Below are 72,089 nucleotides of genomic sequence, written 5' to 3' on the forward strand. Positions count from 1 at the left end.
CAGAAAAAAAAACAAACTACCTGTCACGGTTAACCTCAGCCAGCAGCTTAGTGCTACACAGCTGCTCACTCAGTGTCCCCAGTGGGATGGAGGAGAGATCAGAAGAGTAAAAGTGAGAAAACTCAGCAGTTTAATAGGTAAAGCAAAAGCCATGCACAAAAGCAAAGTAAACCAAGGAATTAATTCATCACTTCCCATCAGCAGGCAGGTGTTCAGCTATCTCCAGGAAAGCCGGGCTCCATCACACATAGTGGTTACCTGAGAGGACAAACACCATCACTCTGAATGTCCACCTTTCCTTCTTCCTCTTCCAGCTTTATATATACTGAGCACAACACCATATGGGATGGAATACCCTTGGGCCAGTTGAGTTCAGTTGTCCTGACTGTGTCCCCTCCTCACTTCTTCTGCTCCCCCACCCCACTCTCTGGTGGGGAGGTGTGAGGACCAGAAAAGGCCTTGACTCTGTGTGAGCGCTGCTCAACGATAATGAAAACATCCCTGTGTCATCAACACTGTTTTCAGCACAAATCCAAAACATAGCCCCGTACCAATTACTGTGAAGAAAATTAAACTACCCCAGCTGAAACCAGTACACTCTCCACCCTTTATTCCAGAACATTTATGTCATGCTTAGGTCCCACTCTATCCAATACAACCTCATTACCCACCAAGAGAAACAAATTTATGACTGTGATGCAACTTTATGAACAGAAGTAACATCTTCTTTAACCCAAGAGGTTTAAGCCAGGTTTATAATTAGGGTAATTTATTCTGGTTGTCAGCTGTAGCTTGTACAGGTAGTACGAGGCAGCTGCCTTCAGAAATTTGCTTCATCTCCTCTGGTCTAAGTTAATTCCTCATTAATCCTAGCCTTTTCCCATTCATGACCTCAGGGACCATACAACTTGGACGTGACTATGTATTTTAAACTTTACATTTCCAGATTAAATTGTACAGGTTAAAGGATACTATGCACACATCTTTGCAAAAAACAATCAAATCCACTTTAACTATGGGCTGTCCTGGTACGGGCTTGTAAGAATCATGAAGTGCATGAAGTGTATACTCAGTGAGCATGGTCTTTTGCACAGCTTCCTTTAGATGCAAAGGATGACATTCACTGACCCTTAGAATCACAGAATGATAGAATAGTTAGGTTTGGAAAGGACCTCAAGATCATCTAGTTCTAACCCCCCTGCCACGGGCAGGAACACCTCACACTAAACCATGCCACACAAGGCTCTGTCCAACCTGGCCTTGAACACTGCCAGGGATGGAGCATTCGCAACTTCCTTGGACAGCCCATTTCATGGCCTCACCACCCTCACAGTAAAGAACTTCTTCCTTATATCCAATCCAAACTTCCCCTGTTTAAGTTTGAACCCATTACCCCTTGTCCTGTCACTACAGTCCCTAATGAAGAGTCCCTCCCCAACATCCTTATGGGCTCCCTTCAGATATTGGAAGGCTGCTATGAGGTCTCCATGCAGCATTCTCTTCTCCAGGCTGAACAGCCCCAACTTTCTCAGCCTGTCTTCATATGGGAGGTGCTCCAGCCCCCTGATCATCCTCATGGCCCTCCTCTGGACTTGTTCCAACAGTTCCATGCCCTTTTTATGTTCAGGACACCAGAACTGTTTACAATACTCCGAGTGAGGTCTTATGAGAGCAGAGTCGAGGGGGAGGATCACCTCCTTCGACCTGTTGGTCACGCTCCTTTTGATGCAGCCCAGGATACAATTGACTTTGAGGGCTGCGAACACACACTGAAGCTGTCTCATGTTCATTTTCTCATCGATCAGCACCCCCAAGTCCTTCTCTGCAGGGCTGCTCTGAATCTCTTCTCTGCCCAACTTGTGGCTGTTCCTGGGATTGCTCTGACCCAGGTGTAGGGCCTTGCACTTGTCATGGTTAAACTTCATAAGGCTGGCATCAGACCACCTCACAAGCATGTCAGGGTCCCTCAGGGTGGCATTCCTTCTCTCCAGCATATCAACCAAACCACACAGCTTGGTGTCATTGGCAAACTTGCTGAGGGCACACTCAGCATTCCACTGTCCATGTCACTGAAAAAGATGTTGAACAACCCTTAGGTACTAGGAAAACAGTATATACAAATAACCCTTTATACCCTTTGGAGTATATAAATTATTTAATCAGAACATCTTTCAGTAATAAATACATGCTACCTGTATGAATAACACCTCTTTGATTCTGTCATGTTATTTAAATTATATATATGTACAAAATGCCAGTTTACTGGAGTGGGAGAGGCTAGAACGAAAGAGGGAGAGGTCTCTGCCATAAGGATTTGGCACTGTTGAGAAATACAAATATTTGAAGATGGTAAGTGTCACTTGGTAATTCCCTCTGAGAGTCTGAGACTAAAGGACAAAATAACTGAAATTCTCTGTGCTGCCCACACACTGGACAGCACATTCAAAATGTTGTTCAGGTCAAAGAAGGGGGTTTGGCAGGTGTTACCCCTGCAGTAAAGACATCTGATATTTTCTTCACATTTTCATATGTGAGTCCTTAATAATTCACCATCACCTAACTTTTTGGTGTGACATAGGACTGAGACCTTGAATAAGGCCTTTCAGAAACAGAAAATGTGGTTTCTACCTACACAACTTCATTCATCCCAGGATTACGTTAGTAAAACTATGAAATCCTAACAGTGAACAAACCGTATCAGTAGTTATATCTACTCTATGTAATACATAACTCCTGGCCCTTATGGTTTCAACATCTTTTATCCACTTTTCTCAGAAATAGCCCCTTTGGAGTGGAGATGCCACATTTTATGGCCTACCACTTAATCTGAGTTTCACTTGTATCTCATATGGTAAAAAAGGGAAAGAAAAGGAAAGAAAAGAAAAGGAAGGGAAAATATCAACAATCGAGACACCAACAGCTCCATTAGTAACCTCGCCCAGTGCTTTACTATACATAGAGTTAATGCCATTTTCCTAGTACCTGTTGTCTTCCTTACTGTAATTCAGTGTCACAGTAGATATGGACTGGATTACATAGGCTTTGCAATAATCTCTCATAGTTTTGTAAAATGAATTGCATGTTTTCCACTGCAACAAACCCAGTTCCATCTGTCTTTCCTCAGAGGTCATGTCTTTTATACCTCTTCAATTTTGCTTTCTTCTGTAATTCCTATCACCCACATCTTTCTTCAAATATAGCCAAAACTGGACACAGCACTCCAGGTGAGAACTTAACAGTGCTACACAGAGAAAACATTACTCCATGTGTTTTGCATATGACTTTTCTGTGCTTTTTTGAATTATGCTTTTTTCATAGAAGTTTGACATTGATGGCTTCTGCTCAGTTTTTCCATCCAGTATATCTGCTAGATGCTATTCTGCAAAAAAGCTGCCTACAAAAGTCATTCCCAACCTCTGCTTATTGATAAATTATTCTTACACAAGAATCTTGTACTTCTGCATGAAAGGGTGACCACTTATTTTTTGTTTTAAGGCCATAACAAGTTTGTAGTAGTTCAAACTCTTTTTATCCCCTTTTCCCTTAAACTGCCCTTCCATGAATAACAACAATCCTATATTCAAATTTATTTTCCTTATTCTGTTGTCATTCCTCTCTTTTTTCTAAAGAATCATTAATTTCATCATTTCATCATCACTTTCATGCAAATTTTCTTCCTTGATCACATTCTACTCCTCAGGATAAAATGTAGAAAAGCCCATCTTCAGTTACTTCTCTCACCTCTTGAAAGAAAATATTATAACAATAAATAAGAACTTCAGAGGCATTTTTTTTCCTCTTGTTTGTGTTGGCCAACAGATGTCCAGGCACGTAATGGTGTCTTTAGGCTTTTTCTTTAGTTAGACTAACGAAACATCATCTTTCTAATACTTCTAGTCTGATGGACCAAAACCCTTTGGTATGTCTTTCTCCTGATACAGGGAAGGCCCTACAATAAGTTATTTGCTTACATAAGAAGAGCTCCTCCTCCCTTTCCCTTTCTTTCCTCCTCGTCTTTCTGAAATAGGTGTATAAGTTGACATTCACTCTTGTGAATTATCTCTACAGGTCTTTATCAGCTTTAGTCACCATTTTGATAAAGTATGAAGTTTTCCTCTTAAAGGTTTACAAAGCGTTCAGCAGAATGACTGCCTTCTGTGCTTCCTACGATCTTACTACTTATATCACTCTCTTACTTAGAAGGAAAAAAAACAGTATTTTTTCTTATTTCATAAAAAGCAATGAGCCACATTGACATGAGCTATGTTTAAAGTCAAGGAGAATTACAGTAATTATTTGACAAATTTGTAAATTTTTCACATTTTTCAGTTAACCCTCTCCTAAAACAGATTCACAAACTTTGTAAGAAAGAATAAAATGCATTTCTCTGGTTTTGTTCCTTGGGAAAATGCGTTTAATATCTCCAAACATTTGACGAGTTTCACCAATGGTATAATTAAGCTTACCTAGACAGAAGAACTTAGGCCACTCTCATTGCCCCAGCTGATATTCTGAAACTGTGGGCTTTCTGTTTTCTACTACTCCAGCTAGGTCTAGCATAGATTGCTATTATAGAGAATTGGGAAAAAACTGTCTCTTCTGAAAGACACGGAAGGCTACAGCTGCTCCACAACAGAGTCCTTTTCATTCCCTGTGGGTGCTCGGTACTGCCTGTTTGTAAAGCTCAACTTGGATCAGTTAGGCTGTGACGAAGAAAACCCTACCTCTCCTCCACTCTCTGGACATTAATTAAGCTTAGGCAGAGTCCTTCTATTCTTTTTTATATTGACAGAAGTTAACATGTAGGATATATTTGTAAGTCCCATATCGATGACCCAAAGAGACAACATCCATGAATCAGTGAATTCAGTGAAGAACTTTAGATAATAATAAGCCACTCTGTTTATGCCCAACAAAATATGACCCTATCTCAGAGTAAGACTGCAAATGCTGTGCCATGACTACAGTTACTACCAGTGGTTATTAATAATATTACTATTGAACTTGAGTACAATACATATGACCCTGTACTGCTGTAGATATGTGGGAGCTGATTACAAGTAATGGTGACTAGCCCACAAAGCCTACAAGACCTCAATGCTCTATTTTGGTCTGATTTTTGACAAACCAATAAGAAAACAGAACTTTTCTATTTTCTAAGTGATTCTGGCAAATCTTTTGTGACTGAGTCACATGTAGAACATGGATGCACAAGTCACAAAGCAAATAACACCAAAAAGCAATAAGTAAAGATAAAGGTATTTTATAGCTCCATGCTGTTAATTAAAACCCAGCTATGTAGGAAAGGTAAGGGAACACCTCTCCTTAAGGTAATTGGTTAAATACTAGCCCTGACTACCCACATATGGCTTGTAAATGGGGGCTAGGTGTCTTGCTGCTGCTCTTATCTGTTGTTGAAGTCAAAAAGCAGTAAGGAGCTACTACACTTGCAAAATACAACACACCTTCTTTATACTTGTTACTTTGAGGAAATGTTCTAGTAAAGTTGGGTGTATACTGCTTTTCCAGACATACATTGTATTCTTCTCAGCATTAATGCTTTGCTGGGTAAATGGGTTCTTATTTCCAGTTTATGTTTTGTTTGGGGGTCTTTTGGTTTGCTGGAGGGCTTTTTTATTGTAGATTTATTTATTTTTAATAACCTTGTGATTGTCGTTAATAGTTCTTTGAAGTGATATATTTTCTAGTTCAGTTAATTATGGCTGGTATTAATGATATTTACTCCATGTAGTTTTGCTTTTCCTGTCACTGACCACTTTTGAACAGATGGACTAAACACATGGAGGCATGGATTTATATTGTCTGTTTGGAATTAGAATACTTTTCAGATACATCAAGTATTTTCCAGATCTGTACAAATATTTTTTGGACAAAAGAAATAGTATTTCTCCTCTAAATCACATATTTTATCACAATTTCTCTCCCCATGCCACAGATTCCAAGGGCATTATTGTAAACTGTCATTTTCTGTGTTGCTTCTCTGCCTTCTTTTATTGAGAGTCTTCTCCGCTTGACGTGTATTTTAGACCAGAACTTTTACTTCTGCAAAAATGTCAGACTGTGCTAATTTATATTTTATTTAAGCAAAGAGTAGTTAGCTGCAATTAGACTATGAGTCTATGTTTCTCAGTAGGTTAAATGAGCAATCTTTTTCCAAGAAACTATTTCTTATTCCTTCTTTTGTTTATTTTCCTTTTTAATCTGTTTGGTTATGGTTTGGGTTTCTATTTTACCCCTCTTTGGAGATGCTCATTAACCTGCATGAGTATAACATCACTCCCAAAGGAAGAAATGGGGGTGGGTAGAAAAGAGAAGGAAACAACTTCTTTCTCAACACCCCATTCTTCTCTTTTCTGCAGTACCAGTAGTTTGTCCTGCTCAGCTTGCATGCCCTTTTAGGACAGACTTTTATGTGCAGGAGAACTCTGAGGCTTTTTCTTACCAGGCACACAGTGTGTAGAGCAGTGGATCTGAACTGTAATTACCATTTTGTTGCTACTATGTGTGTACGGTAATGACACCTGCACTTTTCAAAGCTTCTGCGTTTTCAGAGGTACCAAACACTCCCTAGACTGTCAAGCGATCCCAAGCCAAGGTATGTGAGTATTCAGCAGATCTGAAAACTGGTGAAAGGGAAGGGGCTTTTTTTGTTTCACACTATATCCATTCTCCTACTTTGGTATCTGTGTGCTCTGTCAGCCCCACATCAAGCATCAAACCTTGGCATTTGCTTTCGAGGCGAGATGTCCTTACACTTAAAATTTTTGTCTTTGGAGAAGGAAATACTGCATGCAGCTGTGAACTCTGCAGCTGGGACAGTGAGGTGCTTCAGCTTGCTGTTCTGTCTCTTATCCTAAAAATCTGTAAATTCAGATTTTTCATGGCAGCAGAAGCCGAAGCTTTTCATTAACTTCTTGGAACAGAGAACACAGATGTGGATGTGCATTGCATAAGCTTAACACTGAGTCAGGAGTATAAACCCTGAGTATTACTACTGAGATAAGAAAGTACTAAAAAAGTAACAGGTCTGATATGCAGGAGTTTTAACCTAACTGAACATATAAAGTCCCAGTAAGCAGGAGTGATGCCTGATAATGCCTGTTCTTCTGAGTTTCTTTCAGAACACCATAACCAACATGTAAAACGTAACCTGGACCCTGTGGGGCAGGCAGAAAAGGGAAGCCTAACTTGGAATGAGTCCTAAACTTGTTACTTGAGAATACATCTGAGTAACTGCAGTTAATTATCTGGCACTCAGCTTTGGGATAAAGGAATTTGAGTGGATGGGAACACAGCTGGAGTTTATTTTTTTGCAAATACTAAAAGCATTACTGTAAGTAAATGATAGATTCCAATATGTGCGGGTGGGGGAAGCCAAACAACTGTTATTTTTAGAGTTGCGCAGAAAATCTGTTTACCTTCTTTCTTCAGAGGAAGAAAAAAAACCCAATCCTCTGAGCTAAGACAAAGAAAGAAACAGCCTTAACTTTTCCTGAAAAAAAGCCCCACACACATTGTGATGAAGAGGTGGGGAGTAAATGAGCAAAATGTGATCTTTAGCTTCCCTGAAAACAGTAATAAATTTAGCTAGCTTTGATCTTCATGTCGTTTAGAAGTGGGAAATCAGAATACTTCTTTCATTACATTTCTCAGTTCATATTCATCAGTGTGTCTTTACTCTTAAGTTGAAACCCAGCAAATGCAGGAAGCAATTACTCAGATTTCCTGTGACCTTACCAATAGCTTTCACAAGCCTGGAGTTTTTCACTGGACAGCTCCTTCATGTTCAAACTGCCCCTCGGTTCTGCTTATCAGCAGAGTTTTCCAAGTCATCATTCTTCCAGCTTTGGTAGGGGTCTGCTGTGGGCAAAACGCATTTCCCCGCACGCCTCCTGCCCGGCTGCGGCACCGACCTTCACCTGAAACCAGAGCCGGGGCTGGGTGGGTGGGAAGGTCGGCGGAACGGGAAGGCGGCACTGCCGCTATAACGGCTGCTCTAGGCGGCCGGGGCCGCTGCGCAGGATAGGGGCTGCATGGGGCTTGGCGGGCGGGGACATCGAGAGAGGCCACGGTCACCAGCGGGTGTGGATTGTCAAGGTAAACTGGAATAGCAGTCAGGAATCTGCCCTAAAAGATGTTTTGAAATATATTTTATTATGGGGTTTGTTATTATTTTAGCCTTCATCAAATTCATGCGTAGGTTTTTTTGCCCTTCCCCCCCGCCCCGTATATACAGGTTTCTTTTTTAAACCTGTATATACCATGCATCAAGAAAAAAAGACTTGGAAAACTCGGAACACCAGTCATTTACTGCCTTTAAGTTTTGCATAGTTGGTGTGTGGCATAATGCAGACATGGCAAGGGATCGGGACTATATGGTGTTTAAGGTCCCTTCCAACCCAAACCACTCTATCGTCCTAAATAACCTTAGTCTTTAGGATTATAGCCATGATTGTATTATGACTCTTCAATGAGTTCTAATTGTTATAAAAACCTAGTATCGCTAATCTGTTTTAGTTGATTTTTATTATAATTTATACTGAGAGGCAATAAGCAAGCAGTGCTGGGTGCGCCGGGGAGTCTCTGCTCTGCCTGAGACACACGAGGGGAACTTCTGGGGATAGTCTCATGCTTTTTGGTCTTGGGTTTCAGCCAATCCTGTTGTCTTCTTTTCCCGGGCTTCTTGGGTTTCAGCCAGTCCTGTTGTCTTCTTTTCCTGGGCTTCTTGGGTTTCAGCCAATCCTGTTGTCTTCTTTTCCCAGGCTTCTCCACCTGTTGCTGGGGTCTTGTCTCCAGGTGAAGAGATATCTTAGAAAGGTTACTAAACATAAGATGTCTATCACAAGTCTGACCGCCATCTTAGCCCCCATAAATTCCACTCCTTATGTGTTTATTTGTTCAGCGCACAGATTTCACAATGTTCTGTAACACGACATATCTCTAAGTTACCTCCCCCCACCCCTTTTCTAAGAACATCCATATGCAATTTAAACAATGAACAAAACATTTCTTTGCACAATATTGCGGTTGACCCAGGGGAATTATTCCCTTGTTTCTCCTTCCTCCTCACTGTGGTATTGACAGGGACACTTATCCTACCCTTTGCACATAGCACAATGATAACAAGGGATTCCATCTCCACACAAAGTGCAATGATCACTAGGACCCCTGAGTTGCTGACACGAATCACTCTGATGTAACTCACATAATCAAACGTAAGCTAATGAGAGAAATTCACCATTCTGTAATAGATCATCCACCATAATTTGTATGTGAACGATTTAGCATAAAAGACTACTAAAACTGGCTAAAAAAGCTACTGAGTTTGGTTCCATTGTAATAGTTTGCACTGTTCTTAATATCTCATTAAAAGTAGTTCTTTGTCACGCTGTTACCTTTTGGGGTGGGTTTTTTTTTTTGAGTTGCATTCAAGTAGGACTATGTTCAGATCAGGATGTAATGAGTCATGGAAAACCCCGCAAACATTTTAACGTGAACTCTTTAAATATTTGTTATTTCTAAATATTTTCTTGCTTTTTTGATACAGGTTTTGATTTAAGTGACTTCATCTCGTGAACGTAAAACAAGAACAATGAAGAAATATGTTGTAAACTCCACATAAAAGGACCTCTCTGATGCTGGTAAGCCACAGGCATGAAAGCCATGTATGTTTTTGAGGGCTATATTCCACAGCTCCAAGTCTAAAGGTGCGTTGTGTCTTTCCTGATTGCTGTGGTGATTTCATAGGAAATTACACAAAGAGTTAACTAAAGCTAACACCTAGAAAACATTAATGTATAAATTATTCCACCAAGTTCAACAAAGTTCATTTCCATTTCTATTCAGCTGGGTTTTAGCCTGGGCATGAAAATGTTAGTACAATAATCTCAGTAAGGTGAAAGCACATTATTACCTTCAAATGGTTGTCTAAGCAGGTCTTTAAACAAATTTCTAAACGAGCCTGACGTGAAAACAGTATGTAGAAAATTCTGTTCATAGTGAGTCATTATGTAAAGTTAAGGTAAATGTAAATTGGGTGTGACTGGTGTGTGGAGCCCTTTTTCTCCCCATGTGATTCACAGCTAGCTCCCTACTGTGGTTGCTCATTAGTTTATTTATCCAGTTATTACATCTCATTTTATACATTTAGAATCATAATCTTTCAGGAGTAAGATTCCTTTTTTGTGTAGATTACTAAAGCCCCTAGCACAAAGGAAGTGGGATATGTGGTAACTATTGCAATACAAAGGAATAATGAAGACAGCTATTACAGACGAAAACATGATTCTTCTGTTAACTCCTATCTGTTCTGTCTTACCTACAGCAATTATAATCTTCTGGTTGGAAGGAAGAAGGCAGAGAGTTGTGGTTAATGGGGCAGAATCTAGCTGGAGGTCTGTGACTAGTGGAGTCCCTCAGGGGTCAGTGCTGGGACCAGTGCTGTTTTTTTCATCAACGACCTGGATGAGTGAACTGAATGTACCCTCAGCAAGTTTGCTGATGACACTAAGCTGGGAGGAGTGGCTCACACACCAGAGGGCTGTGTTGCCATTCAGCGAGACCTGGGCAGGCTGGAGAGTTGGGCAGAGAGGAACTTGATGAAATTCAACAAGGGCAAGTGCAGAGTCTTGCATCTGGGGAAGAACAACCCCATGTACCAGTACAGGTTGGGGGTTAACCTGCTGGACAGTAGTGAAGGGGAAAGGGACCTGGGGGTCCTCGTGGACAGGAGGATGACCATGAGCCAGCAATGTGCCCTTGTGGCCAAGAAGGCCAATGTCATCCTAGGGTGCATTAGAAAGGGTGTGGTTAGTAGGTCAAGAGAGGTTCTCCTCCCCCTCTACTCTGCCTTGGTGAGGCCGCATCTGGAATATTGTGTCCAGTTCTAGGCCCCTCAGTTCAAGAAGGACAGGGAATTGCTTGAAAGAGTCCAGCGCAGAGCTACAAAGATGATTAAGGGAGTGGAACATCTCCCTTATGAGGAGAGGCTGAGGGAGCTGGGACTCTTTAGCTTGGAGAAGAGGATACTGAGGGGTGACTTCATCAATGTTTACAAATATGTAAAGGGTGAGTGTCAGGATGATGGAGCTAGGTTTTTTTCAGTGATGTCCAGTGATAGGACAAGGGGCAATGGGTGTAAACTGGAGCATAGGAGGTCATGTGAACATCAGGAAAAAATTCTTTACTGTGAGAGTGACAGAGCACTGGAACAGGTTGCCCAGGGGGGTTGTGGAGTCTCCTACGTTGGAGATATTCAAGGCCCACCTGCACAAGTTCCTGTGTGATGTACTGTAGGTTACCCTGCTCTTGCAGGAGGGTTGGACTAGATGATCTTTTGAGATCCCTTCCAACCCTTAGGATTCTGTGATTCTGTGATTCTTCTCCATAACCAAGCCCACTTATTTCAGTAGTGCTTCTCCTTGTTTGCATTCAGTTGTGTAGGTGTTTGCAGGATGAATTAATTCTTGCTTTTAGATAGCTTTTCTCTATAAATATATTTTAGTTGTAAAAATGAAGTTTGTTTCAGTCTCATAAATGGAGCTGGGAGCTTTTTTCTGGTGTAGAGGAGATGAACTGAAGAAAAAGGAAGTTTCAAGAAAAACGCATGAGGCTCTTCCAAGAACATGAGAAAAACTAATCCTAAAGATTTAAATAAAAAAGAATTAGCAGGGAAAGCTGCAAGAAACTGGTACAAAAGATGTTTTATTAAGTAAAAGAAAACCAACCCAAAAGCAACAACCTAAACTAAAACTCTACTTCTATTTCACAGAATCTTCAACCAAGAGATACAACTCCTATTTCCAACACAATGAAAATCTTGAACCAAGTGACCAGTTAAAGCCCAAGAACGAAAAGTAGGTACTCTTAAAAGCAGGTACTCTTAAAAGTAGGTACTCTTAAAAGCAGGTACTCTTAAAAGCAGGTATTCTTTGAACTTAACACATTGGCCACTGGTGTACTGAGTAAGATGCCCTGTATGAGGGCAGGGTGGAGGAGGTGAGGAAAGAGTTTAATATAGCTTTGCTAGAAAAAACACATGTTCATTAGTCTTTTTTATTTTCTTCTAGGAAGGAAAATGAGAAGCCAGAGAAAGAGGTGGTTGCCGCATTTGAATTGGTTAGTGTCCAAGTTGATGGTCTGCTTTATATTTTCTTTTTGCTACTTGTCATTGTGAACTGTTTATAAATTACAATTAATAGGCGATCAAAATTTGGAGAAAAAGCCTGAGATCTATTGATGCTAGACCTCTCTAAAATTTGGTCAGCTAGGTCATATGCTCCCCTCAGTGTATGGGTGGCACTGACAGCAGTTCAACTGTAGTGGTGTTGGAAGAAGAAGCTCACCCCTGCTGAGGCTGACCTAGGACGTTGCTTTGACCTTGCCTTTGCTTTGTAAAGGATGTATCCTATGTTTGACATTTGAGGCATGTGCTTTCTGAGAGAACTTGTGGTATGGTTTTGTATCAGTTTGCTGTACAACAGCTATTCCCAAATAACTTACACGTGGACTTGCTTATTCTGAAACAAGAGAAGTTTTATTCTTCTCTGTCTTATTCATATGTCACTTACACTTTGGAAGAGGGTTAGGACAGTCAGGAACAAAATACTCTGATTTTAGATTAATCACATCCAGGAATAGTTATGGTATTTAAATTCATAAATGTTCAAGGGTAGACAAGCCTTAAGACACAATCCCTGCTGCAAACATTTTCTGCTAGTATATGTAACACAGGTGCTGGTCAATAACTCACTCTTGTTTACATTTCAAAGGCATTATCTTAGTAAATATGTAACTAAGGGAACACAAAATAAAATATATTGTACAAAGAAGATTATCACTTAGAAACATGTAGGACATACACTTTGAGTATTTTGCTGCCAAGCTGGGGAAGAGCCATGTGTCCCATAAGTATTCCCTTAGCAGCCATACTGAGTACTGATTTAAAGACATATAAAATTCTTATGTTCTGAGTTTATCTTCAGTTGGAGTGTTGTTGCTACTTGGAATATATAGGTAGAAACAAAGCATAATCTGAAAGCCCACTGTACTATAACAGATACTGAACTGTGAGGCATAACTTCACTTTCTGGTTTTGGGTTTTTTTAATGATCACATAGTTTTGCTATGCTGATTGTGTGGATGTCCTTTTGTTGGTAGTTGATTTGATCGCAGTTGTTGCAGATGGTACTGGAATGCCACTTATGGTCATTTTCTATGGAGATATGACAAACAGCTTTATGCAAAACAGAGTGCAAGCAAATGTGTCAAGGTAAACGTTAAAATTAGATTTTCTATATACCAGTTATGTTTCACTACAGGGACTAAGACCCACCCTCATCCCCCGCCTTTCCTTTCCCCAGACTATGCACTGGTACACATCTAAAAAATTATATAATAAGCAAAATTCATCCTGCTGGAACTTATCCAGTCATTTTAATCAATCTTTAATGGCTAGACCAGGGCAAGAGGAGTGGCTGGATGTGCTCTTTATGAATGACTTCAACTTTGGCAAGACAGTAAGCAGCATGACCACCTTTTGTATCATCAGTTATCAGGCTCTAATTACATTCCTTAAAAATAAATGTATTTACCAAATTATTTTGTATTATGCAAAACCTCACTTGTAAAACACAAAATGTTCCAAATCTGATGACCCTAGATTACCCTGATTTATTTTCTATATTACACTTTCACAAATATTAGGACTTTTTTTTCTCCCACAGATACTTCAGTAAATAGTTCCAGCTGTTCAACAATTCCAGGCATAGATACAGAAAGTGAAATGACAAAGTAAGAGTCTTTGTAGTTGTTCTGTTTACAGGGCATTGGGCGATTTCCTTTTATTATGTTATTCCTTTCAGCAGAAGCTAAAGGTTTGACTTCCCAAAAAGGCTTCTCGAGAATGTATCAGACTTCAGTATTTACATTGGTGAATGGTTGCTTTATGTGTCTAACTTCTCTCACAGCACACAGTGGGGCTTTTTGTTCCCTTATCACAGGTATGCTTACTACTGTGTGGGAATTGGCTTTGCTGTGTTGGTCCTGAGCACCATCCAAGCATGGAACATTTTCAGTTGCTGCCACGAGGCAGATTGCAAGAATCTGGTAGAAGTTGTTCTTTGCAGTGCCTCACCAGGAAGCGGCTTGGTTTGATTCTGCCCAAATACGAACGCTGAACACCAGGCTGAAAGAGTAAGGATTCTGTTTATTTACCTCTGTAAGTATGACGTTTTAAAGAAAACTGCTGTTTGTCTTTTATGGTATAGCCTACAGAAAGTTGGAAAAAAAAAAAACAAACCAAAAACCTGAAATGTCACTGCTCTAAGGGAGAAATTCATTATCCTTTTCAGCTTCATTTGTTCAGTTTGTGTGATACATGCATTAGAAGGGGTTTTGCTGTGAAATGCTTGGCGCTGGCTTTCTAATGTCCATGAAGTACATAGCAGACAGTCTATATAAACAGCTCTGCTGTTTCCAGCTAGTTTACAAACACCGAAAGTTCTGAAACTTTGTTTAATGGAAATGAGCTTGTATTTGCATCAAGCCAGATATCAGGATGAACCTCTGTCCAGTTAAAGTCTCCAAGCTTTTCCATTGATTTAGATGTAGGGATGAGGGCTGTGTGCCCCAAGATGCAGTGGGGCTGTATGCATGAACACAGATTAATTTTTTTTTTCCGGAGTTTTATGGTAGCTTTGGACAGAGCTGTGTCCTGAAAGGTGTAAGAGAAGCTTAAGTGAAACCACTCTAATATCTGTATGTTCTGAGAAGAGAAAATGGGGAAGGAAATTTATGTGGAAGCCAGAGATTCTTCCAAATAATAATTGTTTTGGTAAAATGGAGATAACCCTTGATCTCAGTCTGTAGCCAAAATTAAGAACATAAAATGCACCAGAGAGCTGAGCAGAATGAATCATTTAGAGATGGCCACAGGATATGAGGAGGCTGTTTGGCTGTCTGCTTGTATTACATTTAGATGCTGGTTAAGGAAACTAGGTCACTTGTGACGTAGCGACAGGGCACAGAAACAGCAGAGAATGATGGAAAATATAGAAAATTAGTCCTAAAAAATAGGAGGTTTCTGTTGTGTTGTGCCCACACAAAAGACTAACGGCACTGTTCAGTAGCTTTGGTTAGAAATTTCACTGTGCCAGTTAGGAAATGGCAAAGCTTCTGACAGTAGACCACACAGCATGAAGCAGAATGGGAGGAAGTTAGAATGAAATGCATTCAAAGGTAATAATTTTTAATTTTTTTTTTCATGAAGGCATTGAAGAAAAGATCTGTATATTTGTACAGGTTTTTGCCACATTTCTGGCAGGGATTATTACAGGATTCATCTACAGATGGAAGCTGACACTGGTGATTTTGTCTGTTAGCCTTCTGCTTGCTGCATCAGCGGCATTTTGGTCATCTGTAAGTGTGTGTGAATTAAAAACCAAAGCAAACCAGAAAAACAGTACAACTCTTATGCACAGGAAAGAGAGAGAGAATGGGAGCAACCTAGTGTGGTTTCTAAATGTTGGTCCTATGCTTACTTAGTGATTTTCACTCCTCCTTTAGATTTTCTCTGAGTTCCCAAGCATGTACTTGTGAATCATATTCCTTCTGTCCATGTACTCTGTCCTTATGTCTTGTTGCAGGAGGGTAATCTGCATCACAGAATCTTCCTTGCACAGTGATTTCTTCATGCAGAGAACTGGGGAAGTCGAGGCTCACACATGTGGCCCTCACTCTTAACACAGATACTTTTCAAGCTCTTTCTGTCTACTCAAGTGCAAAACCATATCTCTTTCAAACAGTTTACCAGGCTTCATGCTGTGTACAGAGTAAACTCTAGGACATATATACAGCTGTTACTGGAGTGATATAAATTAGTAAAAACACCTGGAGAGATTTCCCTTTCAGATAGGAAAACATTTTCCCTTTGTGAACTGTTGTAGCCACATTCATGGGTACCACTTGTACTCCTGTTATATGTACTTGTATATAGTACTAGGAGGTTTTTCCTACTAGAAGCATTTCAGATAAGCTAGGAAGAAGAACATTAGAAGCTGTAATGTGACAGCCTTCAATGTCTACTGGTGCTCTCAGTTTCTGAACACCTTGGACACCCTGCAGAGCAGCAACATCACACCTTCCTGACACACACGCACACATCATAGTGTAGTTCAGAGGATGTCCTCAGGCTGGGAGGAAAGTGATCAGTCATGAAGCTCATCTGATGCTCATGGTAGTCTTTCACTGTAGTGAGGATACAATCAGAGAATGAGCTGGATTTTGGGGAAATTCAGGGCAAAGAGAAGAGTTGATGGACTCCTTCCTAAAATCTCAACTTGTGTTTTCAGCAGTGATCATTCTTATTCAGTAATATAGTGTTTATATCCTTTCAGCAGACTGCAGTAACACTGTTTTTCAACTTTCCAGTTGCTGGCATCCCTCACTGCTAGAGAGCTGTCTGTTTATGCCAAAGCAGGCGCTGTGGCGAAAGAAATTTTGACAGCAGTCAGGACTGTTGTGGCTTTCAATGGACAGCAGAAGGCATTAGCAAAGTAAGTTTTTGAAATTCTATTATAAATATGGAACAAGAGATTGGCTGGGGGTTTGGCTTGGGGGCTAGGGGTGGGAGGCAGGGGAGTCTCCTTAGTGTCATTTTATCCTTCTGTAAGTGGACAGCTTACCTGAAATAAAAATGCGTAAATGAACCTAGTCAGTGCATACAAGGTACTTTGTGTTATTACTGCAGCACAGACTCAAATTTCTCCTCTGATAGAGATCTGGAGTGGAATAGAAAGTGAAAGTGGTAGGAAGGTTATCTTTACCTTGTAGTCAAATGCAGAGAAGCATGTGATTAATTGCTTAACTTTTAGAACATGCACCGTTGTTCTGATCTCTGATTGATGAGCTTATGTTCAAACTTCACTGGATAGCAGCCTTCAGCAAAATCACATTACTGGCCTTTATTACTTTAACAATTTGCAAATAACACTTGCAGTTGACCTAATCCATTGCTGGCCCTAGTCACATGTAAAAGGGTAAGGTGAATATGACAGACCACTAATTTATTCACATGTATATCAGATAACTCAACAAGCATAAACAATATGCAAATACAGGTCATCACCAGTACTATGTAGTTGGGAAAGGCAAACCGGAAGACCTGATTCATATGATCCATGAATCTCTTCTATCTTTTTTTAACTCTCATGTTTGCCCTGATCTTGTGAAATTTCTAAGGCAATGTTAACCCTAGCTCAGAGCCTGCTGCTGCATTCACCTGCTTCCAAGGCTGAGCTCTGACTGTCTTACAGCATTGTGCTCTGCTTAGTGGGATTTGTCCTTAAGTTGCAACAATATTCAGACCCTTTCTGTTTATGCACTAAAGGCAGAACAGCCCTAAGATGACCGAGATAAGTTGTCCCTCTCCTTCCCATCTTCTTGGTCCCTGCAAATACCAGGGTCTTTTTTTTTAATGAGGTCTAGAAACAAAATAACTGATACCCGGGTAACTCCATGCCAGCAAGGCCTTTCACCCATGGTTGTCCCATCAGTCTCTTCCGCAGCTCTACCTCCAGTTAATGTAAAAACCCTTGGTGGCTCTCCTAGGAACATCATCTACTAGGAACAGACACTCCTACCAGGGGCTGACTAGGGCATTTTTCGAGCTGTGGATTATGGCTCCTACACAGCTCTTGAATGAAGGCCTCATAGTTAGGAAAACTTTTTGCTGCACGGTGCCTCCACTGACTGCAAATGTTTATGCTTGCAAGGGACCTTCAGTCATCTTATGCTTCTGGCAGTGGTTTGGCTCCTTCTTTGTAGTTGAGTGATCACATATACTCATTACACTCCTTAAATCCAGTTCTCATTTCCCTGAAGGTCCTGTGATGCTGCTGACTCGAAGTTAGGGCTAAGTTTTAAGAACACAACCAAGCCAAAACTTTTAAATACATTTGAGTAACGATACAGAATTGGTAGCCTGTGGGCAATTTACATGAGCAAAATTAATACACATTGTTTAAAGATTCCTTCCCAGCTGACTGAATTTCATTTATTCCTTTTATGTGGTTGATTTTCATAGAAAACATGTATTAGGAAAAAAGTGCAAGCTGCTGAGCATGCTGAGCATGAGATGGCAAGTAAAAACATCTTTTTTTTACAACCCTATCCCTGGGCTATATTTTCCATAATGAGCTTGAGTAAGTGAAAGCTGTTACCTGGAAACTATAGATGAATGAATACAAACTGTTCTTAGAAGAAATAATTCTCCCGTTGAACTTGTCAGTCTTCATACTAGTCTTCCATGTCCACTTGTTTGCTATATTGCCATATTAATCAGTAAATTAACCTAAGGGAAGGAGTCCTGGCTTCCCAGAATGGCCAGTATGAGAACAACTCAAATGCCAGAGGGAACTCTGGCTTCTATTCATTTACCTACCTTAACCTGTAGTGCCTGGGCTTGCTTTTTTTTTACCTGTTTTGAATGTGGAAGACTAAACTTTACCTTGGATAGGTAATGTTGATAAAACTTTTTCAAGATTTTCTTTTAGGACTAATGCAAACAAATGGCTCAAGAGTGATACTGTGTCTTCGAGAATTACAATACCATGTTATTCAATTTTTTCTAAATGTCTTCTGTAACAGTATGACAGTGTTGTCAGTGTATGCAAGAGCAGATTTATTCAAATGGATTATATCCTTATTAGTCTTCTGTCAAAAAAAGAAGTCTGTGTTCTTTCTGTGAGACTTTAATTGTTTTTATGTCAGAAATCCATTTAATTAAAAAAAGGTCAGTGGGAAATATCAGTCAGAATGGCATGTGGTACCAATCAGATTAATGGTTTCCTTATCCACTTTCAGATATGATGCTAACTTAGAGGTGGCTAGAAGTGTTGGGCTGAAAAAATCCATTACCACCAACACATCTCTAGGTGTTTCACAGTTTCTCATTTTTGAACCCTATGTGCTTGCATTTTGGTATGGAACCAAGCTCACTGCTGAGGATGAAAATTATTACATCAGCTGTGTGTTAATTGTAAGTGCAGCAATGCAGCTTTGAAAAATGCTCTGTAGCTTCAAGAAAATAGTTATGTCAGTAGTTTATATAATTATCTCTATTTTTCTGCCAAGTGTTTGCTAAATTAGCTGTTAGCAGCTCACTTGGAATAAAAGAACTGAAAGGAAGGCATTCATCTTCCCTGGCTTCTGATACAACAATTTGAACAGGACACTTTGAATTCCCACTCTAATCAATGTAGAGGCAAAAGTATCTGTACTTCATCACTTGTCTTGTACCTTATTGTAGGGCAGGATGAACAAACTAGAGCTGATAGTTAGGGAGCAAGGACAAGTAATCTGGATTGCCAAAAAAATTCTAGCTAAACACTAGGATTAAATGAATCCTGCTGGTGTGATGAAAGTGTACTGATAAGTCCTCAATATCTCATTTAGCCATGTCTTTTTGCATATTTGTTGTTGTTTACTTGAAGGTGTTTACCATACCTTACCAATATATCCAAGTTGGTAATGGTTTGAGGATACTTAGCTATCTTCTTGTTCTGCAAATTTTGGTTATATGCTTAATTTACACACTAAAGCGATGTCTGATGAGTTCCCCTCAGTATGGTTCCTCAAAGCACATGAAGTTAATTGTGTGTTGGTCCCATAAGTAGGATTTCAGTTAAGAAAATCTGCAATAAATTTTGTAAGCCTCTTAATTTTGAGAACATCTGGAAAGCAACACAGAAAGATATTTGTTCTATTCCTACATGATAGAAAATGCAAGAATATCAAAAAGAAAAGTTACTCATGCCACAAAAGCATGTTTCGGTAGTTACTATTCACCCCAGGAAAATGAGGAGTGGACAGGAGTGACTGGAATGCTCTTTTCACTTTCGTATTTATTTTTCCTGGAAAGGGTGAAGTCGAAAGACATAGGCATTTAACAGCTGGGCATTGGTGGCTCTGTAATCACGGTTAACTGTAATGCTTCCTTCTGTCTCCTGCAGGTGTTCTTCTCTGTGTTCATCAGAGCCTTGACCCAGGGCTAGGCAGCTCCCAACCTGGAGAAGGTGGCTAATGCACGTGGAGCTGCCTATGAAGCATATCATATTATCAATAAGGTAATTATCTATGTAAGTGGCAGCCTTTCAGTCACACTTAAATCCACCCCCCTCTTTTTTGTTCCTCAAGAGACATAGCCAAAAGTATTCATAACTATAGATATATTCAAACTATAAATGTCAACCACTGAAACCTGTAATATTTCAATTCACATCAAGAAAACTGCTTCTTTATTTGTTACAATGAATGTTGGGAAATCAGACGTGTATCTGAGATTGATGGATGAAGTCATTCTCTAATATTAGAGTTGCAGCTCCAGAGGGAAAATAGTAAGGCATGAAATTGTATGCACAATTTCAGCTGAGTTTGTTTTTTGGGGGGGAGTTGGTGAGGAGGGGATTAATAGTGCCATTGAAAGCTTTAATAATATAAAGCTGCAGTGCTGATGTTGCTATGAGAAAAGGTTATTATCAAGGTCTTGTTGTGTTATGCAGTAATGGGATATCTGTATATATAAAATATTTTAAACAAATAGGACTAGAAAGCTCTTGAAGAAGTGGCTACATCATTCTTCTTGATGTGAGTGTAAGCTCCTCCTACAGAGATTACTGAGAGCCATGTTTAGCTGCAAGATAGTACAGACAAGTTCTGCAATTACAGGCTTTCTGCTATGGATTTTGTTGCATTTGAGAATATAATATATTTGTCATAGTAGAATTCGCAGTCAGATGTTCCCCTGCATTCAGCATCCTGTGAGTAAAACACAGCAGCTGTGCCATGGTGTACTGAAGTGTAAACCAGCAGCTGAGAAAGTAAAGGAGAGAACAATGAGTCAAGCTGAAATAACAGTTCCAAAAATTGTAATAAGCAGCAATAGATTTTAAAAACCTCTTTCCGGAAACAGCTTATAGACAGCAGTTCTAAGGAAGGCTACAAACCAGACAGACTCATAGGAGAAATTGAATTCAGAAATGTCCATTTTGGTTACCCATCCAGACCTGATGTCAAAGTAGGTGATCATTTTAGATTAATCTACTGTACTGAAATTCTGCAGCCTATGTCCATATTATTTGCCTAATGTTGGTTTTGTTCTTGAATGCAAAATGTGTTCCTATCTTGGGAGGTGGGACATTTCTTTGTGCATTACAAGGGGGAAAAATAAAGTTCTAGATCTACTGCCTCTGGACAAGGCTAAGAATATGTGTTACTCGTAGTCTGAATTTCTGTGAACAAGAACTCTGATAGACCAAACAAGATTTTTCAAGATCTGCCATTAAAGCTTCTAGACTCTACACAGTTAAATCAGGAAGCTGCTCTTTCCAGTCTTTTGTTCTGAGTTGCTGTGATATCCCATGTGAAATATGACCTCTGAGACAGGCTTTATAACAACATGCCATCACATGGATTGAAGCATATCATCCTAAATACACATTTGAAGCCAAATGTTATTGCTGTTCAATAAAGTGATGTTCCTGTTCTTTGCCAGTTGAACTTCCCTTAACACCCTTATCACGTAGTGCTATGTATGTCACATCATGGTGGTTACTTTTGTGGTGATCTAGTTGATTTGACCTCTCTACCATATTCAACAGTTTGTAATTTTTTGAAGACCCTGATAAGGGTGAAAGGAAAAGAGGTTTGCTGCTGCTGTTACTTGGTGAAGAAAAAGGTAAAATAGAGATTTCAAAAGTCAGCAATTAAAAGCTGGGCATGCCAGTTAAGTGCTGAGAATGGGAAAGTTCATATCACTGTGTCTATTTCTTCAGATGGCTCTTCCCACCTCTCATCTGAGGTCTGGCCCATTGTGCATCAAATCTATTTCCAGGACACTAAGGCTGCTGAAGGGTAGAGTCAGAGCTAGGCTTTCTTCCAAACTGCAGTTAGTGTAATGCATCTTCTTTCACTCTTGGCTCAGAAATTAGAAGTGAAAGAGCAGACTCTTCATCCTTCTTCCTAAAAATGCTATTCAGGCCCATGAGCTAGCTGTGCAATGGGTCTACACACCAAAGGGAGGGAAATAAGAAATATTTTGTCATCCTTCCAAAATCTGAGTCAGCAACTCTCCCTGCTCAGAGTATCAACATTATTTAATAGGGCCAGAGGGAATCAGCAAAGATGTGTGGATGTTATACACAAGTTATCCACAATCAGTCAAGCAACTGATGCAGCACAGTGTAATCTCCCCATGTGAAGGCTAAATCAAATCAACCTCAGGAGTCTAGTTATCGTCAATTTTAATCTTGACAACACCTTTCCTGATAAAAGAGGTTTAGAAATAATCTTTAAGGTGGTTGCGACTATTTGCATCTGGAGAAATTATGGTATCCAGAATACAGGTCTTACTTGATAATGCAGGCACCAGGATATCAGCTTCCTAGAGACACAAACCTTGCTGGATGTAGCACAGGAAGAGGAGAGCAATAGTGCAGCTATTTTAATCTCTCACTACAAAAATGTGTAGGCAAAATTATAAATCAGCCTAGCATAAACAAGAAGAGTTCCCATAGCAGCCAAATATCTTGGCAACTACACAGCATTACTAGTATATGACATGGATGTTTTTTGAGGTAAAATGTTCCTAAATATGAAAATGGCAACAGAGATATCTGTAACTACTCCCCAGGTTTCTGAGGCTGTTAACAGTAAGGATTGGAATTTATTAAGAGCTTTCCAGAAGTCACCTTTCCAGAAGTTACCAAAACGGTCATTTATATTCTAAAAATAGAACAAAGCAGGGTTGTTTCTCAGCAATAATGTTTAGCACCTTAGAAGTATTTTGTGAGACTCATAACTGTTATGCCATTATCTAAGCATTGGAAAATGGAGGGCAGCAGGAGAATGTAAGACCCTGAGCCTGCTACCCAATCACACAAATTGGATAAAGTGAACTATCAAGTTTAGAGTACTGTGGCTGTCTATATTAGTTGATTTGAGTGTGCTGGGGAATTTTCCCAGGCACTGGAATGCAGTGATCTATGCAAGGGAACTCTTAAAATGTTTCTTGGCATGAACTTGTCCTGTTCTAGTTATCAATCTTCTCAAGTAATTCCCAGGCTTGGTTTCATAGACAGAAGGAACCAGGGACCATTCCCAAAAGTTAGGTTGCATGTAGCCATCCTGTTTCAAAGGCTAATACACTTCACAAGCATAGATGCAGTCTCTTTCATATCAGTGCCCCAGAATATTCCCAGGTACAATTAACTTACTAATATTGCTATCCATCCAGACTGTGTCCCTTTCTACTGCCTTGACTATTGCTGCAGTTACCTTGACAGACTGTTCTCTAATCAAATTTGTCAAAATAAAATATAAATTTTTAACTTATTCTTCTTTCTCCCCTTCTCAAAGGTCTAAACTTGAAAATTCTAACTGGAAAGACCATTGCTTTAGTTGGTGCCAGTGGCTGTGGGAAAAGCACTACTATTCAATTGCTGCAGAGGTTCTATGATCCTGTTGAGGAAGAAGTGAGTGCTTGCAAGTGAACTGTAAAAAGCCTTACAGCTTTAGGAACTATTAGGATAAGCATTAGTTTCCCATATTGACTGAATCTTGATTTATTTTTTTTAATCCTTTTATTAAATTTGAGCATATCTCTCCATAGTTTAGTATTTCCACAATTTAAATTACAAATGAACTATCTTCTGTTAGCTTGACTTCATTATTCTCCTCCTTCTTGCAGTACTATGCCAGAAATGATAAATACCATGAGTCTTTGAATAGATGTAAGATCTGGATTCAAAATTATTTTCATCAACAATTGGCTTTTCTGTAAACGTTTTTAGGTAAAGCATGATCCAACAGTGTTCTGCTGTATTCTGCTTTTAATTGAACATAAGCTAAAACTTAGAGAGATTTTTCCTATTTTAAATGGTTGGTTTCTTGCCTCATTTTCCTCCACCTGCTAGCTCACAGCCAAATTTTCCATTGTTACACACTATATATTTGCTCTACCGCTAAATACTAGATCCAGTCAGTAAATGGTAAATACTTTCCATAAGAAATTTCCAAAGGGCAAAAGGAGGAAAATAAACAATATATTTTTAAGGAAAATGTTTGGTTTATACTTAATATTTGAAGAATGCTACTTAGTGGCTGTCACTGCTAGTCAGAACTAGGTAAGCATATTAAACAGTGAACTATCACTATAGAATGCATCAAGATGGCTATCTATTATCAACACAGTTGTTTCTTTAACTTACAGTTTCTGCCACTGTTCATTCCTGCCCCTGTGCCTCAGTTTGCTATTCCTCTCCTGTGCTGATATCTGTGTTCTTAGGACCACGTTGCAAATGATCTAAGTTAAAAATAACGTTTGCTTCCTTTTTAGTTGGCATGGACTATTTCTTTGATCTGGTGTATAGCACAGCCACAGAGACAATTGTGTTGCTACAACTGCAAGGGCAGCAAACTGGCACAGGGGCATGAGAACAGGGTAGAAAATATGCAGAGAAGCTCAAAGACTCTTAAGCCAGCTTTAACAGGATGGTTGTTGGTGGGAAGAGAACAAGAAAAAATATGGTATGTTTTCTGTTTATTCTGCTCCTCACCATTTTCTAGCTTGCATAGTGGATGGAAAAACTACAGTTATAATTTCTCCCCCAGCGTAGTTTTCTATTAGGACAACAATTCTTTTCTTTTTGGTTCTTGTAGCTGATACTTAAGTAATAGTAAAGAATTGTTTTATTATTAACAGACTACATTTTCTCATCTTCTTTAACATATGCTTTTCCTCTCAGATCACCTTAGATGGCTGGGATATTTGGACGCTTAATGTAAAGTGGCTACAAGAAGATATTGGTATTATGAGCCAGGAGCCTGTTTTGTTTGTAACAGTAGCTGATAACATTCACTACGGCCAAGAAGATGTTTCTGATGCTGAAATTGAGCAAGCAGCCAAGAAGCCAATGCTTTTGACTTTATATCTAGACTGCCTGATGTGAGTTCATGAACTTCTTTTGAGTATAAGGCTGAAAGGTCCATTTAGGCTGGTGTCTTGTTTCTGAGAGGGAGAGAATGGGAATTCAGTTGTAGTATAACTTCTCAAAATACTCTTTTAGCCTCCAGTAGCTTTCAGTTCAGGGACTTTTTGAATTAAATATTGTGCCTTTGGTTGGTTATCCTCAATGGATTTGCGCTTAAGTCTGGAAAAAATGTCAATGCCTTAACTCAGGAGAAGGGAAGCTTCACAGCTGTACTGCCATGAGTACTGTGCATGAGGCACAGGAAGCATTGGGAAGATCTAGAAATACAAAAACCTTTTGTCAGCAACTGTCTGCACATTCAGCAGAAAATGGGGGTGGAAGTAAATAAGTATGTCCAGAACCAAGGCTGTTTTTAGCAGCTGGAAGCTTGAGCTCTCCTAGTGCTTGAGATTCACAGCTTTGAACCCTTTCCTAGCAGCAGGTCTCTTACTCCTTTCAGGGTGGCGGTGGGAAGTGAGGTCAGTCATTCAAAACATCCTCAGGAATGTATGGTGATATGTCCTTCCTTTTGATCCTGTGGTTAAAAACTGGAAAAAATTCCTACCTAGGACTTGATTTCAAATTCTTCTACTACCCCAGAGAGCTTGGCGCTCTCAAGCGTGTGCCATTTCTAGTATGTCAATCTGTTCCAAGGTTCCCTCTTCTCAGGAAAAATTATATGATCATATTTATTATATAGTAAAAGACTACAATGAACTTTGAGAACTGCCACTTTAAAGTGAGTGACAATCAGCAGGAACCACTGGATGTAGTTGCACTTTTCTTCTGTCTTTGCTCAAGTCAGCCAGATAAAGATACCTCTAGTCTAGAAACTAGGTACTTATGATCGCATAGAGCAATGAGGATTTAATTTGAGACATCCCATAACTTCTGTTTGTTTTCTCCTTTCTCAAAAGTTTAACACTATGGTAGGGGAGCGAGGTGCTCAGCTGAGTGGAGGACAGGAGCAGTGAATAGCTATTGCCCATGCCCTAGCAAGAAATCCCAACAATATTCTTCTGGATTGAGCTATATCCACACTAGATACTCAGAGTGAATCCATAGTGCAAGCCGCTCTTGATAAGGTATGAGTCATGTTATTGAAGCTACCGGTCACCATGAAAAGGTGCAATAGCACTTAAGAAAAATTACTGTACAATATTAAGTGTAGGTTTTCATTTATCTAATAGTTATTTTAATGTATTAAAAGCTAAGTGAAAAATCCTGCCTTTCACTTCAGTAGTAATGCACAGTGAGCTATGAGTTTCAAGTATGGCTCAAGGGAAATACAGAATTTGCCACCTTCACTGATGGTCAGTTTAAATGTGAAATAAAATGTAGCTGTTGATCTATACTGAAATTAGTATTGAGGTAACTATATCTTATATCAGTGCAGTCTGAGAAGCAAAACACTAATCAGAGCTTACAAAAACACAGTGGAGTGACAGAGTTCATCGCAAGATATGTGGGGTTTATACATGTGTTTATATAAAGACATATGTCCATATTTGTTGTTGGTTTAAAGAAGTCACTGAAGGCAATGTGGATTCAGCATGGTTGAAATAAAAGTTTCAGGGTCTGGCCTTAAAAGCCACAGTTAAGACTGGCATTCCTCACTGATAGTCTATAGGCTCTTGCCAAAGTAAGTGCAAACCAGACTCTTTACATAGCAGAGAGTGTTTTGCATACCATCAAGTGAACTCCATCGTCTGTTGTCCTTTTATAACTGCTTCACAGATTGCAGGAAACAGTTACTGCACACTGATGTCCACATCATAAAACTCATTGGTATGACTGAGTGAATGTCCCTGGTAGCAGTCAGAGTAGGGAGGCCAATGACTAGATAGGCTGATTTATCTTCTAATGCTGCTGTGGCATATGAATAAGCCATTGCACAAAACTTATGCTGCCTTTGCCATGTTGCTTCCTTTCTGTGGAAAAAGAGAGTTTTGAGTTCCAGTAACATGAATGGTGCTTTTCCCAACTTACCTATGCAAAGGGAGTTGTAGGAGACTTTTTGGTGTCATTGATTTTGTTGTGGTGCGTTATAAACGGAGTTAAAGCATCAGATGAGAAAATCTGACTCTTTTCTCCACCAGGGATTCATGTTTGGGAAGTCTGGGGAAATACTTACAATGAGACTGCACTGTTTGTCCTTCAAAGCATTACTTCAGCAGGTATAAATTATGCAAGGGTATCAGGAGAGCCAGGTGGTTTTTGCAGACTGTTACAAGGTACACATAGGGTTTTAATGGTGTGGTCTGGAGAAAAGAAAACAAAACCATGTCTCTTTTACCACTAGAATAGGAAAAAGTATAACTTTTCTGAATATCTTTTAATCCATGTACACTTTGACTCAGTGCTGCTGCTGCAAATAGTTTTATTTTGAAAACGTGTTGTTGCAAACATTTATATTTCTGGCGTGCTAATATGCACACAGTCTGTGTATGCAAGGATGACCAAAAAATATTTTACATCCCCTTTCTTGGGTGGTCATGATGCAAGTATGTAATACATAGATTTAAGTCTGATCTGTTTAGTTATTTATATTTCAGTCTGCATACTACAATCCATAATAAATAGACAATGTAATAATTTGTCTACTGGAAAAAAATCACATTACCCTATTGGATCAAGAATCACCCATGAAAAGAATAATGTTAATATATTAAACCTTTCCTATTAATTTGTGCAAATTCATGTCACTTGCATAGAAGCTTTGAGAATGCAGAACTTGGCACCGCACAGACCCACTGGGGACAAGAACCTGTGTCTTCACAGAAACATCTGAGATGATAAATTAGTGATTAAAAAACCCTTGCCATAGCCTTTGGAGGTAAAAGAGCTTCACTTTCTGTATGTACATACAAATATAGATGAGCAATTGCTCTTCTATAGTTAATGGAATAATTAGCATTTAAGAAGAGAATAGCTAATTTCTTCAGGCCCAAGAAAGGACTGAGTAAAAGGGGTTTGTAATAAAAGTTTCTAAATAGACACATACATAAAAACATCACAGCTCATAACGCTTTGATTGTAAACAATTAGGTGTTCACAATAGAATAATGTTTTTTAAGCTTCCTCTTTTTAAGCTTTCTCATCTTGGAAGATGCTGACTGCAAAGGAAAAATAATGCAGTTAGCCACATGACTTGTACTTCCTTTTCCTCATATACTATCTGAGCTGGAAATGTTAACTTTATTATTAATCCTGATAAATCTGAAATATGGTAAGAACATGTAATTTTTTGAAACAAAAATTGATGCCTTTTCTTGATGGTAGGATGATCAGAAAAATGCTGTTGGTGTTCTGTTAACTTGGCTTGCTACAGAAGCTTCCCAAGTCAAAGGGGTATGCTGACTCTCATTTGTATATTTTTTACATTTTTTTTTCTTAGAAATATTGATTGCAACTGGTAAGGAATACTGAGATTACACAAGGTAGTGAATCTGCCTCACAAACTGGAAGATACATTTAGATAGTATGCTGTTGACATCTTGGAAATGGTCTTCCAGCTGATAGTTTATGACAGCTATCAAAAATCCAGCAGATGTTCACATACCTTTCATTTCTGTCTGTGCAAGTCTTTAAGCGAAGTATATAATAAGCATAGACCACTTCATCATGCAAAATGGAATCTGCATATGTGCTGGGGACCAGAATCAGTGGACCCCAGGTTTTTACGCCTTATGGTGGGTGTCACCTGAGCACTATGAAAAGGTGGCTTGCGCAGATGATGCAGACCCTTACCAATCTTAATAAAGAGAATGCTTCTTCCTATCCCTGGCAGTTATGCTTCTCACGCGAGCAGACCAAACAGTGAGAAATTGCCCAACATTAATAAGGATCACCAGGGCAGATGATGGCCAAGGGAGGGAATGGCTCAGGAACTGATACGGGACAGGTGGACACTGGACATTCACAGGAAAGTATGGCAAATTTTACACAATTCTTCCTACTGCTCACCTCATCAGAGGTCCCCACAGTCTGCCAAATGTCTCTGTTTCTTCCCTTCTCCTGGAGGGCAAGAGGGAAATCACTGCAGGGCTTGCTGGGGAAAAGTTTACTAGTTTGTTTTAAGATGTCTTTGTTTCCTTCAAATCTGTACAACAAAACCCTTTAAATCTCTACATTTTTCAGTCTCCATAGATAGAGACTTTTGTTTCTCTCTCCTGTCCTCCTTCCTTATGGATGTGTAGTGAGAAAATAGTCTTTGACAAAACTTAGTTGTTTTCATCTTGTAAAGTTCCAGTTTGCTTCAGTGGCATTGAACTGTATCACCTTATCAGGGCAGTAGAAAGAAGGGATGCACAGGGTTCCCTCACTACAAAAGCCAGCTAAGGGCACAAACTGGTTTCCAAAGCTACTGTGCTGTCTGGAGCACTACAGAGTGTCAATAAGTAAGTACCATACCTCATGCTGCACTGGCTGAAGTTTCCAAATCCGTATTCATGTGCAGCCCCTAAAACATTCAACAACAATTCACTTTGTCATTTGTTTAATTATTACTATTTTTCATGGCAGGAAGGTCTTTGGCAAAATAGAGAAGAATTTTTTGCTTCCCGCCCAAGGATTTTTGTCCAGCCAAATTTTGGAAGATGAACTGTTTCCACAGGGCTGTTTTCAGCTTTTTTTTTCTGCAGATCAGAGCTCACCCTGGTGCTGGATGCTAATCATCTCTCATTTTAAAATTTTTTTATGGAAATGTTACACAGGCTGGAGGAGACAGTTATTTCTTCAGTATGAGTTCATCTTTCCTGCTCATTATCCCACAGAGATAAAGCATTTCTTCAGGGTGGTCAAATGCAGGGTTTTATTCGGAGAGCCAAACCCCAGGTGCAGCACTGTGAGAACCTGAGGATGAATAGCTTCCAGCAGCGTTAATGGGACAAGTCAACGAATGAGGCACTAGCACAGACTGCCCAGAGAAGCTGTGGCTGCTGCATCTGTGGCAGTGTTCAAGGCCAGGTTCGATGGGGCTTGGGGCGACCTGGTCTAGTGGAAGGTGTCCCTGCCCATGGCATGGGGGTTGGAACTAAGCATCTTCAAGCCCCTTTTACCTAATGCTGGGTACCCAATTGCCAACCTGCTCTACTGTGACAGTCTTCTATGCCTTCTATCGCGTGAAAAGTCCCAGATACATATTTCATTAAGTAGCTGTCATGACCAACTGTTTAGACTGCTTTAACCTGGTGTGAGATCACTTTTAAGGATAACATTGTAGCTACGTTACAACTGACTCAATTATCCAAGATAGATGAAGGGGGGAGATTTCAGGACAGAGTGGGGGATGAAGGGAATGTTTACACATCCCCAAGAAAAGCAAAACATAGATAACACAAACCATCTGTAAATTAGGCTATAAAAATGCATTTGAAAGCCCGCATAGAAATTTCTGAGCAGGGATAGCTGTAACAGCAGTAGCCGCAGCACTGGTGCGCCTCATGCCTAGGGTGAGCAGCATAGCTCTGCACTGATCTATGTTGGGGCCCGAAGTGTTCCAGAGCTGAGCCACCAAGCCCTGACACTGCATTTTATGATGGAATGCCAAACCACTAATGTGCTGAAGGTTTTGAGGGTACTGCCTTTATTTAACTGATAGCACTCTTCCAGGAGACAGAAGTAGTCCATGTAAAAGTGCAAACTGTCCGAACGACTGGGGTTTGATCCTATTTTATTAGAGGTTTAATTCATTGAGATCACAGCCCACAGGTTTGGGTGGGGACTGCTGACACTTGCTGCGTGCTAGCCCAAGGTTCTGAACTCAACTGTATTTTTGGCTTCAGCCCAGCCTTGTCTTCTGACCATGGGGTGAATAATTTCATTATTGTGAGGTTCCCTTCACTGGCGATAGACCTCCGGCTCTTCTTTAAAGCAAGCACATTCTGAGCTAAAATAATAAATGCTAGAAAAGAGATTTGAGTGTTTAGGAGGTATGTTATAGATTGCAGTTGTAAGGGATTGCCTCCTGTTTGTTTTATGTTCCAATTTAGATTTCAACGGAAACAGTTGAAAACATAAGAACTTCACGGACCAAAGAAGTATTTTATGAAAGATGCGTTGCCAGTTTGAATGGTCCATATAGGTGGGATGTTTTTTTCTTTAATAGTTCTTTCTTTGTACATTTTGGCCTTTCAGATTTATTGTAAATACATTTCTTGCAAACTATCCAACATCCAAAAGATTGGGAAGGGTATCAGCAATTGTTTACATAGTTTAGAAATTTGTTCACTTGGTATATTTCAATATACGTTCTTAAATGCGGAGTGAAACAACATTTACAAGATTTGCCTTTTCATTATGCAAGCACCTTATAAACTGCATTCTCTGCATATGTGTAAAGACAATATTTTGGGTTTGTGTGCCTAGGGTATAGTACATACGTTCACTCCAGTAGAGTTCATTGATACTAGCTAACTCCCATACCACGCCCTTTGTAACATAAATCAGTTTATTCCTCTCATGACTTTGAAACCTTGAAAGAAGTTTGTGTGTTTCCCATGTTTGACCTGCTACATTCCACTGACTTGTCTTCACTGAAACACATTCAAATCATCAAGGGTGCTGGATTTTTGTAACTCCATTTTATTTGAACAGAACAGCCCCAAATGTAATTTGTTTCCTGCTTCAATGTAACTAATGTAAAAGAAGGAATTGAAAATAGTGTATTGCATAATCTGTCCTTGGCCAAAACAGTGTTAAAATTCAGTGTCTGATGAACTGGTAATACCCCAGATATAGGCAGGACTGTCAAAGGTCTCTGATTTACAGCTTGGACTAGAAAGGTGTTCCTATTTCCTCAGAGAGCACCATAAACCATGAGGGCAGAGAGTCTTCCAGACTCTGATTAAGTGTGCACAAAATGAAACTTCTCCACGAGCACAGATTGAGAAATAGAGGCTTAGTCTGAATCTCTGCAGGGGTACCCAGCAGTATGTCCCTGCTCTGAACTGGGACAAGAGGTCTCTGCTTGGATGGGAAGAACTGGCAAATGCCCACAGGCAGCTCTTAGGCTGGACTGGAGCCTGTTGCTTTCTAATTAAAATGGGTCATATGTGGTAAGTAAACAAACAAATAAAAAAAAACACAAAAGCACTGCTCTAGTGACTGGCCCTGCTATGGAAAAGCAAAGGAAGGGATTCAGGCAAGCATAGCTGAGAACGAAGAATCCCATTGCTTTCTGTCTTCAGGGCAGTTCCATGTCACAGTGTGGTGGGCTTTTACGGGCTGGGTGGTGTTGCTTGTGGGTTTGCCTGTGTTCTGGGTTGATCTGTTGTATTTTTGGTGGGTGAGCTGTGTTGTATGAGAACTTCAATCCAGAAATTTGGCCACCCCCTGGCCGGTGTCTCTTGTTTCTGTTTTACAAGTTATTTATGAGAAGTCTCTTCTTTTATCAGAGATGCTCTGAAAAAAGCTACTTTATATGGATTTACCTATGGAGTGGCTCAGTCTGCAGACTAGTAGCCATCTTCAGATTTGGGACATGACTCACTGCCCATTGTCTGAGTGACTTTGAACATGTATTTGTGTGAGTATACTTTATAAAATGAAAAAAATATATATATAAATGGTGGGTAGGATAGTGAGTTCAATGCATGCAGTTTCCTCATTTTACAGAGGTAACGGGGCATATAGATCCAGGAATTCTGTCTGGTTGGGAGTGTGGTTTGGCCTGAAGGGTTCTTTTGGGAAAGGTGCTTATTTGGGCAGTAAAACAGCAAATGCATGGGCAGTGGAGAAGCTGGAGTGAGCAGCAAGTTCAGCACACCTACTCTGTAGAAGTATTTGCTATTTAATGTTTCTTCCAGGCAGAGGGTGTTACATAGAGAAGTGGTGTGACACCACTGCTCATCTATAAAGTAGTTCTAGGAACAACTAGAACTTACTAATACTGGATGACATTTTGGGGGGTGAGGAGCTCTAGAAATGTCATAATCTAAAGATGCTAAAAACATTCACTCTGAAGGTTTGTTTTGCACAAGAGGAAAACAGTTCATTGTCCTATCTGAAACTAATGATGCTTTGTCTTTTGTTTTTTAGAGGCTACTCTTCCATCATGTCTGCAGCTATAAACATTGGTCAGTCTACTTCCCTAGCATCAGATTATGGCAAAGCTAAATTGCCAACCCAAAGAATTTTTAAACATTTGGACAGAAAATCTCTAATGGACAGTTACAGTGAAGAAGGTGAAAAACTGGTAAGGATGGGTGTTTTGGCTTGAGGGTTTTGGTTTGTTTTTTTTTTGGGGGGGGGAATGTGTTTTGGTGGTGGGGCTTGAGGGTTTGGTTTTGTTTGTTTTGGGATGGTTTTGTTTTGTGGCTTGGTTTTTGGCTGCTTTTTTGTGGGATTTTTGTTGGTTTGGTTTTTTTTCCCAAGAAAAATATTGAAAAAAATTGATTTAGTAATATTTATTGTCTGCAATTGTATTCATATTAGGGTATCACAAAAGATAGACATCATATAAAGTAGTAGTACTGACTCATGAATGTTTTTTGGTTTTTTAATGGACCATATTATTAACAAGTAAAAATATGCTCTTGTGAAGTTAAAACTAACTTAATGAATAATCTATTTTGCTCTAAAGTTGGAGAGAGTGGGGACAACAGCAATATGAAAACCAAGAACAAGATAAAAAAAAAACACACTCAAAAAAAAAAAATGACAAAAAACACGTTACACCAAAATTGTCATTAAGGAAACTCACCTCAGTATTTGCCAAATTTCTGCATGAAATGCTTTCAGTTTACCTGGTGTGAAAGGATTACATTTGCACATCCGTCTTACTTTAAAATTAACTTTCTGTGTAGGTTTTAGATGGTAGTGCCTACTCAGGAAGCCATAATCCAGTTCCATAGAATCATAGAATACTTTAAGCTTATTCACAGGATTTTCAGCCTTTAAAGTTATGAACATACTTACATATCTTCTTGAACCAGGGTCCTCTGGAACAGAGGTTGAAAAACTTAGCAGAAGGTACCCAGTAAATTAGGACTTAAATTAAAATATTTCTAGTATGGATTGTACTTTAATACCAGTGATGCCTGAGACTTCAGCAAAGCAAAGGTTTGAGCCCATTAAATTGGATTGTCAGCTACTGTGAGAGCACTGTAGCAGCAGTGTTGCTAGTATGTACATAGGGCTGGCTCTTAGCCCAAACACCAGGGAAGAGACAATAGCCTTAATATGTAACCCCTTTCTTCCACTTGTGCTTAGAAGTCAGCCTGGCTAGAATGGCTAATTAACAATTATCACTGATTTTTAAAACACAGCTTGTCCTACATGCCTGCAAATTACTTACCAAAGAATTTATTTAGCTCTATCTTAATAGCTGGTCTTGACCTTGTGTTCCATTCATTCCAATTGTGCTACCTGCAGTGTGAGATCAGGAAGGCAAATGTTAGATTGTTATTGGTCTATATCAATATAGATTGAGAGTAGAAGTGCCTCAATTATATGTCAGAAATTATGAATATTAACATTGCTTATTTGCCTAAAGATATTCTTTTCAAAGGTGAAGTGAAAAATAGATACAAGAGATGCAGAAAACTTTTTCTGCAGAAGGACCTAGCGACTTCCATCTGAAGATCATCCCATAAATAATACTGTGCTCAATACAATATGTAATTTAAAAGAACTTAAAAAGCAGTTTTGAAAACACACTCCCAAACTTTCTTGTCAGTTCTCTCACCTTAATAACGAAATCTTATTATAGTTAAAACTAATAAGTGCTAGTACGAATATGTGAACTCTCCATTACTTTTCAGAGGAATTTTGAAGGCAACATTGAATTCAGGAATGTCCATTTTGTATACCCAGCAAGGCCAGAAGTTCAAGTCTTGCAAGGATTCAGTGTGAAGGATAACAAAGGACAGACTCTGGCATTAGTAGGAAGTAGCAGCTGTGGCAAAAGCACATGTATTCAGCTCTTAGAGAGATTTTATAACCCTGTGGAAGGACAAGCGGTAAAGCTAGACATGTGTGGCTATTAACACAATTATATCTACAGAATCTTTATCTTCCAAGGTTTCAGATGCTTTAAGCAGTCCTGGCAATATCTCTGTTAAGATGCCTTTTTCAGATGTGCATGTTACTGAGATGGTGGCTCTAGTGGAGCTGTAGACAACCTCAAGACCCCTCTCCTTGCTTGCCCTGTGAACTCACCAGACGTACCAGCATTGGCACCTATGTTGGCACAGCATGCTGGCTCAAGGCACAGATCTCACTGGGGAAGAGAATGACTGTGTCAGACTGTTGCTCCCCAAAGCTGCTCACTCTGGTCACATAGGGGCATAACATTCAAGTAACTTGCTTGTCGATGTGTAAGTCTTCATGTCCTTGTGAATTCACATGCTAGGGACATAGCTACATGTTTCACATAGCACAAATATAACCCTACAGGGATGCTGCTGCAACACTGTCAGAAGTTAGCAATGGGCTTTTGATTCAATCCCTGCTAATGGGTATAGAAAGTCCAAAGAAGCCTCCTTGGCAGTTTTGAGTTAAAGGCCTACAGCTGAAAATATTTTGGGTGTGTTAAAGCTTCTTAAGGATAGGCTTTCCCATGAGGTTCACTGTGCTTCTTGTGGTGATTAGGGCTGGAAGGTCTGCAGGAAGAGCCTGTGATCTGCCCTCTGCTTCTGTCTGCTGGAAAATGGAAGCAAACACACATACAAAATTAAAAACTAATGAAAGGAAATATTTCATCTATACTGTTGGTTCTTTTCCATTTTGCATGCAAAATTTACTTGGTTTCAGCTGGGAATCTAACATATGATAGGCTTCCTCTTACAATTCGTGTTTCCTGTTTACAGCAAGTGTCTGTGGATAAGCTCCCTAGTCAACTTTGCATCATTTTTTCTGATGTTTTTTCTGCATAGCAGATGGATTCGATACCAGATCTTTTCATATACAATGGCTGAGGTCCAGACTGGGCCTGGTGTCACAGGGGCACATTTTGTTTGACTGCAGCATTGCTGAAAACATTCAATATGGAGACAACAGTAGGGTGGTTAGGACGAAGTTGAAGAAGCAGCTAAAACAGCAAATATTCATAGCTTCATTGAAAGAATGAGATGGTGATCTTCTCTTTACAATGAGATTAGATGTTTGGAATCATGTGGAGAAATTCAAGTAATGCTAACTTAAGTAGATGAAATTTGACATCTTTGTTTCCCTTCATAGGAGGAAGTATAGAGTTTTAAAAATGTGTGTTTAAAGCTTAAAAACCTTCTTAGTATGTTCAAAAAAAGTGATTGTTCCAATTAATATAGTGGTGACAGCAGAATATGAGGGGAGGAAGTAAGAGGACACTTTATATACAAGTCCTCTTATTTTATATATTTTTTTCCTTTGAGAACAGAAACTTCCCAAGTTCCTCCAAGAAAGACAGTTTATTTGTTTTTTTTTTTCTAAAATAATTCAGTAAAACTAAATGCTCTATTTCTAATTGGATGGGCAGGAACAGAAAGTTTTTCTCAACAAATATGAAGGGGCAATAGATCAAAAGCAAATGACATGGCATTTCACCTTCATGCCTGCCAAGAATTTGGTTCTAACAAGGAAAAAGCTACAATTGTTTTTGCTGTAGTTCTGTGTAACTCGAAAATGATGTAATGATGCTGAAAAATATTTAATCTTCGTTGATGACTTTATTCCCAAGTATTGCAGGATCAGTTTCTTCCTGTGCATGTCAGTAATCATGAAATCTCTAGTTACTCTTATGACTATATACTTATGATAGGCCAGATGTGTGTGGACACCTCAGTGCTGTATCCCTGGTGGTACTTATTCAAGACCTAATCCAGTCTTTGGAGAAGTACATTTTCAGGCCAGGTATAAATATGTGTGGTTGTACATATAACTGTTCATGCTAAAGTTGTTTATAAAACCTTAGCTTCATTAAAACTTGCACTATTCTCCTCTTTCAAGATGGAAATAACTAATCATTCTTGTAACCACACATAAAACTTTTCTTATCTTCCTTCTCAAAGATTATTCACAGGCCTTCTTTTTTGAATTTTTAACATTCAGAGATATAATAACCCTGTGGGTGAGAAAGGAACACAACTTTCTGAGGGACAAAAAGCAAAGAATAGCAATTGCCCATGCTCTGTTTCTGTAATCCTGCAATTTTGCTTCTGGATGAAGCTACCTTTGCTCTTGACACAAAGTGAAAAGGTGAGTAATAATTATTAATGGAAATATATATCTATATCTATGTACATGGCTAGTTGCTTTCTGTAGAATAAAATCAATGCAAAAATATTCAGCTGTGAAACAACATCACTGTAGCTTTTCAAGCTGCAAGCTGTGAATTGAACACCACTAGGAAACTATGCATACCTGCAAACAAGTAGAACCCCTCAAAACTTTAAGTAGAAAACACTGTGTGGAGCTGATACTCCTCAGCATTCTTCCTATTGGCTGTATTTGGTGGTAAATACTGTATTTGTGTTCTGACCTAGACTGGACGCCCAAGAACCCACTTCTGAATATCTCATGCTTATTCGGTCAGTCTCAGTGATAAATCCTGTTGAGTAAGGGTCTCACGTATGCACTGACTTGTAGATCTGTGGAGATACATTCAGGTGCTAACAAAGAGTAAGAAATAAAGTGTGGTTCCTATGACAAGTGAAGGCTATCTATGTGCTAACAGCATTTTCACAACATCTGTGTGCAAGTTGTTCAGAAAGCTCTGGATATCGCCCGGCAAGGTCGAACCTGCATCGTCATTGCTCAGCGCCTGACGACCGTACAGACTGCAGACATCATTGCAGTGATCCAGAATGGCAGAGTGGTTGAGCAGGGCACCCACAGCCAGTTACTGGAAAAGGAAGGACACTTGTAAATGTGTAAATGCCCTTGTAAATGCACAAAAGTCTAATTAATAATGTTTGAAGATTTTTAAAAATGTTTTCCCTGGGAAGACATGAAAAGCTTACAGAGAATTAATGTTGGTTGTGTCTGTGCTGATAGAGCAGGCACCATGTGTTGCAGCCTGGTTATTGTACCCAGCATAGCCCTTGACCCAACCCCCCATGGGGATATGCAGTGCGTGCCCTTGGGTGGGTCAAGGAAGGTACACGGGGGAGTCCTAGGGGCTGAACTTACTGGGCAGTTGATGGGATTGTGTGATCTGGAGGGAGCCAGACCTGGAGTAGCCTTATCCATGCCATGGCTTGGGTGGGTCACCCTCTCTCTGATCCATGCCAAGTACCCTATTGCAAAACAGTATCAGAGTTACGACAGTGGTTAAGCATCATGGATGAACAGTGAGCTGGTGCTTGTGCTTGCCACTTGGGTTTCTTCACCAGCCAGATACATCTGTAAATCCTTAATTAAAAGTGACTGACAACTCTTGATGACTGCTGGGATTCCAAATAAAGACACTTGTAAAAAATGCAGAAAGAAGGTGCTGGATGTGTTTGTTGTGTGTTTTTTTGGTTGGTTTTGGTTTCCCCCACTTTATGATATATTTCTAATATTAATGAGTTAGGGTTGAAAGTTCATCTAGTTCCAATCCCTCTGCAATGGGCAAGGATACCTTACACTAGACCAGGCTGTTCAAGGCCCTGTCCAGCCTGGCCTTGAGCACTGCCAGGGATGCACTATTCACAACTTCCTTGGACAGTGCCTCACTGCTTGTGCTTCACATATTTCTTGGAAGTCAATATTCTGTCAGACAATAATTGTAATAATTACAATCTTTTCATATAAACTAACACATGAGCTAGCATTAGTTGGGTTTGGTTTTTTTAATCAGTTGCTGATCTAACAGTTTAATTGTTCTTTGCATCCATCAGGGTAATTTCCAAAGTCTTGCAGGGGAACTAGGATAGCTTCTTTTGAAATGGACTCAAGTCAGCCACATAAATAGCTTTTCATTTTTTTTAAAAATGAGGTTTTCAGTATGAGATCCTTTATTTTGAATAGACATGGCATTTAGTGGTGGACTTGGTAGTGTTAGGTTAACAGTTGGATTTGATGATCTTAAAGGTCTTTTCCATCCCAGATGATTCTATGAATAATTCTAAAGCTTGTTTGAAGAGTTGGCAAAACTCATTTACACATGTGCTTTAATAATTGGCTGTTCCTCTGATATATTCCACAGGGTGCTGCAGTATATTCTTCAACAGGATGTACTGTATAGTCAGAGTGACTCAGCAGCTGGGGTGGAGTTTTTTTGACTGCTTAGACCGAATTGCAGCATTTTAATTTTCCAAGGCTTTGCACGTGACTTTGGGTTAGGATTTATGGCCTGGAGCAACCTGCAGTACTTTATAATTTCCAGATAGCTGTTCTCAATTGTAGCAGACAGAACTTACAGTAATGAGTATCTCCTTTGCTCATTTCAGTTGTCTTCTGGCATCTGGATCCATGAAGGGAATAAAACACACAAAACAAAACAAATTCTAGTCTCAGATTTGCCAAAATAAATACAGTCACTCTGCCTCACATGGGTTTTTCTCAGGGACTGTTACAGGAGGAGTTGCCACTCATTCAGAAACCCCTCTTGTGTGATCACTTTCTCCTGATAGGCAGATAACTACGGGAGCTGCTGCCCTTAATACATTCCCAATTATCCAGCATGGGCTCCAAATAATTCTTTTTTCCCTATTTTATTTCTGCACTGGAGTTAAAATTACAAGTTTGATTCTCAGCTTTGAAAGTAGACCTTCCTTCTAAATTCAGAAATCTTTTTGGCAAAGAGTTAATTTGTACTTTTGGGTTAGATGTATATGTGTTTTTCATTACAATAGTGATGATGTATCTTTGTACCATTACAACTCACTATGGTCTGTTACAGAAACAATATTAAGTAAAAATGGGATAAAATACATAGAAGATACAACAGTCACTAAACTAAAGCTCTGTAACATGATGAATCATCTAACATCTGGGGCTAGTTAATGGAGCATCTCTGGAAAATACTGTGTTCACATCCATACAGATAATGGAGAAGAAACCAAAACATGCTTCCTTCCCACTAAGTTGGAATTATTTACTAGCACAAGGGAAGAGCCATGAGGAAACATGCAGTATTTGACCTGGAAGGTGTGGAAAGAGTTGCAGCATGGTCAGCCTAGAAAAATAAGTTCTGTGACTTGTGTTTCCCTTTATTTGCACTTTTGAGGTCAACATTACCTACCATGAAAGGAAGAGTGACTACACTTGCATCCCTTTTGTCAGGTTCCTCACCCTTGTTTACATAGTGAGTTCAGCACCAGTTAAGTCCTTATGGGATGGTAGGTGTGAGTTTCAGTTGGAGCCAAAAAGAGCAGGTGGTGATGTGGTAATGGAGGGAGCGTGGATGTACTGCTCTGGGCTGCGGGAGCCAAGTGGGGAAAAAGCAGTGCCTGACAGCTGTGCCTCGGGAGCAGCCTCTGCTCATGCATGAGTGAAAAGGGGAAATTGAAGTGAATAGTATTGATGTACTGAAGTTCGCATATGAATGTATCTTACTGATTTCTTTCAATACAAACATACTAAAAGCCACTTGTATCACAGCCCTGTTTAAAAGATCAGCTGCAGACCCACTGAAAGCACCAGACAAAAGCACATCCTACCTACCATTAAAGAGACGGTGAGCAAGGAACCAGCGCATGAATAACATCTCTAAGAGTGACAGAAGAGCCCACTACTGCATGCCTGCTAAAAGACAGCCTCACCTGAATGACTTTACTGACTCTATGAGATACGCATAGATTAGCATGCTCAGCTTGTAGGTGCTAATAACAAATGCTGTGCACAGATGGTTTATTTCAGACCGTGCAAGTCACCTTCCCAGCTGGCTATGCCCATACAGCTTGCAGACTGGGTATGCTCTGCTTAGAAACAGACCTAAATTCAGAAACAAGTGTATGTCAAAAGTACCTTTTCAGCACCAAACTCTAGATTGATAAAGAGATCAAAAGAATCACCTTTTACCAAAAAAGAAAAGCCTATGAGGACACATCTTAACAGCCAAGGATTTGTTGGCCCCATCAAGTAAGCACTCAATTCTTTCTCCAGATTCCCTTATGAATGCATTCTCTGAAGTCTTTGCTGTCTCTTTTTGGGATGTCATATCTTAATAATTCCATAGGAGGCTTAGATCAGTGCTAGCATAAAGCATAAAGCAAGTGTCTGGGCTAAGTGCTTCTTGTCTAGTCATGACGTGCTGTTCCTTGACAAGCCTGGGCTGATGTGTTTCCTTCATTGCTACCCCTCTGGCAGTCGTTTTAGGGGTGAAGTGACATCAGCAGTGACACCATCAGTGACTCACCATATTGTAGGCATGTTTGGAGTACACCAGCCCCTGCCCAAGCAGGCATAGGGAAATCTTTTTAACACTGGGGTAGATGATAGCACTGGACAGACATCTGGGAAAAAAAAAATGTAATGATAAATATTATATTAATTTGCAGTTTTGCAAACAGCACTATTCCTAAATTGCTGGCAGGTATTTTAAGTTAGAGAAGAGCCATTTACTTTGAATTTAAATTTGCATTGTACTGATAACAAAACATTTTAAAATCTTTGATAACAAAAAGTCTTCTGGATTAAGAAAGTATCTAACTTTATTACAGACCAAATCTAGTCTCTCCCTACAGCAGAATTCCAATGATTCTTCCACTAAAAATGCTACCTAAAAATTATATGAAGGACAAGGGGTAACGGGTTAAAACTTAAACAGGGGAAGTTTAGATTAGATATAAGGAAGAAATTCTTTCTGTTAGGGTGGTGAGGCACTGGAATGGGTTGCCCAGGGAGGTTGTGAATGCTCCATCCCTGGCGGTGTTCAAGGTCAGGTTGGACGAAGCCTTGTGTGAGATGATTTAGTGTGAGGTGTCCCTGCCCATGCAGGGGGGTTGTAACTAGATAATCTTAAGGTCCTTTCCAACCCTAACTATTCTGTGATTCTATGATTCTAAGGAAACACATCATCCCAGGCTTGTCAAGGAACACCAAAGGCCTGTTCATGACTAGACAAGAAGCGCTTCGCCCGGATACTTGCTTTAACTTTGCCAAAATAAATATTGTTGCTCTACCTCACACAGTTTTTCTCAGTTTCTTAACCAGTGAAGTTAACCACTTGACTGTATTGTGGTATTATACACAGCTGTTAAATTTGATTAAAACAGTGCAATTTTTAGTCTAGTTACAATGTAATTACTAATGCAGACTGAAAGCCCAAAAATGGGATATGTAACTAACAGAAGCATGTGAACTAGAGGGCAATGTGAACTAGAGGACACGGGACCCAAGTATCTTCTTGGCCTCGGAAAATTAATAGTCCGCTTATTAGAGTGAACATTGAAGCACACTCCCAGTGGGTGTGGGTGTTTCCCACTCCTGGATGTGCTGTTTCAGTTCGAAATACCTGTCAGCAATTCAGGAATAATGCTGTTTGCAAAACAAGGAATTAACATGTTTATCATCGCATGGTTTTTTTCCCAAATTTCTACTTTTCTCTGCAGCCTATAAAATTTCAATTTATATTCATCTAAAACCTGCAAAATATGTATCCTCATAAAGAAGTTATTTAATAATATTGGGTGCATGGCAAGAAGGAAAGTCCTCATTAAAACTGCAATCTAAAGCCCTTGTGCTTTTCTTCTTTTGACAAGCAGGAAGAAAAGGACAATTGGATTTTTTTCAGATGAAATACCCATACCTGAGTATGTACCTGGATTAGGTTTATGAGTCTAATAAAAAATCAAATTGTGTTTTATCAAGGTTCAAAGAGTTTGCAAAATTCCACTAAGTCATCTGTGGCAGGCAATACCCAACCTGTCCTTTCTTGGCTACCATCAACATACATTGTGCGCTGAAATTTCACTTCTCTGTTTGCAAGTGGTAATGTGTCTGGCCCACGGAAAGCTGGAAGGGCTCTTGTCATACTGAGCTGTAGGAAAATTCTTTTCATGCTTTGGCAAGGGCCTATTTAAATGTTAATGGTTTGTAATTTCACCTAATTAGTAAGGGAAACGGTAAGAAGCTATGTGGGATCCTTGAGGTCTGCTCACCTGACATTGCTGGAGGGTTTGAAGTGAAACTGTGCTCTAGGAAAACAGCTGCCCTTGTAACAGAAAGGTAAAATAAAAAAGTAAATAGAAAAGCCAGTTCTTGATCTGCTGGATCCTACCATACAGGTATCACTAGGACAGTGGATAACCTAGAGCTGATGGAGATTTCGAGGGTTAAATATCTTTCCTGGATGAAGCTTGTGCCTCCCCTTCCATTAATAAACATTTTTTCAGAACAATGCTTCAGCTGTGCCTGCATTTAGGGCTCACTTGCTGCCACAGGCACGCCACCTGGGTCACTCATGTTTTGTTTTTTAATAGAGAAACAACCCAAGGCATAAGAGTTCATACAGTTTACCTGGAGCTGTGGCTGAGCCTTGCTGAAGAAGGAAATGTGACAGCTTTCCCAAGGTATTTCCAGCTCTTCTGTTTGCAAATAGACTGGATTATACTGAAGAAATGTGGCTTGGCAGTCACTACAGCTATATCCAAACTGTACATGAACTGGTAAGACAGTGGATAAAGTACATTACTTGACCTCTTTCTGCTGTATGTAGAACAAACATGACTTCTGTAAAATACATCTTCTCCATGTCTGAGACCTTCAGGTATTTCTAAAATCTGCCAACGTAGCTAGGGAATAAGAAAACCAGCTTGGCAACAAGGCCACAAACAGCATATATGTAGTTTCTTCTCGTAAAATATACTTGGGGGGTACTTCTTTGCTAAGTCCTTATCCTTAGGTACTTGTACAGGACTGACAGTTTTCCATGCAAAGGTAGAAGAATCCACTTGCCTTTATCAAATTCCATCCGCCCTATATACAAGCCTTACCACAACTTGCCTACTGCCCTGACATTTTCCAGGGTTATAGCTCTCCCTGGCCGTTATCCTCCAGTTACCTGGGTTGCTTTTCTTCCTCCAGCACCTTCCCTAGCACACACAGCATATGCTGCACCACATGAACTAATGCTGAAGGACAGACAAAGATGAGAGGGGAAGCGCCAAAAGCAATAGCGATGCAAAAGGTTTACTTTCTAAAATTAACAAAGATTTCTCAGCAGAAGACTGGTCATTGCTCTCAGTAAGTGAATCATTTACACTGGATTGCTTCCATCAGCCCCTGTGCTGTTCTTTGTCATCTAAGACTGCAGGCAGCTCTTACCTACCTGAGACCCTACTAGTCATCTTCCCATTTTAGCATTTATTTGCCTACCTGGCTCATCAGCAGTTATTGTCCAGAAACTATTTTCTTAAGTATGCTTTTCCATCTGGAAATAATGATTTGTTATGCCTTTAGGGAAGCTCACACATCCGCTCAAGTTATCCCCAGCCTGTCCAACGACATCAGGATTACGTGCTTCAAAGCAAACTTGCTGAGCCTTCCTGTAACTCTCCTGAAGACGCCAATCTTTATTTTGCTGAATGTTTTCACAGAAAGATATTTAAAGTCATGTTAGCTCAACAAATAGATTTTGTGGACTTATTTGAATCGACCATATATATTTTCATGTTATGTTGTTTTCATAGGAGTAACATCTTCATCTCTTTCTAGTCACTATGAACTTCTGTGACTACTGCTCTCTCCTGTTGTCCAAAGCAAAACCACGTTGCAGTTAATCACCACTAGAATAGTTCCTTTTGTTATAGTCCTTGAGGTTTGAAAGAATGACCTGAATATGCCTATTTTGGTGGAAATAATTGTTTGAGTTCAGCTCTGGTTGCAGAAGGGTATCCTCAGCGGGGTATGTACACCATGAGCAGCATTACCAAAGAACACACAAGGTATTCTACCAAAAGGGAAACAAAGGAGAAAGAGGTACTGCCATGGGACACTTACCACACAGCTGCAGACATTTAGGGCTGAAGCAATCCATCAGGTTGCCTTTAAAGCATGCTAGGATATGACTCATCTATTTCCAAATATTTGCCTGAGCATACAGTCAACTACACCAGGGAAGTGCGTATTTCTTACTGTAAATCTAAATAAGGAGTCTCAGTTTCCATTCAGATTATGCATTTGTATTAGGTGGACTTCCACTCTGAGTGTTTGACCTTTCTTAAAGAGATTGCTATGTTAGCTTATCAGTCCTGCAGATAATTTTGAAGGTCCTGACAAGAAAAGCACTGAGGAGTGCAAGGAGGAGGAAGGGCCTCTGCAAGGTAGGAGGGTGAAGTTTCTTCCTCTAGGTATTAGCAGTGCAAGAAGATTGAAGTACAAATGTTCAGGAAACACGAATTATTTATGCTGAAAGTGTAAGATGGAGAAGAAATGTACAGATTGCAGACGCATCCAAAATGGCTTATAATATTGAGTGAACTAGCAGAATCCATTGGGGTTTTTTCCCCACTTGGATGGCATGAGGGGAATTTTAAACAAGGAATTAACATTTTCAGAAATCAAAATAAATGATGTCTCTGACAATCCCATACATTGCCTTTTTTTTTATGAAACCACACTAGAAATAGTAAGTAGAGTTCCCACTTTCACATCTGTTATTCATATGGACACACACCTGGCAATGTAGTATGTGTGTGTTGCTTCAGAAAAAACTCAACCAAACAACTATCACTTTATACAGCACTAACATTCTTGGTTATAAACCCAATGTATTTTATGTACTGTAAATTAAGTGTATATCAGCCACACCGAATATAAAAATTAAATTTTAATGGGTCACTTTTATGATGTTAAAGCAATGTGAAGAGACATCTGTAATGTGATTTACATTTTAATATTCAGTAACGTAGTTTTAGTTGGAATAAATATGTTTCCCAATGAAGACTCACATGACTATTTTCTTCGATTTCTTATTTCATACATACTTTAAGACCTGGAGCAACTTTTTCCATGAATTTATGGCAGTCCTTTTGGGACTCTTTCAGTGTTACGTCTTAATGTTTTCTTTCTTTCTCTCTCTTTTTTCTTTTAATATCATCATACCTTGACATAATTATTTTACACTTACACATTTAATTGCACAATGTGATAAGGTATATTGATTCTGATAAATTTGTCTGCATCTACCGCTATTAAATAAGTTTTGCATCTTAATTGTTTCTCACAAATAGAGTTATGGATGTGTTTTTTCTAAGAGAAAAATGTTTCATCTGCCCTATTTATGGAAGAGACGAATGCATACACTTTGCAATATATGTGAGTATACTTAAATGGATATATAGTTTTAGATTCATAAAATATATATTTGTATTTATTTAAATACATTAAAGATTGCTTCATGATGAGAAGTTTTGAAAGAATCCAAGCAAAAATTTGAGTGAATCATGGGAAAATTCTATTTGCTTTCAGCATTTTAGTTCAATCTTTTTCTTCTGACAGTCATCAAGCTTTGCTGATGCCATTTCTCTTTTCAGCTTAGAGACTCAAGCCATCACTTTTGATTCAATGTACTTCACTTACACACATGATGTTAGTTATGCATATTTATTCCAGTAGAGAAACCATGTTAGCTTTTATGTCTAGGTCTTTTAACCATACCTCCAGGGAAAGCAAACTTCTTGCACCTGAAATGCCCAGACAGCTCACACTATGAAAGCAGAAGCAGGTCTGTCCAGACCCCAGAAACAGCTTCCTGGCTTCCATGAGAGATGGTATTTTAAAAAGCTACACAATCCAAACCAATTTCTCTGAAAACACTTCTCACAACAAATTTGAACCTCTCCTTGTCTCACTGCTTTGCCAGAGGCTTGCTCTCTTCCAAAAAGCATAGCTTCCCTGTGAAGGCTTCATTTTCATTACTCATTCCCCAGCCATTCCATAGTCACACATTTTACTCAGAAACACACAGGGGCAGCAGTGCCCTGCTGCTGCTCCAGACACCAGCCAGTGCCAGAAGGAGCCTAGAAGTGCCACCAGCAATGGGCCAACATCCTCACACAGAGTGTCCTTAAAAACTACCTCAAGACAGCAGGAGCACAGCTTATCCCACCCTAGTCATCATTACATAGTTACTATCAAACATCAGTGAAGAACTGTACTATGTGGGTGATATTTAAAACACATTTTGTTTGAGTTCAGCTTTTGCCATATCTTCTTTAGCTTGTTTTCATCTTTATGGGTAGTATAGAGCATATAAATTGTATTTTATCTTTTTTGCTGTTAAGCACAATCCCTCATAATGCCACCAGGGCTGGCACATTCCCATAAACATTCACATGTGTTTATAATAAACTTGTGCTAACACAAGTCATATTTAATCTGTCTCAGTTTTTTTTAATAAGACAAAAACAAAAACAAAAGCACAAGCAAAAGAAAACAGGCACTGATAAGTGTTTTTTAATATTGCATATAACAAGTTGTGTGATTTGTAAATAACAGGATATTTTTTAAAACTACTGCACAATATTTTTTTACGTCAGTAGTTCTATTTGTTTTCCCCAAAATGGAAAACACCATTCTTCACATACACACACACACACACGCACAGAGTTCCTTCTCAGTTTGCCCCACATTTTGGTCAATATCTCAGCTGCAAACACTGCCACATAGCAAGAAATTAACCTACCCTGGCAGCTCCATTCTTCACCAAGACTAGCAAAGGGCCACATAGCAAGACCATGTTACTTGAGATACTATTTCCCAGGAAACAGAGGTACACAAAAAATGGCTTGCTGTGTTTCATTTACTGGAAGGGAGATAAAGATGGCCAGATTGGTTGTTAGAACTGGAAATGTCTGGGAATTTCCAGTATCAAGATGCAGTTACTGCATGTAAATACAGTTTGATGGTAAGTCAAAGTCAGAAGGGGCTTTACTATAATTGTTATCGTATTTATTATTTAGACAATTACCTCTAAAATGTGCCAGCTTCTTTCTGATGAGCCAGGCAGACTCCTGTACCCAAATGAAAACAGTCTAGGAAAAATAAATCAGGAAAACCCCCACTTTGAATGTTTCTGCTTGTGCATATTCATCTACCCATGTTCTTCAAGTGTTCACAAGCAGAAACATCTTCAAATCTTTCTTCAGGACTCTGCACTATTTTAACCTTCAAAAAAACTTGGCAGCCGTTAAAGGTTGAATCGAATGATAGTCAGATGTGAGTGTTTTCTGGAAGTATTTCATGAGGCTCGAGGTGTAAATGGTGTTCTACAAGGACATTAGCCATGCATCTTTCATGTCACCTTCCATCTTTCAGCACATTCACTTATTCTATCTTGCTTCAGATTAAATGGGAAAGCTGTCAAGAGAGAGGGACATATTTCCCCAAGCTGTTTATGAGCTGACTAGCACCATTCAGCTTCAGTCCTGCCTGAATACTTTCAAGCACATGAAACACAATAATAAAGTGTCTTAAAAAAAGAAGTCCTACAGATGAAAAGGGTAAGCAAACTCCAGAAGTGGTGGGTAATGATGTTACAGGAAACTAACAAAAGGCAGAGGATTTCTGTCCATATGGGTGATTAGTAGTAGGGATTTCAGAAGGTCATATTGTTCTAAGAAGTCTCATTATGCACAGATCACAAGATGGTGGATTTCTCTATCCAGCAGCAGTTGAGGTAAGCAAACTGTCCACCCAGTCCCAGGTTTCAAAACATGAGGGTCTTTCATACTCCTGGTACCACACTGAGAGCTTTGTGGAGACAGACAACCAGGAGGCAAGCTGTGTCTGTGGGACCAGTTACTTTGTTAGATACAACAGAATCAGTGCCAGCAGAAGGTTTCCAAAACTGTGTCAGGGTCTTACCTGACACTGTTAATTCTGCCATGGCAAGTTCTTCCCTAGCAAATTGCAATTGAAAAGCCATTGCAAAGACATTCTCCCTCAAATTTGAATGAAAATGCATTATTTCAGCTAAGCCAAATAATTTGAACATTTTGTTCAAGCAGAAACTGAAAGTTTTGTCTTTGTTTTTAAAAATCTTGATTAGAAACAATTTCTGCAGGTAAAAATATCTTTTTATTGTTGTTCTAGAAATGTTTAGTTGAAGACCTTCAACCTTCTCAGCAATTTCTCACAGCTAAAACCATTTTCCATATTCAGCTGTGAATAGTTATAGTTAACCTCTGCTGCCCTTTTTTACTGAATAAAGTATACATCCAAAGCCAATCACCCATTCCTGTTTCTAAGAAACTAGAGATGCAACTCTGGCGAGTGACTCATGTGAGAAAGGGAATCTGTTGGGGAAGGAAGGCTGAGGAGAGGAAAGCAAGATTAATTAAAAGAAAATCAAAATTTTTGTGTTCTGGTTACGCTCTTTAGTGCATCAAATGGTGTCATCTCACACATGGAATGAAACTGCTGTGTCCCTAGCTGTGCCTGCCTCATCCAGGGAAAAGCTTTTGGCTTAATAAGTGCTTGAAAAGCCCCCTTTGCACTGAGGAGGCTGGGCTGAGGTCACAGGACCTGAAGTTGGCAGTGGGAAGAGCTTGTGCACCTTGCAGAGCCCTTTCCATCCTACTGAGCAGCTGGCACCCAAATGGTCACCCCACTGATGCTCACCCAGTTTCTCAGGCAGGATGGGAAAGAAAGGTTTATGGCAGATGGATGGAGGCAGATTTGTGGGAGAGGGAAGGGAGGACAATGACAGGAAGCCACAGCTTCTGATCCCCCTGGTTTGTCCAGCACTACCCTGACCACTGGCCGTGGCACCTAACAGGTGCTGCCCATCCTTGCTGTGCCTCTCCCGGCACTTGCCACACAAACACTGGTTGCAGCATGATGAGGATGACTGTGTTGCTCTGCACCTGCCCAGCCACCACCCACACCACGGAGGGGACACCCCTTCCACTTCCCTTCTTCCATGGGAGACAGCTGGGGTCCAGGGCTGCTGACCATGCCCTCTCTGGGCCTTCTAAGCAAGCCTTGCCCCTGTGACATTCTCACTCATGGGACAAACTGTGCCTGGAAGGGAAAGGAGAGGTGTCACCTATGTTTTTCATCCATATTTGGTTTGATGACCTGATTTGAAATTTTTACTATTTAAAAAAATCTAACACCCAACTTGCTAGATTAAATAAAAATCCACTCTGCCTCCTTCCTTCATACATGCCCACAAAACTCTCAGTGCTTTTTAATGCTTCAACAGTCAGATATATTTAAGTTGTCATAATTCAAGATGTTTTTAGCCAAAACTGGTCTTGAGCAATGTTTTCATTAGAAACTCTCTGGAACCCCAATGCAGGAAATTTCTGATATTCTTGAGGAAGAGGCAAGGTGATGATATTTAGTCTGTACATCCAGTTTTTGTTATTAGGATGACAAAGGTTTTGAGGTGGCTTAAATTTGAGGTATTCTGGCTTCTAACGTAAGTTTTGTAGCTCACATGCTCCAAGCATTAAATTCTAATAATTTAGCAGAAATGATTTTTTTATTAGGAAGAGTGAAGGGGAATTGGAAACAATAGCCCTGACTTAAATGCATATTCATTTCCTCCAGCCCCATTTTGTTTAAGTATATATTGTGCAATATATATATAGATTGAGATCATATGAGATTATATGGTTAGGGAAGGAGAGGAAATTAAAAAAATAATGAAGGAGGACAAAACAGTGTCTTCTCAACCGTTGGACCTTTCTGTGTAATCTACAAGGCAAATTCTTCAGGTCAGAGTCTCATCCATGGGGATTTTCCACTTCCCCACTCTTGAGGAACCCATGGAGACACTGACGTCCATCACTGACACCCATGGAGAGCTGAACCATCTGATATGAGATTTCTTGCTTCCCTCAAGCTCCCATGAAGGTACTCAGTGCACAGACCAGTATTTGTATTATGCTGTGAATAGAAGTGTTTAGGGCGAAAGAAGCTGGCAGCCACGGCTTTTTAATGAACCATGTGCTGACAAGCCTGGTTGTGAGCTGTTACAGATGTGCACTGGACATTCTAATGAGATGCAAGAAATTCAGGAGGCCAAAAAAGCCTCTTTGGGTTTTCTGGTTAGGCTGGTAGGATCAAAGTTGCTTGTCTTCTACCTGGCATCACTGAGCAAGGGATATGCTCAATGTCCTTAATGAAAACATTGCCATTTGTGGTGAAGGCACTGATGCATGTGGATTGCCATAAGGAGGAATAAAAGAGGGGCTGAGTCATTAGCTAAGAATGAGAGCACAGGCAGGACGGGACCCTGCAGTGGTGTGTTAATTATAGTAACATTTTCTTTGATTCCCCTGTTACGCATCCAGAGATGCCGGACCATGAGCAGGGCCTCAGTGCAGAAGAAGAAGGCCAGGATGAATGATCTGGTAAATAAGGGAAAGCAACCCCCTAGCAAGAGAATAAAACCCTCCTCCCTGCAAAGCAGAGTCTCCAGCCAACGTGTCCAGTGTGGAAGAGGCTCCTTTTCCCAGTGCTTTAGCAAAGGAGTGTTCTGGTATTTCTCTTAGAGCATGAGTCAGACACAGGGGTTGCCAAAAAGCCATGCCAAGTCCTGCTCTCAGCTATATGTGCCCACAACAGCACTGCACGTGAGCAGATGTTATCTCAGCAGCAACTGAGACATCAGAGCAGCTGCGGGCTGCTATTTGCAGCTCTGCAGCTCCTTGCTTCCATCTCTGTTATCTCTGTACAGTCTGATTATCAACTGTGTTGTACATGGTATTGCTTTCTGCCAGGCCTGCAAATTCAAACAGATCAATGGTAAAAATCTGCTTTCACTGATATGTGACAGTTAAAACTTATTTTTAACTAACTGATGAAGCGCTTATCAGCAGATGCCCCAGTTGAATTGCTTTTTGTCATGCAAACAGGCTTATATATAAAAAAGCATAGTCTATGGAATGAAATAGGACGCATATACAGACCTTTCCCTGCACAGCTGGGTGGGGTAGCAGTTGCCAGCGCTATACCACATAAAATACGCAACAGTGACACCTATTGGCACACATACTTTGTACAGTTCCCTGCTTTATTCCGCCACAGTACTTTTAGCTGCATTATTGATAATACGAGTGTCCATCCCACGTTGCTGTGATACCATGCTGCCACTCTGGAGCACAGGCCCTGACAGACGGCAGAGCTGCTGGGGAAAAGAGCTGCTTGGATGACTTGCCGTTAGGACTCAAAGGAATTTAGTCTCTGAGTAGCCTATTCTCTTTGAAAAGTATAAACTGCAGATCATGCTTTTGCAATCCCTACTCACTGTGGACTCTTTGGTGGTGTTTGGTTTTGTTTGTGTTTTGGGGTTTTTTAAGACATTTCAACCTGTGTAAAACTTCATTTGTAGCAAAACACATTGTTTTGGGACATGCTGGGTTGGGAGACAAGGGAATGACACTGCACTGCAAGAATATTTTTGTCTTGGTAACCCAGTGGTTCTCCATGGCACAGACTGCTAGCAAAAACAGTTCTTCTTTTTGGCGTAAAGTCCTTGAGGCTGTGTGTTAAGTCCAGCCCAGGGAACTACAGCAATCTTCAAGCTTCAGATTTCCCAGCTCACGAGGAAACTGCAGAATTACGAGTTCTGGAAGTCCCTGGGTTTGTGGTTTTAGATCACTTGATTTGCCAGACCCATCTCTTTCTACATGACAGAATTTACACCCCAGGAGTAATTTTCCTGAGAAAGATAACTAATTCTGATCAGTGCTCCAGAAATTCTTGATGTCAATTCCTTTGTTGCTTTTATTTGTCAGTATGCCTATGCATTGAGAGGGTGAGATACTGTCAAGGAATCAGTTAACATGTATTAGACACTTTACCTTCTTCTCCTTGCCTGGCTGTGAACAATAAACAAGTGGATTTACTCCCTTTCTTATTCACCATAACAATGTTCTTTCATCTTTTCTGATTTAGGATGGCATGGCATGTTTTAAGTGTTTTGAGGTTTGCTTTTAGGTAAAACTGTCTGCTTACTGCATGGGCAAAACAATGATTCTAGATGAGTATGTGCTTCAATAACTACTATTAACTCCCTGTGATCTTTTCCAATTTCCACAATTATACCTGAAACTGTGTGGCTTAATGAAAGAGGATAAACTGAGTTCCTGTAATACGGTGTTCTCAAGTATTTCAGGAGCATTGTTATGTCAAGTTAAATCTCCAATTTTGTTAGGTTTGTTAGATTTTTTTTAACCATTTTTCCAGTGAAAATATTACTGACTGTTCTGATTAGTTGCAAACAATTTACCTAGCACCATGTGGCTCTGAAAAGATGTAGAGAAAAGGTTAAAGGATGATGTATTTTAACCAAGTGACATTTGTTTGCTTTCCTTGTCCCACCAGAGAAGCCTCAGAAAAAAAAGAGAAGAAACCCTATAAAATTTATTTGAAAGTGAATTTTAATTTCTATTTTACCTGTTCGTTGTGATAAAGTGGCGTCTAGTCAAGTTTAATTGTATGAATGTGCTTTAACTTTCTCACATCTAAGTCAGCTGTCTGTAAAGAAGCCAAAGCTGCGCAAGATCACACATCATGAAAGTTATGAAATCTTGTGTAAATAAAGCAGAGGAGGAAGGGACTGTGAGGAGACTGGATTTCCATTGTGGTGACAGTCTTTGATGTTGCCCAGGAAGAGGTGGTAGCTGATGCATTCACTGCTAATGACTAAGAGAATGAGACAAATGCTGCCTCTGGAAGAAGTAGCTTTCTTGCACAGCAATGCAATTAAAACTCCAGTGAGCAGTCAGAACAAGAAACCTGTGGCATCAGAGCTCTCCTGGGTGAACAGTTTTATGCATGCGGTACATGATGATGCTCTTTGGGTTACAAGGTTTTCCCTCTTTGCACAAGTAATCACTGTGCTAGGTGTCACTAACAAGCCCCTGGACCTAGAGCTGAAAACAAGGGGAAGCAAATTCACAGGTGTATTCACACAGCTTCATTCCTTTCTTCTTTTTCTTTTCATCCCTTTTATCTAAGTGTTTTCTACAGCTCTCATAATTGGTTGTGTTTGTGAATCTAGATATGTGGGTTTAAAAGACATCTCCAAGCTGGAGGCACTTGATCCTGATTATAAAGTGAGCCAGTTTGAGGAGCCAAAATGTTACATACAGCTCAGATGATGATCAACCAGCATAAAGCAAAGTGAAGAAGCCACAGACAAAAGGTCAAATTACAAATTAGCTGTATTTCTATGTAAAATATCCATCATATGCAATACTTTCTTCATCAGTTCTGCAGATAAGCTTGGCTTTTTAAAGTCTCTGCAACTGTCTGGCTGCAGAAACAATTTGCTGGGGTTCAGAAGAATGCTTCCTGTCTCCTCCTTGGCTTCTTTCTTCCACGTCCTTTCTTAATAAAACTGGCCAGCACAGTATTGCTTGGAGATCCACCAACAAAAGCATCCAGTCACAAGCACGAGGATTAGGGGGACCAGCCAGTGAAAGAATTGTTAAGGGAATATTAACATGGAGACAAATGTGAGAAAAAAAAACAAAAAAAAACAAACACAATTAAAGGATAGTCTAACAGATTTTCTACTTTGCTCCAAACTTAGCTTGGTGTCTTTTCCTATGGTGTCAAAACTAGTCCGAGCTTGGGAAGAAGCCTTGATCTGTGGTTTTGTGCGTAAAATAGAGTCCTGACAGATACTGACACTTGTGATGAATCTTGAAAGCTGGCATGCACATTCATCACTTGAACATGGACATTAATACAAGGAGAGATGGACATGTAGTTGTTTGGGGTTTTATAATTCTTTTTCCAGTATGTTCTGCAAGAAATGCTCTTTGATGGGAAGATTCTACCTATCAGTTCTCAGCCACATATTCGGCTGAGATCAAAGTAAATTGCAGAAAAATGTCCTAAATAAAAAGCCTACTCCAAAATGCATCATGTCTTTCCATAATCCAAGTATAACAGCTAAGACTTGTCATTTAAAAATAAAGGGCATATTATTTCAGAAATATATCTTCGTGCTCCCAGCCCCATGCTGTCCTCAGGCACATTTTTCCCATAATCTAAAACTTTCTGTTAAAGTAGGAAGCTGATTTTTATGGTGTGTGGCCATTTTATATTTACTTTTGGCAGCAGGGAATGTTTATTTCAATCAAAATTTTCTTGTAAATTCACTAAGCTGTAGGAGAAAAAATAAGGTGTGAATTCAGAAAGGCTTCTTTATAAAATTGAGAAGCTATCCCACTCAACTTATGTTTTGGCAAGCTCATGGTCAAACATGTCAACACAGATAAGATACTAATATGAAAATCCTTTGAACATATTGATTGGAGATTTGTCAGAATTCTCAAATGCTGTAGCAGTCAAGAGTATTAGTCTTGGGGAAAGCAAAGGTCTGAGTGGAATCTGTTCAGAAGAAGAATATCCTTTGTTTTCTTTTTAAAGGAAAAATAGAAAAAGACAGTAATGTTCGTAAGCCTAAAGTCAGTCTGTACACATGCAATGACACATCAAAAAATTGATCCAGTCCTTTTTTTTAAAAAAAAACTTATACTCTAAAAGCAAAGATTTAATTAATTAATGAAGAAAATACCATATGCTGACCCAAATTTCTATACTCTTTCAGCAGAAACATATATATATCCAGATGGAAGAAAACACGAATTTTATAACACATACACAGTGTAAGTATATATCATGTCCAATGATGCATTTAATACATTTGAAGTATCACACATAATATACATATATAATATATAAATATATTATAAACGTATAGTACTATTTATTTTATGACAAATTTCTAAAGTATGCAAGAAGGTCCACCACTTTAATTGGAGAAAAAAAAACAAACCACCTTTTCAAAGTAATTTACAGAATTTTGCTCCTTATGGAAGAATTTGCTCTGTATAAAGCATCATTAATCCCTATAAAACTGACACTTATCAGTTTTGAGTTGAGTGTAGTTATTATATTTTGTGGAAAAAAGACTTTTTTCTTTCAGTTTTCTTGTTTCTCATTTAACTGTCAGATCCTCCCTTGGGAGTTTTTTACTGCTTTGAATGGATCAAAAGTTACAGGTTGCATAGCCATTGGCACTTTTCTCTGCTTCTTGGGCACCTATCTCCTTCCTCTGAATACAGAGAGCAGCATTTTATGCAAAGCAGCTTGCCTCACTGCTGGAAGAACCTAAACAAAGTAGTACTAAAGATGCTAACCTTAGAGAAGTATTTATAAATTCTATACATTATGTCACACCTGCTGAGTGTAACTACAGAGGAAAGTGAAAGATATCTGTCAAATAGAAGCATTTTTCAGAAGAGTATGTTTCTAATCATAGCTCAATCTTTGCAAATCAATTTGTACACTCTACAACTCGTGTTTTGTGTCACTTCTTTTTTATACTTATATTAATATATTAATTTAATAGTATATTAATAATATATTATATATTTATTCATGCGTACTTTACAAATTTGAAGTCCTAGAATTGCTCTAACACCAATGAAATTATAATTTCTGAACTGAGCATCTGCTTCATATGCTGTAGTCATGGCATGAACTAGCAGTCTTAAACAAGAACTTCATATACTATGATACTCTATCTGAATTTAAAGGAGCAGATTTAATTCTGAGATGTTTTGCAAATGGAATATGCTGCTGGTGTTGAACATGTTTAATTACATTGCACCTGGAGTTCTGGGGGGTTTGGGGGCTTTTTTTCAGGTTGTGCAGGTCATATTCATCCCTGGGTGAACATAGAAAATTTGCACCAGAATCTTTAAACAGGTCCTCACTTACATATAGAAAGTCTCTTTTTATTTAACCTCCTGATTTAAAATTTAATTTTTGCTGATGCAGGAAGAATTCATTAAATTAAATTACTGATTATCAAATTGAATGCAAATTACACTTCCTTCTGATTCCTTTTACAAATACCATTGATTCAGTAAAATAAAGGTAGGAATATTCACACAAGTCTGGAAGATGATGGAGTAATTTCTGATCAGTTTCTTCACATCCAAATATATTCATAATATCTATTTTCTGCCAAGTAAAGGATACAATATGCCTCTGATGCACCCAGAATGTTTCAGACTGGCTGCCTCTGGGCAGAACTGCTGATGCCATTTCCTTTCCAGAGCAGAGATGATCCAAGCTGAGCCCACAAGTTCCCTGAAAATGGTAATTTCTATTTCTGTGCTATCTGCCCCATTTGGAGTTCTGCCTTTCCCACACACATGACATTATCAGCTTCCTGGCCAGCTGAGACAAGGTGTTGACTTAGCAGTTTAAGTCATGCCTACATTACGTATGATGGAGGCAATTATACACAATAGCCTTGTTGCTTCTTTCATTTTCTATCCATTGTCTTGAAAACTACCTGGTATTGCTCTTAAATTTTTGCAGAATCCAAATCTTCTTGATTTGAGGCTATTCTCACTTCATCCTTACAAACATGACATCTAAAATACAATTAAATTTGGTCATAAATATATTTTTTCTTTCTTTCAGGTTCTTCACTCATTTATAGTATCTTTTTTGAGATATTTGCCTTAAGGCTGTTCAATTCCTGGTAGCTTTTGCTCCGTCTCAATAGAATAACCTTTCAGGTTTAGATCTACAGCCCAATTGACTTCACTTTTAATCCAGCTGAATGAAATTCATACTAAACTTTTTCCTCTAACATACTCATGATCCTGTTGAGTAGTGAAAAGGGAAGGAATGGACTGCAATGGCTGTTAAAGAGTTCCATTTGTCTTTCAGTTTTAAATATATAACCCACCTATTGCTAACCTTATGCTGTCAATCATCCTAAAATTGGTTCAAGTGAGTTTTCCCAGACTAAAATCTTTGCTCTGCTGTTACGGATCTGCAGTATTTGGACAGTCAAATTCATGGTTTTTTTCCGCTCTTACATTTTTTAAAGCATCTTCATCCATTTTTTAATCGTTGCCTTAGAGATTTAATTTCATTCCCATTTCCCTGCAGTATAGAATTGTGGAATCACAGAATTAACTATGTTGGAAAAGAATTTTAAGATCATCAAGTCTAATCATTGTCCCAGGACTGCCAAGTCCACTAGTAAACCATGTCACTAAGGGCATCTACACGGTTTCTGAACACTTCCAGGGACAGTGAGTCCACCACATCCCTGGGAAGCCTGTTCTAATGCCTGACTACCTGATTGAAAGCAAATAGGTGTGCCAGTTTTTCTTACTCTGCAGTGCTTGATACTTTTTACATTGCTATCCTTTTCCTCTCCCATAGCTCTGACTTCTTGTCAGCACACTGGGAAGATCTTTGTGAAAGCCATGATTGCTACTGGCATTCATACAGATTTACCAGCTTGGGCATCACCTGGCCTCCTAGCATGGTTTGGATAAATATACTTCATAAAACAATAGTATAGAGTTGTCTTGTGGTTTTATTTGCTTCTAGAGGCAAAACATAGATTAAGGAAACTGATCTGAAGGTGTGAGAGATCTTGAGAGATTAGTTTCAGACAATTCTTTAACCCTCAATCTTACAGTGTCACAGGACAGCAGTGCTGAGTGGCTAACACAGCAGGCTACATCTTTCACCGAAACTGGCAGGTAGATGGTCTTTCTTTATGTTTTTCTTATAAGTCCCTGATACTTTCATTTCATAATGCTTTGCACAAGTGTTTTCAATATATCTTTTGCTGATTTTTGCTTCTAAAATGAAGGGTAGTTGTATTACTTCTGCCTTTACATACAGCCTAAGTCCATTTTTATCAAGTTAACTTTTGCTTAGATCAGCTGGAAGCAGTTCTTCTATAGCTATCACAACATAGTAAAGAAATAATGACCCAAGTTAAATATAAGCTCATGCAGAATAGTCTCCCATGGCAAAGAGCAGGAAATTGGTTGCAGTTGAGCTAGTATTTCTCTTGAAATGATCCATAGCTGCTGTTTGCTACACAGCTTCTGCACACCCCCTAGGCAATTCCAAATGCCTTTGTAAAACTCTCTGAAGCTGTGTGCCTGTGTATGGAGAGGTAGTGTGATTTCTCATGCTTGTAGCTTTTTGGTACAGCAGAAATGCTTGACTATATAAGAGTGCTGTAGAAAATGTAGAGTGTATCAGACAACCCATGTATAGAATTTCCCCTTTCTGAGTAGAGAATAAAAGAAGTGCATCTCAAAATAGGGAACTTCCATCCAGGCTTGTAAATTCCTCTGTCTTGGATATTTTAAACTGCTAAAGAGGCAAAACCACACAAAAGGACACATACAGTTCAGTAGAGTGTAGGTTAGTATATTGGACATAAGGCTCAAAACAATTTTTTGAAGTAGATATAACATTCTTGTTGCATTCTGGATATTTTGTTCCTAGATATTGAAATTGCACTATTGTTTTTGCACAGAGAGGTATGAAGACATTTCCAGTCGCTTTTCTGTGTAACCTATATACAAATCATGCCCTATCCAGTCTCTCCCATGTGAAATACTCACAATCTCTTTTTTATTTTTTTTTAATCTATTTCTGTGACACATTTCCCCATTCCCTGGTTTTCAACAATTGTTTCTTCCACTCCAAGTGTAGCTGGTGAAGGGACACTGCAAGCAATGGCGATGTCAGAACTGATAGAACACGGGAACTGGTGGGATATCGCATGCAAAGCTATATTTTGTAATGATTTCTTATAGCCACCATAGCAATAGAAAATGTGTTCTTTATCAATCAAAAGAATTTCCAGTAAATAATACTCTTAACAATAATTTTCAGGATAAATAGTCTATAGACATGATGGGAGGGAAACACTAATACACAAAAATATTCAGTGATATAACATGACAGCCTGTGGTAAGGAGACTTATTATTATCTTTTTCTGAATGACTTTCTTTCTTCAGTAGATCAGCTGTCTGAAAAACACCCCTAACATTTTCCCAGTAAGCCTTCAGAGATGATACTGAGATCATCGAATGGCACTAGTGCTCTCACAAAAGCTTAACTGCTGCAGTGGCCACATTTGTTCCACAGCAATTACTCACTCCCCAGTTTATATGAAGGGAAGGACCCCAATGGCACCACTGACACTGCACCTGGAACTATCCTTACCTCAGTCAGCTACCAAATAGAACTGTAGTATGACAGGAAAGAAAGGAAATCTTAGCCACATCAAAACATATATTTTACTGTCTGGTGTAAATATGGCAGCAGAATTGAAATGGCTTGAAATGTGTGGGGAAGATGGCAGTAAAATTCACTTTCTAGACCCATTAAAGATAAAAATATGACTTGTGAGATATTTATTTGAGGAACAATGTTATGTGACTTCATGGAAGATTGGATTTTTAATTTCACATACCTAAATGCAGAACATCATAAGCTATATAGGGACATCCCAATAGCAGTAGAGTATTCTTGGAATTTCTATCACAATATATTGACTCATCTAAACATCACATAGTTACCAAAGCCTAACCAAAGTTCAGGTTGTCTTTCCTCTGAACAGTATTCTGCTGGGTAAAGCTGAACATTTTGAATACACAGAGATAACTGAAGCTTTATTTGCTTCTCGATGCAAGATTGTAAATGAAATAGTGATATTTACAATGCAGCCAGGTAAAAAGTTCTCCCTGTGCAGATGGCAGGAGACTGCAAGTTTTTTGTAAAATTTAATATAGTAATAACTAATTATGTTAAACCAATGAGTATTTGAGAATTACTTTCTTCTTGTCTCCAGGACAATCACTTTTTCTCCTCAGGAGATGAGAAAACAACCTATTCATCGGTTTCTAACATTTCATAGAATCATAGAATGTTTTGGGTTAGAAGGGACCTTAAAGCTTGTCTAATTCCAACCTCCCTTCCACAGGCAGGGACACCTCCCACTAGACCAGGTTGCTCAAAGCCCTGTCCAGCCTGGCCTTGAACACAGCCAGGGACTGGGAAAGCCACAGCTTCCCTGGGAAACCTGTGCCAGTGTCTTATCACCCTCATAGTGAAGAATTTCTTCCTAATATCTAATCTTAAACTATCCTCTTTCAGTCTAAAGCCATTCCCCCTTGCTCTATCCCTACATGCACCTTGTAATAAATCCCTTTCCAGATTTCTTGTAGGCCCCCTTCAGGCATTGAAAACTTATAAGGTCTCCCCAGAGCCTTCTCTTCTCCAAGATGAACAAGCCCAAATGTCCCATCCTGGCTTCATAAGAGAGGTACTCCAGCCCAATTTCAGCCTATAAAGCATTCTAAGTTTAAATGTAATAATTTTTACATCTTATGTGAGCATTATTTTGCCTGGTTTTAACAATCTAGAAGTTTTCTCTCTAGCTTAAGCTAACCATTTAGGCTCCCTTAATAACCAATAGAGGGAAGATAAATATGCCTCTAGAAAGGCTAAAGGAAAGAATGGAAAATGCTGGGATAACATTTGTTTAATGGGATTGAGTATAGAAAACCTATCAGAATTGAAGCCATTAAGGCAATCATATTCTCTTCAGATCAATCTGTAACATGTAAAAATACACTCAAGCCTAAACTCCAGTGCCAGGCACTCTTCCATTAAAAATCATGAGGCACTGATTCACTCTATGACCACTTAACATAGATATATATACCTAAAGTGGACAAAACATTACCTAATGACTTGTTAATCTGGTATCAGATTGCCCTGTATGTCAGTCTGATTCAGAGATGAAAGGCACAATTGTGAAATTGCACAATGCAATTGAGCACTGTGACAGAGTGCGATGTTTTCTGCAGTTCACCCTGGAGGAACATGATGTAAAAATCGTTTTAATATTAGAGGTTTCTGAAAATTCGTAGGTATGGTCAGGCAGGGAGCCAATGCTCCATCCCTGGCAGTGTTCAAGGCCAGGCTGGATAGAGCCTCAGGCAACATGGTCTAGTGTCCCTGCCCATGGCAGGAGGTTGGAACTAGATAATCTTAAGGTCCTTTCCAGCCCTAGCTATTTTTTGATTCTATGATTAGAACAAGTGTAAAACATGGCAGAGAAAATGTAACTGGTTCATAAGTTGTAACTTCAACAAAGTTGAAGGAAAGAAATACGGATGTTTACCTAGTGGATTTCCTGTTATGATTTTCAAATATCTTTCTTCCTTGGAAATTAATAGACACCAAGTTCAGTATTGAATAGAATGTTCATATATGTGGTGGAGTTTTGTGTGCTTATCTATAAAACAGCTCACATCTAAAATATAACTTATCTTTCAGCTCACTGAAATAAAAAGCAAGGCATGCAGAAGCACACTGAGAACAGAGAAATGGAGATCAACACATTAAGTACAAAGAACAAAGCTACAGCATGAGTAAATGAATGTAAATGCAGTTGAAAAGCTAGACTAACATCGGCATCGGGGGGGTCTGGGAGGGGCGATTACATGCCAGTCCCAAGTGGGTCACATCTGGCGCCCTGGAAAAACAGTAGAACACAGGCATGGGGTAAGGGGGGGGGGTAGAGAGGGCAATTACAGCCAAACACTAATTTTCTGCAGCCACCTTGTGTCGAAAAACGGAAAATGCAGCTTTCAAAATCCGTTTTTGTAAGCACAGCGCCCGTCTTCAGCAAGATGCTGGACACAAAGGTAACTTGAGGTTCGTAAATGTCGCTGCTGTTGCCAGAGGACATGCTCCCATGTGTTATGTCAGTGGGAAAACACTCTGGATTAGGGTGGATTTGCACTGATACACAGTTTCTAGGAGGAAATGTGACATAACATAAAACATTGCTTTTAGATCCCTTGTCTATGCAGCTTGAGCTCTGCCAAAATCAAAGGGGATCTTTTCATTTATCTATGCACTCAGTCAGGTCCAGTTAAAAATTATTTGTTCACAGGGCAAAGAATGATAGAGTTCATACTCTTTAAAAAGTGCTATAATTGTGTTTGGAAGAGAAAATCCACAGAAATGAGGGGTAAGAAACCAGAAACGGCTATTGATTGAATTTTAGTGTGCAGTCCTAAAATCCTCTTATTACATGATGCTGTCTCTGCTCTAGACACAGAAAGCAAGATGCTAGTTCACATTGGACTTGGAAAAGTAAGTGCTTTGTCACTGGTATCTCAAATTATGTATTTAATTTAAATTCAGAGAGAAGACACAAGTGACAGCTATCATTTCCCATGACATGTTTGCAACAAGGGTTATTTGCCTATTTATGGCAAAAAGCTGCCCACTGTTCTTCTGTGACAATATTCTCCTATCTTTCATCTCACCATCACTGAACCAATGATTTCTGTTTGGCTCAGCTAGCTAACGGCTGGCGCCATGCAGTAGCCATCTGAGTAGATGAGCCCTCACTGTAACACTCCACAGAGCTTAACTGTTCTCAGTGTTTAACTCAGAAGGAAGCTGAGTCAGAGGACTTTTGGAAGAAGTCTTTGTCTCTCTTCGTTGGCTGTATAGGCAGGCTGCAGATACTAACCTGCATATTTTTTTATTCCTGGATATTTGGCATCTGCACTTAGGTGATGTGAATAAATTTCCTCCATAAATTACCAGATTATAAACCTTATGGGTTTTGTGTGGCTGTGGAGGACCAAAGCTACTTTTCTGAGGCAAACACATTACCTTCAGCCAGATGATGCTGAGCAATGTTTACCAGTGGCAGACAACTGGTGTCATGCTGTTAGAACCAGTAGGACCCCGACAAAAAAGACATGTACCCTCTTCTAGTCTCTATGAAAATGCTCCCAACTTTGTATCTCATGGCCAGGCTTTTCAACAGCATTTAAAAAAAAAAAGAATACTCCAAGAGAAGCAGAAGCTGCAAAATAAACCAAAAGAGAAAGCCAGTTATGACTTCAGCCTGCCAGGGAGAGGAGCAAATTGTAGATTTCAGTCAGTTGTGAGAGAATCATGGATTATACATATGTTCAGAAAATGAGATCAATGGGATGTAACAGCAGTATCAATATGACAAATTAGAGGAATTACTCTAAACCACCAAGCAACAGGGGACATGAATTGCAGTTTGGTATTTTGTTTACAGGCCAGGCAAGGTCAAACTACTATTATTATTGCTCATCGGCTTTCCGCCGCTCAGACTGCAGATGTAATTGTGGGCATTGTGGATGACACACTGGTTGAAATGAGAACACACACAGAGAAAAAGGAGCCATAATATTCACTTGCAACCTCACAGGTACATTTATTACTATTGCTATTGCTATTCGTATAATCATTGTATGCAGGATGATACATCATGGATGAAGACCCCAATGATCACAATTTTAGATGTGACAGCTGGAAATGCATTTGCTACTCAGAAGTTTTACAAATGGTGGTTTCTTTTATGCATGGTGCATTTTTTATTTGTGAATATCTCAGGTGATCATTAAAAGTCATTTCAGTTCATAAGTCATGCATAATCATGCATAAAGTGACATTTAAGCACAGATGCAGAAGCACTGAGTGACCAAACAGTTGTAAAAGGAGGGTTTCTCATGGGAGTGAGAGATGTAGATTGCCTCTGGATAATTTGAGCACCTGAACACATTTGCAAAAACCACGCATCAAGTGGTTTTTGAAACTCTTCTGTCTCCATCCAGTTTATTTGAGTATCTACAGGATAGAAAAAGATCACATCTCTGGCATCAGTGATACTCAGCCTCAGCTAAGTATCATGCAGGGGTACTGTATAGAGGGCAGAGGTTTAGAGACTGGCAACAAATGCCCCCAGCACATCTGGTCAAATCCTTGAAATGTAGGCTGACCGCTGGTCTCTCTCCCATAGGCTTAATTCTTGAGTGGTTTGTCAGGGGGTGCGTAAAAAGGAAAGTCACCGAGTTTGTTATTGGAGATGCTGGTGTAGGCTGAAGAAGACAGCCCCAGCTGGGTTCCTATATGAAATGAGGGAATTTTTGTGCCTGCTTGAACAAACTGCTCTTTTAGGCAAAACACTTATGTTTTTCACATGCACTAGTAGAAAATGGTACTGCCTCTGCCCAGCTCTGCTAGAAAGTGAGCATAATCACATCTGGGAAGCAACAAGGAAAAAACAATATGCACAAACAGAGGCACACCTTTCTCTATCTAGCTACAGCTATAGAGCTATCATTTTTACCTCTGTATCTATAGCTGTGTCTACATCTGTATCTGTACGTCTATATCTACATCTCTATCGCTCTCTACTGATCTCCTTGGTTTGTGCAAATAACTCCTCACATTACAGAAGTACTGGCAAGTAAAATGGAGGATTTCTGCTGAAGACACCAGTGTGAAACAACAGAGCTGCAGCCAAGACTAAGAGAGACAAGATGGAGGGAACTGCAGCAGCTATGCTGTTGCAAAAGCTTTCACAAGTGAAGGCAGGAAACAGGAGAAGCAGTGAAGGAACAGCTTGATGCCAATTTGTGCAGTGTCCTGAAATGGTAAAAATAGGGAAGGATGCACTACAGGAGGAAAGGATTAAGAAATAGTGATGTCCCTAGATGGGAGGACAGCATGGGGAAAAGGAAACGATGGATAGAAACCTCTTCTCGGTATTGGAGAAACACATCGCATGCTCCACAAAGGGAAGTACTGATGAGTTCTGCTCTGCCAAGCAAAGGGCTGGTGTCCTTTGACACAGGATGGCATGTCCATTCATGGGCCCCAGTGTCAGCCCTGTACCCATGGTTCTCTACAGAAAAATTTCTCCTTTCTAGTTTCACATGTATGTGTCTGTTTATGTCAATAAACCAAATAAATGGAACCCAACTGAAAACCTAAACTGCAACTCTGCTCACATAACCCAAACAAACAACTTCATAAAAGTACTATTTCTTAGTTACGCAGCAAGGTTTCCTTTATATAACTACGATTTCACCAATAGACACTTTTCTGAAATACGAAGTCCGAAAGCTGCCTACAGCTTTTTGGTTTCAGGTCAATTGTATGAAACAGCAGTAAACAATTCACTGAACACAACACCCTGAGTTACAGAACAGTGATAGATGGTCTCTGGTACAATTGTCAGTCCTCACTTTATTCATTGTAACATCTCCTTTACTGTGGAAATGTAAAACTGGCATGCAACTCATTGCAATTATCAGGCACAGCAAGCATGGGTTCACAAGGGGAAAGTCCTGTTTAGCAAATTTGAGATCCTTCTGTGATCAGGTCACCTGCCTAGTGAGTGAAGGGATGGTGGTGGATATAGTTTTTGCAGGTTTCAGTGAGGCTTTTGGTACTGCTTCTCAAGACACCCTGCTGGACACATTGTCCAGCTGTGAGATGAACTGATATATGGTGCACTGGGTGAAGAATTGGCTGAATGGCAGGACTCAGAGGGTTCTAGCAAATGGGCTACATGTGGCTGGCAACTGGTCACCACTGCTGTTCCTCAGGGATCGAGGTCTAGTTCTGATCAATCTTCTCATCAATGATCTGGATGCAGGAGTTGAATGCATCATTGGTGAGTTTGCTGATGATGCTAAGCTGAGAGGTGCTGTTGACTCTCTTGAGGGACAAGAGGTCTTGCAGAATGATTTCTATAGACTGGAGCATTGGGCAATCACCAGTGACATGAAACTGAACAAGAGCAGATGCTGAATCCTGCATCCGGGGTGGAGGAATGCCAGCCACAAGTGTAAATGGGAGAGGGGTGCAGGAGAGCAGCCCTACAGAAAGGGATCTGGAGGTGCTGATTGGCAGCAGGTTCAGTGCAAGTCAGCAATGTGCCCAATGGCAGCCAAGAGGGCAAATTGCATCCTGGGGTGCATCACGCACAGCATGACCTGCCACTTAGAAAAGGTGACTCTCCTGCTGTAATCAGCGCTGGTGCAGGCTCACCTTGAGCACTGGGTGCAGTTCTAGACCCCACCATTTAAGAACATGAAGGTCCTTGAATGCATCCAAGAGGGCAACAAAGCTGGTGACAGGGCTGGAAGGCCAAACACATGAACAGCCTTCTTAGAGAGGTGACCAGTGCCCTATGCTTATCAGTGTTTCAGAGGCATTTGGACAACACCCAATGCTTGAACTTTTGGCCAGCCCCAAAGTGGCTGTTGGACTTGATGATCTTCCAACTTCCATTTTTTTAATCCGTACTTCCTTCTTTCCCTAGGCGCACATGCTGATGAAATACCGGATGACATTTCATCCCAGCCTTCCACTAGCAAAAGGCATACATTCACAATGAGTAATCATGTGTCATCACAGGCGTTGGCTCTGTCACTTTGTGAGGAGGCCTGTGTCTTCTGATGGGGGTGAGAGATGTAGATTGTCTCTGGATAATTTGAGCACCTGAACACCATTGCAAAAAACATGTGTCAACTGTTTTTTGAAACTCTTCTGTCTCCATCCAGATTATTTGGGTTTCCACAAGATAGCAAGAGACCATATCTCTGGCATCAGTGAGGCTCAAAGATAGAGCCCTCAGCATGAACCAGGACGTGCTCCTGAACTACATGGTTGCAAATTTTTTGTACATGGGCAATAGCTGCTCATTTCCTTGTGATTTCCCCCCACTCCCAAACCCACCCCTTTTGCAAATACTAGTTTTTAAAAATGACTGACTTGTTCATTTTGGAGAAACAGAACCAAGCACAAGAGCCTGAGAACAACAGCACTCCATCGGCAGTCCATCTGACCCAATATTGTCTCTCCAGTGGCTCCCCATACATGTCTGAAGGAGGGTATATGAGGAGTAAAGGTCTCCTTCTGTCGGGGCCCAGAGAGTGTTGGTAGACCTCAATGCCTGGGACCAGCCTCCCTTGGGACCTTGTCGTGGTTTAAAACCAGTCAGGTAACTCGTTCACTCACTCTCCCCTTTCTTTCCCTCCCCCTACTCCCGGAGGGACGGAGAGGAGAATTGAAAAGAATGCAACTCCCACAGGTTGAGATAAGAACAGTTTAGTAACTAAGGTATAACACAAATCACTACTGCTACCACCAATGATAATAATGATAAAGGAAATAACAAGGGAAGAGAATACATCACCTCACCACCAGCCAACCGATAACTCACCCCCCAAGCCCGACCAAGCTCTGACCGATACCTCCTCCCACCCTGCAGTCTCCCAGCCCTTCCGGCTAACTCCCAGTTACCTCCTGGGCATGACGTGCTGTGGTATGGAATACCTCTTTGGTCAGTTTGGGTCAGGTGTCCTGTCTCTGCCTCCTCCCAGCTTCCCCTCCTCCCTGGCAGAGCACGAGGCTCACAAAGTCCTTGGCCAAACCAAAACATCATTGTTATCAGCTCTGTTCCCAGGCCGAAAGTCAAAACACTGCACTGCACCAGCTACCAAGAAGGAGAAAAATGACTGCTACTGCTGAACCCAGGACAGACCTGCACTGCAGATAGCCCCTCAGACCTAGCCAGAGCTTGTCATGCAGAACTATATGAATTACATATCATAGCTGTTCTGTTCTATTCTGTTCTGTTCCATCCCATCCCATTCCATTCCACCCCATTGAATTCCATAAAATTCCCTTCCATTCCATTTCATTCAATCCCATTCCATTCCACTCTCGTCTTTCCCATCTCATTCCATTCCATTCCTTACACTCCATTGCATTACATCAAATTCCCTTTCATTCCATTCCATTCTCATCTGTTCCATCCCATTCCATCCCATTCCACTCCATTCCATTCCATTTCATTCCATTCCATTCTCATCTTTTCCATCCCATTCCATCTCATTCCATTGAATTCCTTACACTCCATTGCATTACATCAAATTCCCTTTCATTCCATTCCATTCCATTCTCATCTGTTCCATCCCATTCCATCCCATTCCATTCCATTCTGTTTCATTGTATTCCATTCCATCCCATTCCATTCCATTGCATCCCGTTCCATTCAGACACAAATCAGACACAAGTCAGATTACAAGCAGAAGAAGTTTTTTATTTATTTATATATAAAGTTATTTTATCTTAGTTTTGGTTAGGTGAGGTTAGTTTAGGTGCGGTTAGTTTAGGTTAGTTTAACTTTGGTTAGATTAGGTTAGTTTTGGTGAGTTAATCTTACTCTAGTCTGGTTTAGATTCTATTTTCTTTTCCTAAACCTTGCAGAGCTGAAGTGCACAAGCATTAACACAAGGCACTTGTGTAGCCAGCAGCAGGCTGGTGCATCCTTCAGTTTGTCTTGAAACAACCTCCCTTGCAGCCTGACAAAGGAAAGCCGGGGCAGGAGCAGTGTCGTGGTGAGGCAAGAGCAGCGTAAGAGCCCAGCCAGAGTGCGCCAGGGAAGACCTGACAAGGGGGGTGCTCAATGCTACAGAGAGAAGCAACAAGTCCCAGGACCACACTGGGGCCACCCTGGGAGTGCAGAAAGCTTCCTCCCGCAGGATGTGGGGCACAAGGGCCACTTGTGTGGAGCACGAGCTACAATAGCCCAAAGGAGCCCCGTGAAGGGGCTGTGCTTGGCTGTGGAGGAGGCAAAAAACTCTGGGGACACTTGCTAGTCCAGCCTGGGGGCAAAAAGGCCTTTCCCCCCCAGCTGCAGGACATGAGGGGCCTCCTTCGTGGTGCATGAGCACCAGGCAATAACGCAGAGCACCAGGACCAGAGGAGCACTGACAAGTGGTCATGCTCGGTTCTCAGAGGAAGGCAAAAAACCCCAGGGACTGATGTCAATCTGCCCCAGGGGAAAATTCCTTCCTGACCCCAGTGCTGGGGATTGGCTACTCCCTGATCATGTGAGCAAGACTTGCTCCGGGTCCATGGGCTGGTTATGCCTCTACGGGGACAAAGGGACACTGGCACTGCCTTTTCTGCCTCCACCTGAAGCCACCTCTGGGACTTCCAGCAACAGCAAAGCACAGCTGTTCCTATCTGAAATAAGGGATTTTTGCGTCTGCTTGAGCAAATTTTTCTTTTAGGCAAAACACCTATTCTTTTCATATGCACTTGTAAAGAATGATACTGCCTCTGCCCAACTCTCGTAGAAAGTGAGCATAATCACCTGTGGAAACAACAAAAAGGCAAAAGCAATATGCACAAACAGAAACACACCCTTCTCTGTCTTGCTATAGCTATAGCTCTATCATTTATATCTCTATATCTATAGCTGTGTCTCTATTTCTACATCTATATCTACATCTATATCACTGCTTGAAAAGGAAAATATAACCCCATTTTCAAGAAGAGGAAATTGCATGACCAGGGGAATTACAGACCAATCAGTCTCACCTCTGTGCCTGGCAAAATCTTGGAGCAGATTCTTCTGGAAGGCATGTTGAGGCACATGAAAAACAACAAGGTGCTTGATAACAGCCAGCATGGCTTCACTAAGGGGAAATCCTGCCTGACCAATTTGGTGGCCTTCTGTGATGGGGCTACGGAACTGATGGACAGGGGTAGAGCAGTTGATGTCAGCTACCTGGACTTGTGCAAAGCGTTCGACACTGTCTCACATGACATCCTTTTCTTTAATTGGAAAGACACCAATTTGATAGGTGGACTACTTGGTGGATAAAGAACTGTCTGGATAGCTGCACTCAAAGAGTTGTGGTCAATGGCTCAATGTCTGGCTGGAAACCAATAACGAGTGTTGTCCCTCAGGGATCAGTGTTGGGACCGATCTTGTTCAATATCTTTGTCGGTGATATAGACAGTGGGATTGAGTTTTTCAATGACACTAACTGCATGGTTTGGTTGATGCACTGGAGGGAAGGAATGCCATCCAGAGGGACCTTGACATGCTTGTGAGGTGGGCTGATGCCAGCTTTATGAAGTTTAACCATGCCAAGTACGAGGTCCTACACCTGAGTTGGAGTAAATCCAGGCACAGCTACAGGTTGGGCAAAGAAGAGATTCAGAGCAGCCCTGCGGAGAAGGACTTCGGGGTGTTGGTCAATGAGAAACTGAACATGAGCCAGCTTCAGTGTGCACTCAAAGCCCAGAAAGCCAACCATAACCTGGGCTGCATCAAAAGGAGCGTGACCAGCAGGTGGAAGAAGGTGATCCTGCCCCTCTACTCTGCTCTCTGAGACCTCACCTGGAGTATTGTGTGCAGTTGTGGTGTCCTCAACATAAAAAGGGCATGGAACTGTTGGAACAAGTCCAGAGGAGGGCCATGAAGATGATCAGGGCACTGGAGCACCTCCCATATGAAGACAGGCTGAGAAAGTTGGGGCTGCTCAGTCTGGAGAAGAGAAGGCCACGTGGAGACCTCATAGCAGCCTTCCAGTATCTGAAGGCAGCCCATAAGGATGCTGGAGAGGGACTCTTCACTAGGGACTGTAGTGATAGAACAAGGGGTAACGGGTTCAAACTTAAACAAGGGAAGTTTAGATTAGATACAAGGAAGAAATTCTTTCCTATAAGGGTAGTGAGGCACTGGAACAGCTTGCCTGAAGAAGTTGTGAATGCTTCATTCCTGGCAGTGTTCAAGGCCAGGTTGGACAGAGCCTCAGGTGACATGGTCTAGTGTCTGGTGTCCATGGCAGGGGGTTTGGAACTAGATGATCTTAAGGTCCTTTCCAACCCTAACTCTTCTATGATGCTACAATTCTAAAATCCTCAGCCTACCAGACAGCACTTTTTTGTGCATATACATTAGTAGTTTGGACCATTTATCCCATTCTGGTCTACCTCCATCAGCAAAATGAAAAGTACAAAAGATAGCATAGGGTGGGCAGAGCTAGGCCAGGCATGGACAGGCTTTCCACTGTGCCATCTAACCTGGTTTGAGAAATTGTCAACACTGACAGTCAGAAAAGTGCTGGCAGCTTGATAGGAGACAGTGTCTTGACCAAGTGTGTTGTCAGTATATACATCATTTGTAGAAGCATAACTTGAGACTTTCCTGTTTAATACAAACAAGATATAATTGACAGTAAAAGTAGTGGGACTGGATTTCAAGGAGTTACTAAAGAGCCGTTTATAAGCTATGTTCCAGAAGATGCTTTAAAACATATACTTACCTAGCCCTTCCCAGGAATGCCATTTTGTAGGTGTGGTTCTTCCATGCCTGGCAGTGTTCCGTGGCCAGGGTTTTTTTCAGGCATGCCATCTAGAATTAGTTAACTTAGCTCCTTGTGTGGGGAAAAGGTGGCTGGAAGTAGAAGGACTCAAAGGAAATGACTGCAAAATTTTAAGGGTGAAATCTAACTCTACCTGACCTTAATTGTAGCTTTGTTAAACTGTAGACACTGACAAAGGTGCACCTGTGAATTGCAGCCGCCACCAAAAATATTTCTTCCAGAGTTTGCCAAAGCATTCAAAAAAATGAAATTAAAAGTTGTTAATGCATGTAGGAATCTATTGTTTGCTTGTAAACTTTGCCATTTGAAAAAGCTAATTACATGTCATTGCAG

At 40.1% G+C, this 72,089-nt stretch overlaps 1 protein-coding gene across 1 annotated transcript; it reads left to right on the forward strand.

The window, feature by feature from the left end:
- Positions 1 to 8,054: 8,054 nt before the first annotated feature.
- On the forward strand, positions 8,055 to 37,893 carry ABCB5 (ATP binding cassette subfamily B member 5). Its single transcript, XM_057406231.1, is given in 29 exon segments — positions 8,055 to 8,118; positions 11,792 to 11,876; positions 12,090 to 12,138; positions 13,140 to 13,291; positions 13,726 to 13,812; positions 14,022 to 14,085; positions 14,087 to 14,214; positions 15,237 to 15,438; positions 16,450 to 16,574; positions 18,883 to 19,057; positions 20,031 to 20,144; positions 20,963 to 21,098; positions 23,434 to 23,549; positions 24,822 to 24,978; positions 24,981 to 25,021; positions 27,098 to 27,223; positions 28,329 to 28,397; positions 31,040 to 31,131; positions 32,444 to 32,502; positions 32,505 to 32,574; positions 33,087 to 33,243; positions 34,811 to 35,024; positions 35,924 to 36,055; positions 36,058 to 36,121; positions 36,231 to 36,233; positions 37,079 to 37,127; positions 37,129 to 37,164; positions 37,166 to 37,223; positions 37,727 to 37,893. Coding segments are annotated over 29 exon segments (2,991 nt in total).
- Positions 37,894 to 72,089: the final 34,196 nt, after the last annotated feature.

The sequence above is a fragment of the Pezoporus wallicus genome, unplaced genomic scaffold (genome assembly GCF_028554395.1).
Source record: "Pezoporus wallicus isolate ANWC-B61680 ecotype Strahan unplaced genomic scaffold, APGP_CSIRO_Pwel_v1 contig_5879, whole genome shotgun sequence".
Lineage (NCBI taxonomy): Eukaryota > Metazoa > Chordata > Aves > Psittaciformes > Psittacidae > Pezoporus > Pezoporus wallicus.